This window comes from Saccostrea cucullata, unplaced genomic scaffold (genome assembly GCF_032062105.1).
Source record: "Saccostrea cucullata isolate Sc308-1 unplaced genomic scaffold, CSIRO_AGI_Scuc_v1 ctg1739, whole genome shotgun sequence".
NCBI classification, from domain to species: domain Eukaryota; kingdom Metazoa; phylum Mollusca; class Bivalvia; order Ostreida; family Ostreidae; genus Saccostrea; species Saccostrea cuccullata.
Window position 1 is genome coordinate 21,427 of NW_026929848.1, and position 72,089 is coordinate 93,515.

Consider the following 72,089-nt stretch of genomic DNA (forward strand, 5'->3'; position numbering starts at 1 on the left):
GGTCAGAGCGTCAGCGTCAAGGAATTAAGTTCATCCTTAGGTTGCTGGTTCGAATCCCACTGCGGGACGTGGAGACTGGTTCATCGATTGAGATCGCATTTATCAAATAATTAAAGGCCCTAAGTACCAAGTACAGGTCTAAATTTGCAGCCCTGCACTTGCAATCAGTGTCTCCTCGTTACGAGTGCAAAAGTTTTATAGGGATGTTAAACAAATGAAGTTGTCACATTTGGATATTTTTAATTCCCTTTATATATGAATTGAAAATGTATGATTCTTTATATCTTTTTTTCTAGAAGGATGGGGTCAACATTGATAGGAAACGTATTAATTATTTAGGTATCTACTACAAAATTGCAATGTGACTAGAAATAAAGTACTTGAAAAACTTTTACCTAGACAACAAAGAATAAGAATGTTCTTTGGCGACATTATCCTAGGTCCACGAAAAAGAAGAGAGACAAGTAGATAAGAATATCAACACGGGTTTGACTTTATTTCTTTTATACTTTCTAAGTAGGTCAGAACATTACCTTTGATATGTAGAAATAAGCCATTATCAAATATGCATGATACAACATTTTTAAGGACCTGCACACTTAACAGCGTTTGATAGTTAAAACGGGTTCTCAAAAATGCTTTCTTCATTCAATTCATACAGTCATATTCAAAATGTTTCTCTACAGTATCATAATTTGACAATGTCTTTAATATTAGTAAATCCACATAACATATACACTATGGATATAAAAATTGAATATTTGATTGAATTCAGGAAGAGTACAGAATTTTTTTTTCTCCAGACAAAAAAAGTGAAATATCTTAATGTACCTATTTTTCTTTATCAGTGAATCCCTAAACATGTCGATCGGAATGTTAACGGTAATGTCGTTTTCTGTCCGATCTACAATTGCGATCTTAAAAAGTTGAACGTCCAACTTGGTTTATGTGTACTTTCTTTTGTTCCTAAATATTTACCTTTACTTGCATATTTTTACTGTCTTTCTATACACCGTGTATATTTTTTTAATCTAAAAGTCAGGTTAACACATATTACTCATATTAAATATATTTAGTAAAATAGATACATAACTCAAATTATCACTTTTATTGAAATTGAAAAGAAATCAAGTCGAAACCCACACAAATTGAGAGTTATTTTTGACAAAGAAGAATTGAAGTAACATCGTCTTTATTTCTTTTCAATTTAGAAAGAGTATTAAATTTCACTTTAGTTTTGAATAAATAATTCCTTTATTTTGTGTCTGAACTCTATCGTTAGACCTCAATTTATTTTAGATTCTGAATCTCTATATGTTTTGATTAAATAACAGAAGAAAACTGGAAGATCCAGACTCCATGTACAAATTGTTAGAACAAGAGATATTGGCATGTGCATCGTGTAAATGGGGCACATATGCCACCCGCCCCCGGGTTTCGGTTAAGTAACATATGGGGTTTCAACTCCGAAGTGTTTGAAGCATGATGCAGCTTTCAATTTGCATGTAGTGAAAAAGTCGGTTTCAGAGCGTTATGGATTTTGCCAATCCTTCTCTTGACAGTTCAGCCGACTCGCAAAAGTTACAGTTTCGATGATCTTCTTTGCTTTATTTTAAACAAGAGACCCACGGGCCTAATAGGTCACCTGAGAATCAGACTTTCAAACAATTGAATTTGGTTCGTGTTTTAAACCAGAGGCCATGAAATTCACAATTTTGTAAGAGGCACCATTGCTTATCATAACTATCAACTTAGATTGCTTACTCCATTTACTTAATACCCAGAGGTAGATCATAGTTACAAAGAGAAAATGCACTTCCACTTTATAACCAGTTTTGCACCTCACCCAAAGGAACCACTGAGTCCTTGGGGACACATATTTCAAAATTTTGCAAATTCATGGTTGATTAATACCAAAGAGCGGATTTCAAAGCATTAATTTATTTTCAGACTGTAACATCCCCCCCCCAGACCCAAGGGGGGGGGGGCATAAAAAAATAACCATTTTGCTAGATGCACCTTTCTTCATCATAAATATATATATATTTGGATCATTGGCATAAAACCCAAGAGCAAAGGAAAAGACTTTCCAAGAATTAATATATTTTCACTATATAATCAATTGAGCCCCGTCCTAACACCCATCCCCTGACCCTGGCGCCATAAAATTCAAAATTTTAAAAGAGGCCATCTTGCTCATCATAACTATGTGCTTAGTTAGTTTATTTCATACCCAGAAGCAGTGAAGAAGATTTTCAAAGAATAATGCATTTTCACTATATAATCAATAGAGCCCCTCTCTAGCACTAGAACCTCTGACCCTTGGGTCATAAAATTCACAATTTTGGAAGAGGCACTCTTGCTCATCATAACTATGTACTTAGTTGGTTAATTTAATACCCAGGATCAGAGAAGTAGATTTTCAAAGAAATAAAGCATTTTCACTATTTCACAATATATATAGCCCCTCCCTAGCACTAGAACCCCTGACCCTAGGGCCATAAAATTCACAATTTTGGAAGAGGCACTCCTGCTCATCATGACTATGTGATTAGTTAGTTTATTTCATACCCAGAAGCAGAGAAGAAGATTTTCAAAGAATAAATGCATTTTCACTATATAATCAATAGAGCCCCGCCCTAACACCAGAATCTCTGACCCTTGGGTCATAAAATTGACAATTTTGGAAGAGGCACTCTTGCTCATCATAACTATTTAGTTAGTTTATTTACTACCCAGGAGCAGGGAGAAGATTTTCAAAGAAATAATGCACTTTCACTATATAATCTATATAGCTCCTCCCTAGCACTAGAACCCCTGATCCTGGGGCCATAAAATTGACAATTTTGGAAGAGGCACTCTTGCCCATCATAAATATGTACTTAGTTAGTTGTCCCCCGCTTGAAAAGTGGGGGCTATTAAATGGGTCTGTCCGTCCGTCTAGCTGTCCGTCTTTCTGTCTATTTGTTACGCTTTCGTTTCCACACGATATCTCGAAAACTCTTTGACCTTATTTAAAGTGACCAGATAATGGCATCAAGTAACAAATGAAATATCTAAAAACGTAAATATGTACTTCTGTTGGTGTTAAATCAAATTAGCTTACTTAGCAACCTTTAAAGAAAGGTATATGAGTCGAGGCAAAAAGCAAAAGTCTTTCCCAATCAGTGAATTTACATGCATCATCAGACATTTTCATTATGTTCCACCAATTCATTGAAGTCACAATAAAGTTAATCTCAAGAAAAATGTAACACAGCCAGTGGCACATTATCATCATCACTAACATCATAACTGACAAGATAATTATCACTTTATGTATTGTACACAAAACCCACATTTTCTGACGCACTTGGTGTTGTTGATGTTTTAATCTTTTTTCCAATAACCATTTCATAAATAAACTGCATCCTACAAAGAATTATTTTTAACTTTCTGATCCACCTTTTGTACTGTCTTCCATCTCCTCACGAACCGTTTCTTGCAACTGTCATTTCCTAAATTTTAGTTTTAAAGTCTGTTTATTAGAGTTGATCCATTGATTGGGATTTTGAAGATGTATTTGCTGGAAAGAACTGCTGAGTGACATTAGAAAGTGTGCGCTTACTTGGATGTGTTCTGCTCTAGGAAACCCGAAAAAAAAACATTATATCATAAAGTAAAATAAGAGTTGCACAATAAATTGTTTCAAATTGTGCAGAGATTTTCTAGAGGAGACCTACCTCAATCGCATGCCGTAGGAAGTTACATAAAATTACCTACTGACCCTCAGACCGGGATAAAATTAACTTTCAAGCAAAAGCCATCTTCCTAGGAGTGTTTGGGGCTATCGCCGCGTCCCAAGGTAGGACACTGCGCATTTCAGGTAATGAGGAAGAATTCGTGAATAACAAGCAATGCCATAGTATTTAATGTGTAACCTGTTGTCGACGCATATTTCTCTATGCTTAACATAGTCGCCAAGTGGTCTGGATCAACAGAGGACGCAACATTTTCGAGAAAAGTGGCATAAATGTCACTTACCTAGGCGACGTTGGTTATCTTTTTAAGAACTGGTTTCTGGCTTAATTTATAATCTTGTATGTAATAAAGAAAAGGATTTACAAAAAAATCATCCGTCAATTTGAGTGGTTTAACTTGTAAGATCCAATTCATTGTTAAATCTTGACCAGCCCAATAAATTTATTGTCTGGTACAAATACATATATAAAAGTATACTGGACAAAATAAATTAGGGATCATTGACCATTTCATTAATTAAAATTAAACCTTTGTACGCACTTGGCAGAATCTATGAAAAACAAACGCTTACATTATTTTTATTCAATTTTAATCAGAAATCTCGATTTCATTTCATGAACTTTAGTTAATATGCACAGAACAACTTGTCACTGAATGACGTGAAAAAATCTGACAGGAAAAAAACAAATTGAAATTTACAGAACATGTCCAAAATTTATTCAGAATGCCATCAATACTCTGTGTGACCGTCATTTGCTCTCAGAACAGCCTGGTATCCATGTTGCATACTCAATATGAGATTCACAATGTTCTGTTGTGGGAGATTGTTCCATTCCTCTCTCAGTGCGTTTTCAAGGTCATCCAAAGTCTGTGGTTGGATTGGACGTTGTGAAAGTTGATGCTGAAGTTGATCCCACACATGCTCGATGGGATTCAGGTCCGGTGAGACAGCAGGCCACTCCATACGCTCAAAAGTTTCCCTCTGTAGATACTCCTGAACCAAATGAGCACGATGAGGACGAGCGTTATCGTCCATCAGAATGACATTTGGCCCAGTTGCTCCTGCAAACAACCTGACGACAGGGTGCAGAATGTCATCTCTGTATCGGAGAGCAGTCAGTGTCGTCCCTGATGCCTATCATGTCAGTGCGATCCGCGAGAGAGATCCCACCCCAAATCATCACAGAGCCACCCCCAAACCGATTGTGTTAGCCACCAATGCCTGGCTGTATCTCTGTCTGGCCTCTCTCCACACACGCTTACGACCATCGTGAAAGTCAAGGCAGAATCGGGACTCATCTGTGAACAGTACCGGCTCCCACCCTCGTCTTTCCCAATTCACATGTTTACGTGCAAATTCCAAGCACGCTTGTCGATGACGTGGAAGAAGTCTGGGGCGCACTACTGGCCTGTAATTCTTGAGGTTAGTAGCATGAAGTCTGTTTCTCAAAGTCTGGGGTGTAATGTGCAAGCCTGTGGCAACATTGAACTGACGAGCCAGTCTTGGGGCTGGTAGAAGACGATGTCTCCGAGCCAACGTAACGATGTACCGTCTTGGCGTTGCGTTGAAGCACGGGGTTGTCCACTCCTTGCCTCTCATTGACTGTACCAGTCCCCTGAAATCGTGTCCAGAGTCTAGATATGACACTCTGGGACACATCAAACCGGAAAGCAACATCTCGCTGGGTTTGTCCAGCTTAAAGCATTCCGATTGCTTGATTGCGCTCATTTGCCTGTAAATGACGTCTTTGTGGTGGCATACCTCTAATTAAGTCGCGTTCAGTTGCTGATGACCTTTCCAATAACGTAGTGATGTCTGCTGACCGATTGTCTGCATTACACAACTACCCAGTGAGTACCTCATTTTTATCGTACGGCTCATGGGCACGTGCAAATTGTGAAGACGCATTCAATGAACCGGATTCAAGCAACAAAATGTTTTTCTCAATCAATGTTTTTTTGGTATTTCACTAATTGTTTCTCTCAAAAACTTTATCAAACCAAATGCCCAATATCCCTAACTTTTTTTGTCCAGTATATAAGGGAGGAAGTATAGTTATTTGAAGCAGATTAAGAAAGGATTCACAAAGCTTTATTCAGAAACAAACTTGAGAGTGATATGATAGAGAATGCCCACAAAATTGTTCTATAGGTACTTCATATTTTGAAGTCAAAATTTGAAGAAGAAGAAAAAAACAGCTACAATCGTCTTTTGTTTTAATTTATATTATGAAGTGGTGGTTGTTGGAATCGTGGAACTCGGATCCTCATTTCTACCTCGGCCGAAACATCTCCTCCACTTTTCAAGTACCTTCGGATGAAAGAGAAATTGGATGAAAAGAAACAGGTGGGCATTCATCATGTTGTTGACAATATTCAGACGGATTCCAACAAAGTCTTTTTGTTTCGAAAGATTGATTTCAAGTTGGTTACAGAAAAGACGTACCTGTGACAGAAAAAAAAAATAAAATTAATTTACATAAGAATTAATTGTTATGTTTATGGTATTGCTTCCAATACATAACTTTTATTAACCAAGCAGTAACCCGGTAGTTTTCTTGTGAAGATATGTCACTCGTGAAATTTGTTAAATCAAGGATTTTTTTTAGAAGTATATTTTGGATAAGTACTCACATAGTGGGACTCAAAATCGACGAGAAAATAGGGTCAGTGTGCATCTTACTGACTTACTAAGTTGACCTTTTTGCACTTAAATTTTAACTCTTTGGTTAATTACTTTAACCTTTACCATATTTTATCAGATGATACAATGGCAATAAATATTATTTTATTTTACGTAAAATACTACTTGTTTGAATAATATGAATCATTGAACAAATCTTGAAAAGTAATGCGCGTAAATTATTGTGTGACATTTTTGCACTAAAAACATAATTTTGGGTCAATAAAAAACTAAATAGGCAATAAATATTTTTCTTAAATCAAGCTTTTTACAACTTAAGCGCTGATCAGTCACAAGTATCGAGTACTTTAAAATAATGAAAAAGTTGGAGTCAGTCATGTTTATTTTGAAATATTGGTCAAAATATGTGATTTTCAGGCGAAAAATGGTGTAAATTTTATCTTGACTTATTTGACATATCTTCATTTTTTTGGACAAAGTTTATTGAAGGAAGGTGTTAAACTTGTTCTAAGATTATAAATTAAGACCTACATTAAATATTCCTAGCAATATCATAACGTAAAATATTCTCCGAGTAAAAGTATGTGAGGCTAAGGTCCGTATTATATCTGCCTGAGGCGAGTGATCATGTATTACTACCAAACGATTTTTTAAAGCCCTTGTAAACGAAGTTTTGGGGGGTATATACATGTAGTTTTTTGTCGTGACCGTCAGTCTGCCTGTCTCTGTCTCTTTATCCACAAAAACCTTTATCCTTGCCCATAACTTTTGATTTCGTAAAACCATGAATTTCATATTTCACATGTGTATTCCTTGTGACAAGACCTTTCTATGGGTATCACCGAATTTGCAGCCATGGGATTGTATGGGGTGAGTAGCCCCTTCCTTGACTGTTCAGTAGGATCCATTGTACACATCATACACAGTTTATACTAAATTATGTCCAGAAGATGTGTCAGTTCTTACTTTGAGAATGTTTTTGTCTTCACTCTGTACACCCTGTGTCAGCAGTCTTGATCTTGACCCTGGAGTTTGACTCACTTTTACAAAAAAATTTCAAACTTTTACTTTGACGATATCTTTTGAACAGTAGATGCCAGGACTTTTATTCTTTATATATGCATTCTTTGGGAAAGACCTTTCATTGAACACCATAAACTCACCGGTAGACGTTTGGACCTTCGAGATTTCCGTACTTATGAAAAAACTTGAACCCTGGCCATAAAATTTGTACGTTAAGGCCTAGTGCTTTCATATTTCACGTTTGTAATTCCCTTGACAAGACCCTTCATTGGATACCAAGAACTTTGACCCTTTGAATTTGACCTACTTTAAAAAAAGCAAACCTTGATAACTTTTAAAGGGTTAAGGCTAGTGCTCTTAAACTTAAAATATGTAATCCTTGTGGAAAGACCTTTCATTTGATATCAAGAACTTTGACACTTTGACCTTGGAGTTTGTCCCACTTTTAAATTTTTTAATCTTGGCCATAACTTTTGAACGTTTAGGGCTAGGACTTTCTTCATACATGTATTTCTAATAGTTATTCTTTGTGGTAAGACTTTTCATTGGATACCAATTACCTTGACCTTGAAGATTTGCATACTTATGAAAAATCTTCAACCTTGGTCTACTTTTATATTTCACAATTGTATTTTCAGTGAGAATACCATACTTTGGGCACCAATATATTAAATTTGCAATTAAGAAATTTTTTTTAATTTTTGCTATGTTGCCATACGGGGGCATCAGTGTTTTACAAACACATCTTGTTTTTCATTTCAAACTGCATTTAAATAAGTCTTCCACAGGTATATGGTGACGTTTCTACATAAGCGAAAAGTTCTAAAATGGAAGGTAAAACAACATATAATCAATTAACAATAACTTCCAAATTAAGTTTAAATTGATTGTATTTATAAGTTTATGATGTATTTAATGATAATTGTTACATAAATATCAGTTTTTGGTACTCACTAAAAGGGGTGATGAGAAGACTATGTAAACGACAGAGATTGCCACCATCATCACTATAAATTTTGTTTGATCTTTGTCTATTTTTGATCCCGTGTCGAGTGGTCGTACTTTGTTCATGCGGAGAAGCTCATATATGGCGGAGATGTTGCAGAAAACGATGATTGCCATGCAAGTAAATCCTACAAAAACGTTAGAAAACAATAATTCAAGAAGGCAGAAGGCAGAAACATTTAAATATGAAAAACACAGCAAAGTGGAACATCACCTTGCAAAATATCCCAATATATAAATTCTTGCTTGACGCTACAATTTTACAGAAAATATTTTATAGTAAGTATGACAACACCTTTCATCAAAGAAAAAAACAAACATGTACACATTTTCAAAATTCTTTTTTGCATTGGAAAGGAATTCGGATATTTGGGAATTGTTTTGTTTAAAATGTTTTTACGGCGACAATATAAATATTCTCAAAATATGCCAGCAAGCTGCTTAAAATATTTTGGAGCAGTTCTCTAACCAGCACCTAAAGTTATTGTTATTCTTAAAAAACATACAAGTATATTCCTTTCAAATTACGTTAATCTGACTCATTAATCCTTTCAAAGAATTATCTCAGATGATTCTTTATGTACAAGAGGAACATTGCCCTTTGATGTTTATATTGTTTAACATGTACATGTACCATTACAATATACTAGTATGTAAGTCCATTTAATAACTCAGTCCTGAAATAAGTACGTATTTTTTAGGATGTAGAAAGCATTCTTTCTTATAGCCTTATATGAAGTTTTCGCTTTAATTGAAGGATCAGATTCTGAAGTCATTTGACACTAACAGTAATATACAATTGATTAAATTACAAGAAGGAAATTAACGGATAAGTCTTTGATGATATTTGCATTTTTGTTACACCTTTTTTCTCTCCGGACGGAACTTTCATTTGATCTGTATTTTTAATCGATCGTATGCTTGTATCTGTAAAAAGCAACACATTTTTATTCCTTGTTTCATGTTGAAGCTGATCACGACTCGTACATACGATAGGTATACGCCATAATTTTCCCTACGATTATCAGGATTGGGGTATACCCTTCACAATTCTTACATTTGATCCGTAATGGCATGAATGTACGAATGTGGTCGTATCAGTTATTATAACACAATCGTTGTTTATAAGAAGCCCAAGGGTCACAGCGCTCACCTGATTCAATGGGCCTGTTCTGAATATGTTTTTCTCCCATTTATTATGGAAATTTTGGATCGCCCTCTGACTATATACTGGAGCCTTAATTTGAACAAAAAATCTACACTACAAGAGGATGCTTCTGTATTATCATTTATTATCGCTATTTATTTTTAATTTTTGTCCTCTTAAGTCCCAAAATTGCCCTGTTCTACCTCTGGGGTCAATTATCTTACATCTGGTTTTCAGCTTTTCTGGTCCAGTGGATTTTGAGAAGAATTTATTTGTATATTTTAAAAAATATATTCATTCAGCTGTACGAGGGTTGTTCGAAAAGTTCGTGGACGATGTCAATATTCGTTATACTACTCACTAGAAATTTAAAATAAGCCCAATATAATATGTACAGATATTTGTTTTCTTGATATTTAAAGTTTCATTCCATTCGATAACAGAACAATCTTATGACATATTGTTTTCATTCCTCAAACAATTTAAGAGTTTATACAGTATTATTCCTGAAATTGCATCGTTATTTGCTGCTCCATGACTTTCTAAATTGTCATCGTTTTTGTCGTTTTCATATTTTCATACAGATCTACCTATCTCGAGTATCTCCTCAAGTTGACGTCCTTCAACAAAGCAAAATATAATCCACAACTTGGAATCCGAGTCGATGTAACAATTCTTTAATTCAATTTCTATGTTGTTTTTCGTTTTTACTCCATTTTACAGAGAATATGACTACAGACATTATTTGGTGTATTTTTTTAATACTTACTAAATTTTGACCTACTCCGCGACCCGACTTTTGCATTTTTAAAATCTGGATAAGTTTTGAATAAATCGTGATACCGGTATTAAAAACAAATTGATATAAATCATTTAAATTTATTGTTAAAACATTACTATCAAATTTGGATAACATATGAGGTCAAATAAAAAAAAAGATATGACAGCACCTGTCCTACCGTACCCAAATGAGCCATGGTTTGAACAATTTAGAATCTGATCTACCCAATTTAAAAACCTTAATAAAGAAATGGCTAATATTAGAGTTGTAGAAGTAACAGAATTACAAACAAATGGAGATCAATGCGTTTCACCAACCTTCAAAAACAAAATAAAGGACGAAAAATCTTCCCCCAACCGATCTGTCGTTCCAGTGAAAATCGCACCAAGATTGATAGCCATAGCTGTTAACTCCCATTATAGGCAAGCATGATACGAATATCTGTAAAAGAAAAGATTCCACGGGCAAATTGTATCGTCTACTCAGAAGTAATGCTAAACATTCATCTTAGTTCATTTCAGTACATTACATTCTTTAGTAAATTGTCAAACTACGGATGTATTTGTCAGCGCTCATTTCTGCTATCTAATTAGGAAACATTTTTCATATTCTTAGGTAATTGATGGGTCAAAGAAAGTAAGATGGAATATTACATACTGCGTAAATTCCTAATCCAACAACGGCACCTATGACTCTTTCTTTCGACATCAAACTACTGTACTTGAACGGATATCTCAGTGCAATAAAGCGCTCAACAGACATTAGCACCACCATAAGACGGGAGGCCATCATGAAAACTGTCTGGGAGAAACCTCTGAAAATGCAGCCATGGTATCCTCCAGAATCGCAGTAACCAAGGAAATAATTTGCAACTTGCAAACTTGCGCAGAGGGCTGAAAATATATTATTTACACCCTTATAAATATCTTTCTGTATATTTATTACTAATAAAATAAACAGTCTAACAAATAAAACAATTTCACTGTTGACCGGCCTGCCAGTCCAACATATTGATTGATTGATTGAATATTGTTTAACGCCGAGTCGGCAATTTTTCAGCCATGTTTCGGCGGACCATTAGTTTAAATCGGTTTTTGAAAGTTTTTGGTTTCTCTGGCGGCCCCCAGTGAGCCTACTCTTTTTCGAACTCCAGAGAGAGACGATCTTTTACGTGCCAAGGGGGTTGTAATCCTTGAAACGGGGCACCATTTAACGTCCCATCCGACGGACTTAAATATTTATTTAAAAATATGTAAACTGTTAAACCAGTCCAACATAAGAATTCTTAGACCGCAACGTCACTGGGCACTGGGTCACAAGTAATCGTTCAGCATCGTCGACACGGAAATATCCGAGGTTTAGAGCCGTTGCTACTAGTACATGTATTTGAAAGACAGAGACACGGGAAGAATATGTTTTGTGATAAATAATTTTTGTGATATAATAATTTTTGTTTTTTTTCAGGTATTGTTTTATTCTTATTGACTAAGCCTAATTTTTTTCAAATAAAGTAATTGATAATACAGAGTGTATTGATAAAATGTTAAGTGATTAAGGATATAACAAAAAAATATACCCTTGGATTCGGGCAACATATGATTTGTTGGACCTGAAGGTGAAAATAATTATTTTGGTCTGCGGCCTCGTCCAACATTTTCGCATTCAGGTCCAACAAATCTTATGTTGCCCGAATACCCAGTCAATAATCCATTTAAGTCGTCTTCTTCACATATCGTTTGTTCATATTATAATCCAAAATATATTCAACTTAAGGAGGCCTACTGGGGATTCTATTGCCATATAAAATTATATCAAAATGAAAATACTTCGTGCATCATAGGAAAATGAAGCGTGTTTACTGTTTTAAAGCATTTTTTAAATTTATGAATAAAAACAAAATTATGAAATTAATGTTTGAAAAATTTAATTACCATTTTATAATTTATAATTGATTTTTAAAACGATTTTTAACTGATAGGTACATGTAGATTGACGCCGTTCCAGAAGGGGTCATAAAAATGTTATAAAAGAAAAAGTATTAAATATATGATAATGTCTTGATCATTTTTTGTATCCCTCTTATTTTGTAGTACTCCATAAAAATTCGATATATATATTTTTTTTGGCAATTTGAAATGTCCCTTCTGGAAACAAGATGGTGAAATTTTGTGTTTCTTACAAATAATGTACAATAGAGTATTACTTATCATATATTATAATTTGAACAAAAAATCTGTTGTAGTATTTGTATAATTTGCTCTAAAGTGCGAAAAATTTACTATTTCCTGGAATATAACCCTATAGTAATTGTACCTGTATTTTGAGACAGTCCCTTAAAAATACCTGATTTGTTCAATGTGGACAAAATCACAGGAGTTCGCGTACCTATCAATTTTACCGAAATTTTCAGTAAATTCAAATAAATAAATAAATACAAATAAATACCGAATACCTATAATAATAGTTATTGTTATCATTATATGTATTACGTATTTTTTTAATTTACTGAAAATTTCGGTAAAATTGATAGGTACGCGACCTCCTGTGACAAAATAGACATGTCATAACGCAAAATTAATTTTAAAAATTAAATTATTTATTATTTGAAGAAAATTGCTAATAAACTTGTTTACCGTGATGCAGAGGAAATTTGGGCTTAATTCTAATATTGTTTTCAATAAAGAATTGAATTGAATCAAGATGATTTATTGATTAGTAAAACTGACAATGAGAATGTGTTAATTAATATAATTGCATATGATAAAACTATAGGCCTACAAATATAAAACAATCCTTTATCCTCAATAATTTAATTTTGTTTGTAATGCGTCATTTGATTGGTTGAAAAGTAAACCGAAATTGTATAATCTTATTTGCCAACGTCACAATAACATGTCAAAATCGTATCAATCTGCTTGACGTTACGTTAAAAATATGAACAATTTGAAGGCGATTTAAGGGAAAACTTGTCTTGTTTTATATATGAGCCTCGTCGGATAGAAATCGACCTTATGGCAAAATTTATCGAATTTGAGATTTTTGTGTATTTTAGTGGTCCATGTAAAATCACGACAAAAACTGAAAACGGAATCAAAATATCTTCATTTATAACAAAGTTGTTTCATTTTGAAATTGGTATGTTTTCAAAATTAACATTGAGGATATCGCAGTTTCTTTACGATTCAATTGTGACGTCACATAATGGTTTATTCTCATTTGTTTAGTAGGGGCACCTGTTATCGCTTAGCAATCAAAGTGGTCATCGTGTCTAAGTTAAACAAAATGCTTAATTAATGACATACATAGTTGATCGTAATCTACAATCCCAAAAATTGTGTTAAGTGTATTATTAATCCTTTCAAAACCGAATAACCCCCCCCCCCCCCCGAAAAAATATACTTTTCTGTCTTTTGAACCGACGGACAAATGAACAACTGAACTTCCAATTAACAAATATATAGATTTACATGTATGCTGATTTTATGTTTGATCATCTATCCTCAAAGCATGCGAGTTAGTTATTAACACAATTTGTTTGATTTTACATAATCCCCATGTAAAGGAAAAAGACAACAATGCGATCGAGTCCAAATTTACAGAGGGTCGATCTCAGAAATACATCGTTTCTTACATAAAATACATGAACCATGCAGTCAATAAAATCACAACTAAAATCATGCTACGATAATTATTCTTAAGTTAAATTTAAAAAAAAAATCACATCAATTTGTATATAGTTATAACGTGAATTCAAACATAGTGTGATACTAGCCTTGTGTCTCAAAGTTGACTCATTCTATTAGGATTTTTCCTTAATGCTGTTTCTACTGCAGCCACATTCTACTGTGCCTTACATTATCATCCCCCCCCCCCCTCGATCCCAATAAAAACCCGATCGTCTTATTATCAAAATTCTATTATCTATAATGTACAAAAATAATTAAGTAAAATTAATAGAATATCATTTCAAACAGTATACAGATCATTGATTTTTGCTTACCGCCGAGTCGGCAAGATTTCAGCCGTTATCAGCGGGTAATCTTTATCTGTTGCATGCAAAATACATGAACATGTAGTTGTAAACCTTAACTTAGGGAACTATTTAACATTCCATCTGAAGGATTGTAATTTCAAAATATGTAAAAAGTAATAATTATGCATCGTTCGTACATTATTTACTCCGTATATGAGAAAAACCAGCTAATTTTAAAAGAATATTATTTAGAGTTACATGTAGCGAAATGTAAGTCACGGGAAACATGTATACACATTGGCTGAAATTCTCGATTCAGTAAATATGCATGCATTATTCTTGGACGATTTGTGCGTATTCTTCATAATCACTTCATTCTGACGTTTAAGGCGGAAGTCAGATGATTCTTTATTTTTGTTTTTTTATAGCGTATAGTTTATCATCATCGAATACCCAAGGATGATCTTATCTTTTCTTACAAGTTTGGCTTTCCAGAAAGCCTTAAATGTCATCTCTTTGGCTCCATCTGTGTCAAAGAATAAACAGTGGAATGTAACATTTTTCTATTAAAGACAGAATATTATTATTATTATTTTTAGGGGAATGGTAATTAGATATTGAACAGGAAAAGGGGTAGCTTTCAAACTCCAAAATCGTATGTTGTAGATGGGAAGGAAAGGTTTAAAGTTTTTGATTTTTTCTGAAAAACCATTTATTTGGAGAAGACATGACTATACTAAAAGAAAAAGTATGGATAAGGGAGATGACTTGCAGTGAACATGCATTTACAACAGTGAAAGGTTAAAGGGCCGGACTGGGACTCAGATTTGAAGAAAATATATTTTTCTGAAATTTTCTAAATAATATCACGAATCATGCTTAAGCATTTCACACTGAACTATATATAAATCGTGTTTAGAAAACTCTTTTATATGGAAAATCCTAAAACTACTAATTTTGGGACACGTTTGATTGAAACGTATTCTCATACTTTAGTATGTGAAAGGATTATAATCTTCATATAGGCATGTATCTAACTTTGGAATAATTACATTTTTAAAAGAAAATTTGGATGTCAATTTAAAATACGTTAAACATAAAGGAAAGAATGAATTGGCCATTCATTTCTTACCTTCGTACTATTCAGATAGAATCAATGAGCAATTCATATTTTCTGAGAATTTTTTTTTTAAATCACTTAATATTATTATAACTAAAAGAATTTAAGATGCATTTGTATTTGTTAATTTATTTAAAAACACATTCAAGATAGTTATAACAGCTGACCAATTTCCACTTAGCGCAATACGATAGTAAAATTTAAAAGGTATCAGCTAAAATCAAGCATTCACGAATTATCTGGAAAAAAAATCCCAATTTGCCAACCCTGAATTTACGACTGTTTTAGGAATATATTTTAATTTTGGCTTCATTTCAATAAAATAGAAAAGGTGATTTGATTACTTTTTTGCTATTAATACAATTGAAAATTGTATGAAAAATGATTGCAAGTTCTTTTATTATACCGGGGTATATGATTAAAAAGAAAACTGTAAACATTCAAGAAAATACTCGATCATAATCTTTGTGAGTTTTCTTCCAATGCTCGTAGTTTTTCAAATATATTCTTGTCTCTTCTTATCCCCATACATGTATTTTTTTTTGTGGAAAAATGGCAATAAATTTTAGAATGACAACCATAAAAAGTTTTCGACATCAATTCATAGCATGTTATAGTACTAAATGTAAATGTATTAACTTTGATGTTGTTTTTCTGTTAATTCTTGGATCCACGCCTCAGCAGATCATTTGTGATTCAACGCGCTGACCTAGTTAGAATATTCCATCTGGTGCAGACCATAGATTATTTACGCAGTAGCCTACATGTAAACATGTAGATGATTAAATAATTACATATATTTTGAACACCATGCAAACAACCAGCAGGCGATATTGTGTGTCTGGCCCTCTGTGATTCCTGTGCAGCCCTTTATTGTTTACCGCTCTATATTTAGAAAATCGCATCATCACCGTGACCTCTCGGTGCTCCTCGGATAGTTCTTGCCCCGCAAGAGCGTATTCATCCGAGGCTTACCGATTTTTAATGGCTGCTTACACTGGGACCTCACATCCGGAAATCAAACTTAATGTGTCATCTCTCGTGAGAGATGACAATCACCGGGTGATGAATAAAAACGAGATCACTCGTGGGTTTTCGACTATGATAGTTATTTTGTGACGCAACATTCCAATGCATTTGAAAAAGAGAATTTACATAAAGTTTACAAAATATCTTAGATCAACAGAAAAAAATGAAGGTATTAATTTGAATTTCAGAAATGCAAAAATTATAATTTCTTTGTTAACTGGAGCTTTAGAAATATATTGAGGGAAAGAAAAACAAAAACACAGGCTATGTTGAATTACGATATAAAACCACGTGGCACATTTTCTTTTTTTCATAATTCAATTACTGCAAACGAACTGAATGTTTAAAAAAGAATTGATTACGTAGACTGTATTGAGAATTTCTTTATAATTATTTTATTAGGAAATACAGTTAAACCAGTTAAATAGGATACTAGTAGTTAATGCCATGAATCAGAGAATCGGATTCAGCTGGGATGCGTAGGATTCTAAAATAAATTATATCACATTTAGCCAGCGAGGTAGCCTTATATATGTGCTGACTTTAGAACCCCCCCCTCCACCCCCAAAAAAGAGAAAAACATTTTCTCTCTTCTCTGGAGAAAAATAATATTTATGAAGGCACGCAGCATATGCATAGACAACATTCTGCTATCCCGTCTCTAACCCAGTCCGCAAAATGTACGTAAAGTAGACATTTCATTAAATATTTGTTTTCTGATTTTTTTAAATAAAAAAAATGAAATAAATAACATTTGAGATTTAGAAGTTACATGTATCAGTTTTGGGTACCCCCCTCTCTTAAAAAAGAGAACTGTATAAGAATTTTACAATGTAGAGAACTTTTTGATGTTATAATTGAAAATCTTTGTAGGCCTACAAAGCGAAACCATATTGCTGTTTATTCACGAATCACGAACGTGTGAAATCCTGCTCATGTCAAGTTGTTTTTTTGCAGAAAAGTTTGGTATTAACGGGGCTTAAAATACTTAACTTTATGGTGAATTTCACAAAGTAAATGTTTTTTTTTTTTTTTTTACATGCAATTTTAATTTTTTTGATTTACAATTCTTTTAAATATTAAGGGCGTAGAAGGCTATGTTTCACAAACCGGGCCCATTTTTAAAAATATTGATACAGAATTTTATTCACACAAAGTGAATAGGATCTGGCAGCAGGCAAATCATAATTGTAGCTCTCTCCCTACAACGTCAAGATGAAAAATTTCTCCAGCCAAGTTAAAGAAATTTAAAATCATATAGATAATCCATCGTCGGTATATTTTATAAACTTACAAAATAATGAGTGAAATATTTAAGAAAATAAATTGATAAATTTTTAGTAATGGAAGAGAGACAAAAGATAGAGAACAAAAACAAAGACTTTTTAAAGAAATGATTCCCCTGTGTTGAGCCTCTTTTTGCGTCAAAGGGAAGCAACTTGCACAATTTATCGAATCCAGTCGCTTCAGACAATGCACACTTCTCAGTCAGTCTACGTGTTTCCGTTTGAGACTTACTGATATCCGAAGAAATTGCCTTACACAGGACTGGTATTACTTGATTCCTGATATCTTTGAATATTGATGTTAGAAAATCGCGTTTTGAGAATTGATGAATCGTGGCCTATACGTCTTGTACTGGGAATGGCCTAATGTTGTTTTTGTTTTGGTTGGTTAATTCCTATATAAATTTGACATAATTTTTACACGTAAATTCATTCAAAGACATGAAACATTATAGTGTATCTAATATAATATTGTGAAATATTAATCTTGAATGAATGAATACACACAATGATAGTAAATGAAGTTCACAAACTAGTACTGCATCTGTATATACATGTGCGATTTTCTTTGCCAGATACGCCTCCTTTGGCTAAAATTTATACTCTGAACTACAATAAAAGATATATTCTGTACTTCCTCAGTTATACGCCAAGCAAAGTTTGCTTTGTTATTATTCTACCGACTTTATCTTTATCTGGTGTTGGATAAAACCTCACGTCTACTGCTGTTTGAAAAAAAAAATGTAGATCGGACTCGGCATTCCTCTGGCCTGTGTTTACATTGATCCATGGTAACGATAAAGACGAAGGGAAATACATTTAAAATTTGCTTATTTTATGAGAACATATTTAAAAATGATCCGATTTTTAAAAACAAAATCTGTGAACTGCAGTTAACGATGTCTAAAACATTCCTTAACGTGAAAACCATGTGTAGTAAAAATACCGGGAAATCTTTCTTAACTTTATTTGTTTATTTCTCATTATGACGTTGCATACGATAAGGTCGATTTCTATCCGACGAGGCTCATATATAATGATATACTTAATGATTGACTTATATTATAAGGAATGAATTAAATAGCAAACCAAATTATACTGCCATATATAACCTGGGTTGGAGTAGTTTACGTTTTTTTATAAACTGCGAAGTATACTGCCCCAACCAAGGTTATACAGTATAATTTGGGTTGCTTTTGATTTATTCCTTAAATATCATGCAACATTTACAAAAGTGTTTACAATTAAAAAATCAAACATATTCATGTATGTATATCACAGTGCATTACACTGTAATGTTACCCTCATTTATCATCAAAATATATTTACAAGCTTTGCTTTGGTTGAATAGAGGAATTTTTAGAGGAGAGGGTGGGTGGTTTTGGTCAGTGTTGAATAGATATGGAAAAATTATTAAACACTCCTTACAACTATTATAAAAAAATCCCATTATTTCTCAGCAAACTGTGAAACGTGACAGCAAGATTTGCCAAGTTTCTTCAGGTGCTTATTGCACATTTATTACACACTGACTGCTGTTGTAATATACACTAAAGCATTTTCTTTGTTTAGTAAAAAACTGAGGGTTAACTCCAGTCCTTTAATTATCACATAATTATAAACAATCAGAATAGTCATATTGTCACCAACATTATATTTCTATAACTATTTTGTTATTGGACATGCAATATTAATAGGAAAATTTGATAACATATTCTTATTAAGAATAGAAAATTCATGACCAGTAATATTTATTCAGAAGCATCCTTGGGTAAGGTATATTCAAATTAAATTTGTTCAAATCATGTCCTCTGAGGAAAGGAAAGTCCATAAAAGAAGATCAAACTTTTTATGATTAGTCAAAGAAAGATATGAAAGTATCCCGAGTTGTGTAGATTCAAATGTTTTTCATACCAATTGTTAGTCCATTATTTATACACTGAATTGACGACGGATTTTTCCGTTATTTCACGACCATGACAATGAGCATACGGCGGGTGTGACCAGTCAGCAGGGGATGCTCACTTCTCCATGGCACCTGATCCCACCTCTGATGTTTCAGAGGTCCTTGTTTGCTCTGCTCCTATTTTGTATTATTTTATGGAATTTGATATTGAATACTGTTCATTATCTCCATATCCTTCTATGTGAATAAAATTTACACCCCCCCCCCCTTCTCTTCCAGGGATGGGCTTAATGGTGATCACCTATATATTTAGCCTTTTCAATACAAATCTTATTATCCCCTCGCGCAACTAGTTGCGTAGGGGATATAGCATCGCGAATGTGCATATGTGTGTGTGTTTGTGTGTTAGTGTGTCCATTACACCTTGTGGGCAAGATTGACAGAGAATCTTTGCATTAACAATTCTCAGCGTTTACATACTTGTGTGGCAGTATAAAAGGACGAAGCCTATTCATTTTCAAGTTCATTAATGAAATATTTCTTCAGATATCCGTGTTTTTACTGCCTCGAAACCCTGACATTTTATGCACAAGTTGACAATAATCATTTGTGGGCAAGATTGACAGAGAACCGTTGCATTAACCACTCTCAGCGTTTACTTTCTTGTGTGGCATTATAAAAAGATGAAGCCTATTTATTTTCAAGTTTATTAATGAAATACTTCAGATATCGCGTTTTCACTGTCTCGAAAGCCTGACATTTTATGTACGAGTTGACAATAATCATTTTCGCTAGGGTGGCAGAGGATAGTTTCGAATAAAGTACCGGTCAAAAAATAGAGAAACCTGAGGTTTGAATGCATATTATAGGTAATTTTATAGCTAGAATATTTCATGGCCATGGGTGCATTTGGAGGGAATTGGTGGCCTTGTATATTTTACTGAAATATGACACTTTCGTATCACTACTACTGTATATGGAATATGGACAGAAATACGAAACTAAGCTCAAAACTCGCTCTACCGGTATTTCACCAGACAAGCGGGGTGTGTTCATAGGATGAATTGTAGCTTGAAAACGAGGTGGTTGAGCCATTATCTCTTGCTTTTCATTGGTATGTACACATGTTATTCTGCAATTTGTGTGGTAGCTTAGGTCATGAGCACGGGCCTGGAAGCAGTTGCGGCTGCGGCGAAATAGTGAAAATAGGCTTGATTTACATGAAATTTTGAGATTGTCCTTGCGCCATCTTTAGGGCTCATTGTGTAAGTTGTACGTTTTATTCCTAAAAGCTTCAAATTCCTCAAGGGACTACATCATACTATTACTACATGTAGAGGGAATTTAAAATTTTTCAATGCACATTTTAAAAGCAGCTCAATATTAAGTAAACCGTCAGTCAAACGTTTTGATTGCAAAAAAAAAAACAACAAAAAACTATCCTCTGCCACCTAGGGAAGCAGTTGAAAAGCCAGTTTTTAAAGTTTAAAGGGCGTGTCGAGTCTGTGGAGACCAGATTAAAAGAATTTGATGAACGTCGCGGTTTAAATAGCAAATTCCAACAGGTGTCTGGGAATTTGGGGTGCATGTTATTCCTGTAAGCTGTAAAATTACAATCCACAAGTTCAATTAACCTCTCGATGTACATTGTTGTTTTTCATTACGAAAAAAATGCATATTCTGTGATATATATACTTAGGTAGGTAAATAATTAAAATTCCTAAAACATATACATATAGCTGCTAGCATACGTGATATGTTTCTGCTAGGTATAAGGGAAACTGCCCAGTTACGTATGCATATTATGCCCCCCCCCTCCCCACTAAAATACTATGCAATTTGATTTTTGTAGAAAATAGACACCCCCACCCCGATAATTCTGTTTAAAAAATAAATAGTGCTGAAGAACAATTTAATATCTAATATTAAACTTTACTATCCCTAATTAGGTATCTATGTTACGCCCCCCCCCCCCCCCAACCAAGACACTTTGTATTTTGTAAAAAATGGATCGACAAAAACACCCCACAAATAATTTTGTCAAAAGTAAGGGAGTTGATCCTAATGTTGCGGGTTTGAATCCCTTTGTGGGACATGGAGACTGGTCCTTCGAATGAGACCGTGTAAACCAAGGGCCCATGTCCCAGTAGATGCTTCCACAAAAAGATCACTCACTGCTCAGTGGTCGTCAGTTCGGACAGTTCCTTTTATAGGAAATAATGTGCAGCTCCTCGCCGGCAAGCCTTCATACATGTATGAGCAAAAAATTCCTCAGAGGGACATTAAACAAAATACATCGTACTATCAATCTTTAACATATTTAACGTCCCTCGAGAGAATTTATCTCTTATGAGATATTGCCTATACCAGTGAAGTTGCTATCGCGAGGGGATGCTCCGCTTAGCGGTGCCCTTGTTTCTTTTTTTCTAAACGGTGTGCCAAGGTTAGCAATATGCCCATGGGGCTCTTGCTCCTTTTATCATCACATAAAAAGAAAGACTCTTCAAGCTTTTTCCCACTCTATTTAGTTCTGTAATTCTTCTGTGAGACGGTGTGTCCTAGCGCGTCCTATACCTAAGCTCAACGTTTCCATAATAGTTTGAAATTCCACATGATATAACAAAGGCCCTACATCGATACATATTACAAGTTGACTTTGATCTTGACTTGTGTCATGACTATTAATTAATGAATTACAGGTAATGCAAGGATGATTAATTCTGCGTCTTGACAAAGATTAAACGAGGTCCCTAAATTAAGGTTGTTTTTGTTTTCGATTTCATAGATCAAAATGACTAGACATTGATAGGTGTTCACATTTTTCTAGCTTTTAGAAGTTTTGAACATTTTCTTTTTTTTTATTTGTTTATCATAATTGCCACTTCTGGTGATAATCAAATTGTTAAAAGAATTTTTTAATTCTCCAAAAAATATACTCACCTGCAAACAGAAAGTCACAAGAACATACAGCTATGGCAATGAATCGGGGTTGCGAAAACTGCGTTCTAAACATTGAACGAGAAATCCAAAGAATTGCAACAAGACTTGAAGAAGAAATCCAGACTAAAAAGAAAACACCAGTATAGGCATTTGTATAATTAACAACGTGTAAAACTAGTGTACCATTTTCTTTTTCAGGGCAAGTTATATTAGTCGGCATGTCGATGCTTTCCAGTTTTTTGGACAAAGAATGAAATATAACCTGAACGGTCGACCCTTTAAGTAGTAGTACCAAGAAAAGAATCAATAAATATACAATACTGTCCATATATATCAATGTATACCCAAGTTTACCTATTCAGTACCTTTTGTAACCAATTTTGAGTCAGTGGAGTAAAAAAGCAATAAGGTCTGTTTATGTGAGACAGCAAAAAATAAGGAAATTTGTAAAGAAATTGTCCGGAATTTCTATGAATGTATCCATCAAAATATAATACATACACATAATACCTGGTAATGTCAAACAAAACGAATATGGAGTTTGCCATAAAATATCTACTTCCATTTAATATTTGTCCTTCATTTCCTACGGTAACCATTTTCTTTTACATGGAAAGCAATCAATTAATCCAAAACTAATTAAAAGGTTTTTTAAAGCCATCTGTATGAAACATTACTTCGTCCCTAATTTTGGCAAAATGTGACATTGAAAACAAATGTCTTTAGCCAATACTCACTCATCCTCACAATGTCAATGTTTTATGATTTCGGATCTCCACACAAACCCTTGACACAGGTTAGAATTCATTTGTTCTTGGTCTAGGACTTGAACCAATTATAAAACAGTTGTATTGAAGGTAAGTGTTGTAAACAAATATTAACTCGTGTTTAAAATGCAATGTGTCAATTTTGTAGGATCTTTGACTAGTGAATTTAAATTAAACATCATGATGTCATTTTTAGAAGATCGTCCTCTTACAATCACAAAAGATGTGTTCTGGGGGTGGGTCATTTGAAAACAACATCTTTGAAAAATATTTTTTCATTGGTTAGTTTATATTAACCAATTACATCATGTGTAACCGCAAACCGATAATTAACCGTATATTTATGCCCCTGGATTGAAAGATCCCGGGGGTATATTGTTCTTGTCCTGTCTGTCTGGCTGTTTGTCTCTCTGTCTGTTGTCAATTTTAACCTAGCCCATAACTATTGAGTGAGTGGGGCTATGGAATTCATATTTCACAAGTGTATTTATTGTGGCAAGACCTTTCAATGAGTACCTTTAAATTTGACCTCTTGACCTTGGACGGGCCTACTTTTACGAAAAAAATACCACACTTTAACCTAGGTCATAACTTTTGACCAGTTGGAGCAAGGGCTTTCATCCTTCACGTGTGTATTCACTGTAAAAAGACCTTTCAGATGGTATAGATATTTTTGACCTTGACCTAAGAGTTTGACCCACTTTTGAAAAACTTTAACCTTGGTCATAACTTTTGAACAGTTAGAAATAGGGCTTTCAAATTTCACAGGTGTAGTCCTTGTAACAAGACCTTTCTTTTATTAGATACCAACTTTTGACCTTCGCCTTTGGAGTTTTACATGCATTTGAGAGAATTCAACCCTCGCCATAAGCTGTCATAAGAGGGTATCAGTGTTTCACAAACACATCTTGTTTTATCTTATTTTTGACAAGCGTTGTATGTTCTTTGGAAAATATTTTACGCACGATCTCCAACATGGACGTCGGAATGGAAATTTTGTGAACCGCCATCGACAAAAAGGGCTGTTTGTGAACGCTGAAATGTAAAAAAAAAAGTATCCAGAATAGTTGTAAAATAAATTTAATTATCGAATATCATTCTTGAAGCGGTGAAAAGCTGAAAATACAAGATATTATACCCGAAGCGAGCGACCAAATATAAATCGAAATCGAAGTAGAGAGCTACAGTTCTGCAGCTATGTAGATCTTAGAAGGAAGGAACATGTAGTGGGTCAGAAGTAAATTCTGGTATGTTCAGTGAAAACTTCTCGAGAGGAACGTTAAACAACAAACAAATACAATAATTACTTCATCCCAGCTATCTTAAATTGAAATTAAAGTACTTTAAAGTCCGACACGTCTTTTGTATCGTTGGATTTCTAAAGAGAAGACGTTTATTGTAACCTAACAAAAGTTTTATGAAAAACTTGAAGACTGTAACTTTTCAATTGTCAGCTTCCCTAAATTATGTAGCAATACAACCCTTATCACATGTATACGGGGATAATAATTGTCAGTTGATTTGATACACAAGAGAGTAACTCTACGTACGAGCATTTTTGTAATTTTTTTTTTGTTGTAAATTTTGACAAACAACTTAACGCAACACGAAAACCAACAGTCTCATTTTAAGTCCTAATTTGCATGATCGATACAATGAACTTGTCAGAAAATTCAATCTACTCCTACAACTAAAATGCTGATTGACGTTTTTCATACTAATTGCTAGGCCATCAGTTACACACTTAATTATTATTGCCTTCGGATTTTTCCATTTATTTCCGATCATGATAAGGAGCACACAGCGGATGTGACCGGTCGACAGGGGATGCTCACTCCTAGGCCTATGATCCAACCTATGATGTTTAAGATGTCCGTGTTTGCTCTGCTCCCGATGTATTCTTTGAACGGACATTAGAGCTTAAATACTATTTTGTTATCTCCATATTTTATAATGAGCCCCTATATAATTTAGGAAATAGATGTGCAGGCTGGTTCTAAACCAAATTTTCTGCACCATTTAAATTCGAATTTATGTCTCAGATTCATGTAATATAAAAAACACTTTTTTAACCAAATGAAGTTTGAAGAAAGGATCACTCGGGGAACGTAGATTTTGTTCTACTTTAAGATGTTTTTTGAAACGAGATCACTCAATATATTCTTGCCAATTTAAACTTTGTACATTCTTGCCAATATAAACTTTGTACATAAAGTACTCTTCTTTTTTTTTGCTGATAGAATCGGACCTTAAACAACAAACATTCAATCAATACTAGTATATTTGTAAATTTACAAACAATGTACGCTAATTTCCAGGTTCAACTCATGATACGGCAGTTCATGTCATATATATCTGACTGATTGAGCATGTATATTGGGGGACTCAAATTTCTCCTTCAAGGACTAGTAGATGACCTAAATCAACAACCCATGTGTATATTACAGAGCAAGAGATGTCAGTGAAAGAACGTGTGCTGATGCGATATTTCTTCGAGGAATACCTCTAATTGATTTAATCTGTTCATCTTAAGTTTAACTTTAATTTATAAATCATTCATAAGTGTCTGCACAAAACTGGAGTTTGTTTACCTTTAAAGCCATCAAAAGGTACCAGGATCATTGAAATTGTACCGCGGCTTCACAATTTTGCAACTGAAAGAAATAAAAATGTACCTGTTATAAACTTACTGAGACCGGGGCTTTTGAACCAGAGTCTAGTTAATGACATTAATGCATTCACACTTGGAAGAGTAGAAGAGAATAGTGCAATGATGTTAATGGTACTTTGTATACCTACATAAACTACAGGTACTGTGAGCAACGAGCTCACTAAATGTTACCCACCGGCTCCCAAATGATTGTAATGAAAATCAAAGTATTGAAAGAAATGAAAGCCGGGCTTTAATTGCTCGAGTATATTGTCGGATCCGAAATTAGTACATATTTAATTTTTTTTCCTTTTGTCCATTGATTTTTAACAATTGAGTTTGTATGATTGATTTAAAACAATATCCCATATACCAGTAATTAAAACTAACAGTCCAGACCCAAAGATATGTCATGATTTTAAAATTTAATATACTACATGTAGGAACACAGATACATGTACATTGTCAAGCGACTTCACGAATGTTAATTCTTAAAATTCCAATTCACTACACTGTTAATTTGCTAAAAATCAAAACAGAATATAACAACTATCATAACATCGACAAAAACGATACGAAACATGAAACTCATTTCAACATTTCGAAAAGCCCGCGCTATTGAAAATAGTTAGCTTACAATATGCATTCAGCAGCGTGTGTGCATTTGTTATATCAGGATTATCCCAACAAAGAAAATATCTGATTTCTCTTTCAGTTTAATTCTCAAGCAAAAATATTGATCATTAACTTTTCCAACGATTGGGAAGTTAAAAATATTTGTTTGAATATCGTCTCGAAATGGGACTATTTTGTTTATCGGAAGCGTCTGCTTTGACGCTGTTAGGTTTTTTGTTTACTATGCTATTTATAGTAAGACAGTGGATCATGATGCCTAGAGCCAGGGCTTTGCTTAGCCCGGCTACAAATCCCTGTTTTACTCTTGGAGACCCGAAATAAGTGTCGGATCAAAAAGTAAAATAGGAGGTGCACAAATACATTATGGAATAAAGTTAGAATCTCTGAAAATTATTATTATTAAATTTTATTTAGTGGTATAGGAGGAGGTGCGGATAAGAGATGGGCACCTTTCAATATTATAGAAGAAATGGCAGTGTCAATGTTTTGCTCTGGAAAACCCCAAATATGTGTCCGATGAAAAAAGTAAAGTAGGAAATGCACAAAAGCGATATATCACAAAGATTCTGTGAAAGTCTCATTCAATTTCATTCAGTGGTAAACGAGGAGTTGTGGATAAGAGATGAGTACCCCAAAGCGTAGCAGACAGACGGACGTACATACCGATTACTATATACTTTCCCGCTTTTTCAAGCGGGGGGGGGGGGGTATAACAAGCATTCTGAGAGTATTAGCAATTAATGTCCCCTACCGGTATCCCCTATTCTCTTAAAATCAATAACAAAAAAGGTGAGCAAGCTCACATATATCACGCTCCTCTAAAACTCCAAGTGCTGAAAGTCCCGAAAAAATAAAGGAATTGGAATTTCCTGATGCACATATACAGGGTGTTTCACAATATATGTCACACATCTAAAGACAGATAGATAAATGACAACAAAAGCTATATATACATGTTATATATCATTTTAATCAACATATCTTCAAAATTATTATTTTGAGTCAGAAGTTTCCAACATTCTTTATTTTGGTTACTATGGCAACAAATCCTAAAATGTTATTCTCCAAGTGTTTTCCAAAACTTGTCCTAAATAACGTAAGAGGCTAATGCTTAGAAATTTCTGACCACTTTTTTGTAAGCTTCACAGAATACTTGAGACTTGTTTTGTGTGATACATGGCTTTTTAGAACCCAAAAAGTGCACATCTATTTTTATTTAAATCTGCATTTCAATAAATGTGTCGTTTCAGAACTACCGGTATGTGTTAATTACTAGTAGTGTCCACTTCTTTCGCTCTTCCTTTCAGTCAATCTTGCAAACTTTAACCGGCTATGAACGTTGATTTAATTAAAATACTGAAATCTTGCACAGTTGTATGTAGATGCACTTAACTCAAATTTAAGATTTCTAAATACACTTGATACACTTACTGGCATTGTACAATCCATTTCACTAAACTCAGATTTAACTTTCATGAGATTTTGCAATGATTGACTTCACTTTGATATTGTTCTCATCATCTCTTCTTGATTTTTTTGTGTTGGGGGGGGGGGGGTGGGGAGGAGGGGGAGGATTTAACTGTCTTTCATTTTCACATTATAATTTAGTTCAAACTCTCTAATTATTCTATAAAATATATGAAAACTAGACAGCAATTTTTGGTATGGATATTTTACATCATCACACCCTATACAATATTTAGGATACCGTTCTTATGTTATTACCGACCTTGTTTCTGCATTTTGAATTCATGAAGAAATTAAATTAACACTTGGATACTTTTTTTCTCGAAATGTTTACAACAAATTTTTGCTGCAAGTTGTACTCCATTTTGGGAACAGATGAAATTTTGACATCACTGATTTTATCATCAGTCACTTCATGGTTATTATAATTTTCCATGTATTTTGCAATATCATAATTTTAGATCAATATGCTTACTTATAGTGTTTTGGTATTTTTGGTATCATGCTCGATATTCAGATTATGCCCGTGTAGATGTGTGACATATATTGTGAAACACCCTGTACACATTGTATCCTATATATCTGCAAAGTTTGACAAAATTCTGTGCAGCGGTTTATGAGGAGTTGCGCTGACGAACTGTTCATCTTTATTATATACAAGATATGATAAAAACCGAAGTTGAGAAGTGCTGAAATTCCAAGAAACAATCAAGGAATCGGAATTTCCTGATAATGTGCACATCTACACATTGCAGGCTATATATCTGCAAAGTTTGACAAAATTCTGTGCAGCGGTTTATCAAGAGTTGCGCTGAGAGACTGTTCATCTCAGTATTCAAGGTATGTCCAAAAATCTAAGTTAAAAATTTCTGAAATTCCAAGAAACAATACAGGAATCGGGATTTCCTTGTAATATGCATATCTACACAGTGTGTCCTAAATATTTGCAGTAGTTTGACCGAATTCTGTGCAGCGGTTTATGAGGAGTTGCGCTGACAAACTGTTCATCTCTATATTCAAGGTACGGCCAAAACTCTAAGCTGACAAGTGCCGAAATTCCCGGAAAAAATAAAGAAATAAGAATTTCCTGATATAAACATATCTACATATTGTGTCATAAATATCTGCAAAGTTTGAGTGCAGCAGTTTATGACAGTGACGTAGCATCGCTTTTGAAACAAGAGGCCCACGGGCCTTATAGGTCACCTGAGTATCGTAAAACAACTTTCCAGCAATTGAATTTGGTTCGTGTTTTAGTCCAAAAGCCGTGAAATTCACACTTCTGAAAGAGGAACCATTGCTTATCAAAGAGCAGATTTCAAAGCATTAATTTATTTTTAGACAAAGTACACCCCCCCTTCCGATACCCCTGACCCCGGGGCCTGAAATTATCCATTTTGAAAGAGACAACTTTTTTCAACATAAGGCCAGCATTTTTTTTACTTTTATGTTTAGTTGCATCAGAATGAATAAGTCCCGTAGGAGGAGGAAATAAAAAAAAATAAAATTTTTTATTTGGATAAATTAATTATCAAGATTTGTACATTCATTTTTGCTTCTTTTTTTTTTGCCATCCAACAGGCTCCTTGCCACAGAACACATAATGGTTACAAATAGGAAAGTAGAACATATCATTGTTTATTTTATCATCTGCCAGTTTGGGCCAGTGATGTAAATTTTGTGATGTTGATCAAAAGATATTTTTAAAAATCAATTCTTTAAAACAACACATCTTCATTTCTTTTAATATATGTTAGGTGAATGTGTATACATTGTTCTAAAATGTACTTAATACTTAAAATTAGAATTCCCATCATAAAACAGACAGGGAGTATTGGGGAGTAGGGTGAACATTCTTTCAATTAAGTGTAAAATAATTTTTCTGGATGCCACAAACAATACTACATGCCTGTATATATTTGTATATACTTGCTTTTAAATAGTTGATTTTCTTTTATTTCTTCAGGCTTTTGTTTATTTCTTCCTCAAATGGACTTAACTTATGCCATAGTTTTATTCATTACATCTGATGCATAAGCGACCCTTTTCTGAAGAATGATGCTTAGACTGAAAGCTATAACAGAGACCTAAACAATGTCGCTGGCAATAGCTACCACGGGCAGTTTTAAACCTGTGGGAGGAAAATAATTTACACACAGATACTTTTGAATATGAATACATTATTATCTCACCAGCATGTCATTGTGCAACAAAGTCGTCAGCATTTTATTATCCCCTCGCGCAACTAGTTGCGGAGGGGATATAGCATCGCGAATGTGCGTATGTGTGCGTGTTAGTGTGTTTGTTACACCGTGTGGGCAAGTTTTACAGAAAACCTTTGCATTAACCATTCTAAGCGTTTACATACTTGTGTGGCAGTATAAAAGGACGAAGCCTATACATTCTCAAGTTCATTGATGAAATATTTCTTCAGATATTGCGCTTTTACTGCCTCGAAACCCTGACATTTTATGTAAGAGTTGACAATAATCATTTGTGGGCAAGATTGACAGAAAACCTTTGCATTAACCATTCTCAGCTTTTACAAACTTGTGTGACAGTATAAAAAGATGAAGCCTATTCATTTTCAAGTTCATTGTTGAAATATTTCTTTAGATATCGCGTTTTCACTGTCTCGAAACCCTGACATTTTATGTACGAGTTGACAATAATCATTTCCGCTAGGGAACCAGTTTAAGAGCCAGTACTAGTTTTAAAGCCGTTCGAGTCTCAATCTCTCATCAGAGGGCGTTTTACGCGTCCGCTCCAACACAAGCGGAGCGCGCCCTCGGGTGAGAGATTGGTTCGAGTCTGTGGGAAATGGATTAAAAGAATTTGGTGAACGTCGCGGTTTCATTACCACAATCCAACAGGTGTCTGGGACTTTGGGGATCACGTTATTCCTAAAAGCTGTAAATACAATCTTCAAGTTCAAATTAACCTCTCGATGTACATTTTCATTTTTCATTACGAAAAAAATGCATACTGCCTGGAACTGTGAGATATACTTAGGTAGGTAAATAATTAAAATAGCTGAAACTTATAGCATTTTTCTGCTAGGTATAAGGGGAACTGCCCAATTACGTATGCATATTATCCCCCCCCCCAAAAAAAAAATGCTATGCAATTTGATTTTGGTTCAAAATAGAAATACCCCACCCCCGATAATTCTGTTTAAAAAATAAATAGTGCTGAAAAACAATGTAATATCTTTATTGTATACATTTTACTATCCCAAGTTAGGTATCCATATTATGCCCCCCCCCCCCCCCCCCTTAACCAAGACGCTATGCACTTTGCATTTTATAAATAATTGATCAACAACACCACCTCGCTAATAATTTTGTCAAAAGATTGGTCCTTCGAATGAGACCGTTTAAACCAAGGGCCCATGTCCAGTAGGTGCTGGCACAAAAAGATCCGTCACTTTTAAATGGTTGTTACTTGTTAGTTCCTATTATAGGAAAGAATGTACAGCTCTCCACCGGCAAGCCCACATATGAGCAAAAAATTCCTGAGAGGTAGATTAAACAAAATACCCGGTACATTGTACTATCAATATTTAACATGTTTAATGTCCCTCGAGAGAATTTACCTCTTATGAGATATTGCCATTACCAGTTCCTGACGCGAGGGGATGCTCCGCATAGCGGTGCCCTTGTTTGTCCTTTGAACGGGTGAAACGTTTTGAATGCCACTCCTAATCCTATCGATAAATTTTTACACTAAACCAAGCTATGGTGCTGCAATGAACTTGACAGATCTACCTTTATTTACCCCCCATATTCCATCTTAAAACCGGAAGTACGAGTTCGTAAAATTGAAATCTCGATCCCGACTCAAATTTGACATCGGAAGAAAAAATTCTTTTTTTTCTAAAAATTCAAACTCTGAGCGGCGGATTTGTAAACCTGAAAATAAAGAAAAATGCTGGCCTTAAATATGTAATTGGATCATTGGAATATTAACCAGGCGCAAAGGAAAGATGTTCAAAGAATTTATGCTTTTCCACTATATAATCATTAAAGCCCCACCCTAACACCAGAACCCCTGACCCAGGGCCCTGAAATTCACAAATTGGGAAGAGGCAGCCTTAACATAATTATGCACTTGGTTAGTCTATTTAATAATGCCCGGCAGCAGAGTAAAAAATATTTAAAGAATTAATGTATTTCACTATGTAATCAATAGAGCCCCACCCTAACACCAGAACACCTGACCCAGAGGCCATGACATTCACAATTTTGAAATTTAAGAGGCAGCCTTATTCAACATAACTATGTACTTGGTTAGTTTATCTAATGCCCAGGAGCAGAGGAGAAGATTTTCAAAGAATCCATGCAATTTCACTATATGATCAATAGAGCCCCACCCCAGCACTAAAACCCCTGACTCAGGGGCAATGAATTTCACAATTTTGGTAGACCAGCCTTATTCAACATAACTATGTACTTGGTTAGTTTATTTAACACCCAGGAACAAAGAAGATTTTCAAAGAATTTATGCATTTTCACTATATAATCTATTTAGCCCCGCCCTAACACTAGAACCTATGACCCGGGGTCATGAATTTCACAATTTTGTTAGAGGACTCAATGCTGATTACAATCATGCCAACAGTTTGACTGCTTGATGTCCAGGAGTAAAGAAGATATTTAAAGTTTTGATTAATTTTAGTGGTTTTGGCCCCACCTCTTAGGCCCCAGGGGTGTAGGGACCATGAAATTCACAATTTTTGTTCCCCTTTACCCATATATGCTTTATGCCAAATTTGGTTGAAATTGGTTCAGTGGTTTCAGAGAAGAAGCTGGGAATGTTCAAATGTTAACACACGATGGAGGACGACGGACGAAAACGGTTTATGAGGAATTGCGCTGACAAAAAAATAGGACTGACGGACAGACACAATGACTGACTGACGGACGGGTCAAAATCACTATATCTCCTGCAACTTTTGCGTGGGGGTATAATAATTTTTAACATGACAATCTTGTTTGGATCATTAATATAGCGCAGCACGAACCCCATCTTCACCCATTGTGAAAAATTAAAAATGCCATAATTCTTTTAGAAATCAATGAAGCGAAACAACACTCGAATTGGATATGCAACTCATTCAAGATACACATAAATACAAAAATTAGCTCAATATCTGCAAGCGTTTAGAAAAAAGTGCGGAAAACCAAGTAGGAAAGACTGACAGACAGACAGACATGATGACATCTAGACGAACGGACAAACTCAAAGGACACGTCACCTATAGTCCCCTCCGGTTTCACCGGTAGGGGTCTAAAAAATTGAACCTGATCTCTTATTCTCTATAATATAGTAAAAACAGTCTTCGCGAAAAAGAAAAAAAACAGTCTTCGCGAAAAAGAAAAAAAACATCACAGGACTTTCGAACAAACAATTCTATATGATCAAATAAATAATACACAATTTTTAACCCGACAAAAAACAAACCTCGGACACACGGTAAGTGCGTCGGACTTAGAATTTCACCTGTTTTGTCCAACGGTACGGTGGTTTTGGGATAAACTATAGGAACTTCATACAAGAAATACACAGATTGTATGAAATGGTCTTAGTTCAAAGTCTTCAGAATTTTAACAATCATGTCATGAATATTGTGTGTAGCTTTTTTAAGATACATACCTAGAGAAATACTACTACACGATACATGTACCCTAAGAAAATTGGATAATACTGTATTATATCAAACGTGTACCATAAAAAGGAATGTAATTAATTCCAATACATGTTAAAATTAATTGATGGAAATTGGCTTGATGTTTGTATTCTTTGAAGTAATTTGATTTTGTTAGTAATTTCTAACACATTCATCTTACAAAGCTGAGTGACATTTCCCGCGGGAATTTATATACTTGTATAACATGACTTTGAAGGTAAACTTTTGACTGAAGGATGATAATCTTTGATGCAGACCAAGGCCTGCTTACATACAAAAACGCTTGCTTAAATTCAAACTTCTAGCTCTCAAAAGAGAATATATTTAGAAATTACTATTATTTAGTCTAGTTTTATTTATTGAAGTATTATATGCAGCACAAAATTAAGTCAGACACTAAAATGCATGAATGCTTCGCGATAAGACCTACACAACTGCCAAGGGTATGCATTGCTCTTAAATTGCTGATTTAATTTTCAAAAATCACGCAACAATACATGTATACTCAAAGTTCAAGGGTCTTAATAACAATGACCACCTGTCCACCAGTGTAATACAGCTGTGCCAAGAATCCATAGGTGTAATAAGCAAAAAATAACCAGAAGTCTCTGTCGAGACTGAAGATCGACTGGTTTGTACTTATAGCAAAGGAAGAGAAAAGTACTTAAGCAGTTGGAAATTGAAACTTTTCAACAGCAATAAATAGAATAATGATCCTTGATTAAGTCTCTTTATGTTCTTAGTGCAGTCTACTTGCATGCCACATTTATATTATAATCAGACTAAAATTGTATCTGGAGTAGCATTTTTGAAAGAATTTCAAAGAAATTTCTATTTTTAGTAACCACAGCAACACCGTTCATCGAAATCAAAAACCGATACAAAGAATTATGTATCTTATTGTAGTCTACTTGTGTGCCAAGTTATATTGAAATCAGACTAAAACTGTACACCCCTGCTAATGTTATTGTGATTTAAATTCAAGGCACGTAGTTTATGTTTACCTATTCAAAGGTTATAGGGTAGATCCGGTTTTATAAATAAAATTGGCAGTAAACAGGAAATTGCTATAGTCTGTTTCTTCTGAAACATGTCCTGTGAAAAATGTGTGTTTCCACACCTTTCTGAAAGACTTTCATGATTTTCAACAGAAATGGGTGGCTTAAGGTGGGGGGGGGGGGGGGGTTAAATAACAATTAATACATCTTATTTTTAACTTCAAAAATTACAGCTCACTAGGTACCGATACGCTGGTAAAAAAAAAATGTGTAATATCATCTACACTGACAAACCTTTGTTTGCCTTATATGGCTATTGCTATTAATGCGCACAGAGATTCTTACCAAGAGCAACTGACCAATTGTTGATTGTATACGTTTACGCCAAATACATGATTACATGTTACTTCGAACACGTGGTTCAGGTCAATCTATGATCATGTCAGTGGAATGCAAAATAAAAAAAAATCTTATGAACAAAATGCAAACATTAGAAACTATTAAAAATATCAGGGGCGTTTTTAACTTGTTGTTTACTAGAGAAAAATATGTTTAATAAAACGTATACATAGTTCGTGTCAAGTTCAGAACACCAGCATTTCAAAGGAAAACGAGCAGCATCTCGTACTCATTTAAATGGACAAAACATTTTTTTTACATAACGATACTCGTGATCACGTGTGTTGGCCAGGGAATCCACCTGGCAATTGTATTCACCGATAGTACAATAAAGGAATTTATCAAGCGTAAAATTCCTGTAGTATTCGTATAGTAACCCATAATGCAATTCTCATTCATCTGATTTGTCAGTTAAAGTCACATTGGTGCCCTATTTGCTAATCTGACGCCAAAAAATATAGTCCCGGTTCCCATGCAAAATATCTGTCCAAAAAGAAATTTTAATTCATGACAGCAGAAAATTGTATCAAAGAGAATACTTAAAAATAATTTAAACTTGAATGAATTAAAGAAAGATTAATTGAAGTACATTTCTACAGAATGGTATTATAGGGTGGTGTGAACTAAAACACAACATAACTTTTCTGTTTACCATGTCTCCACGTGCTAGTCACTTCCTAGCCACATTTCCTTGAATAATTTACCCTATCTCGCTGAAGTCTCGCTAGCTCTCGCCAGAGCCACTGTCAGAGCTACTCTGAACTCATCGGGTTTTATAATGAGCAGAACACCGAAAAATAAAAGGTTCCGAACACATTAGTAGGGGTGTGTAGAAGGAGTACCATTTTGAAAGAATTTCACAGAAATTTCTATTTTTAGTAACCACGGCAACACCGTTCATCGAAATCAAAAATGTATCTTATTGTAGTCTACTTATATGCCAAGTTATATTGAAATCAGACTAAAACTGTAGAAGGAGTACCATTTGAAAGAATTTCACAGAAATTTCTATTTTTAGTAACCACGGCAACACCGTTCATCGAAATCAAAAACTGATACACAGAATTGTGTATCTTAGTGTAGTCTACTTGTGTGCCAAGTTATATTGAAATCAGACTAAAACTGTAGGAGGAGTAGCATTTTGAAAGAATTTCACAGAAATTTCTATTTTTAGTAACCACAGAACACCCTTCATCGAAATCAAAAACTGATACACAGAATTATGTATCTTATTGTAGTCTACTTGTGTGCCAAGTTATATTGAAATCAGACTAAAACTGTAGAAGGAGTAGCATTTTGAAAGAACTTCACAGAAATTTCTATTTTTAGTAACCACGGCAACACCGTTCATCGAAATCAAAAACCGATATATAGAATTGTGTATCTTAGTGTAGTCTACTTGTGTGCCAAGTTATATTGAAATCAGACTAAAACTGTAGGAGGAGTAGCATTTTGAAAGAATTTCACAGAAATTTCTATTTTTAGTAACCACGGCAACACCGTTCATTGAGATCAAAAACCGATACAAAGAATTATGTATCTTGGTGTAGTCTACTTGTGTGCCAAGTTATATTGAAATCAGACTAAAACTGTAGGAGGAGTAGCATTTTGAAAGAATTTTACAGAAATTTCTATTTTTAGTAACCACGGCAATACCGTTCATCGAAATCAAAAACCGATACACAGAATTATGTATCTTAGTGTAGTGTACTTGTGTGCCAAGTTATATTGAAATCAGACGAAAACTGTAGGAGGAGTAGCATTTTGAAAAATTGTTTACAGACAGACGGACGGACGACGGACGCATTACTATCGCATAAGCTCTTCTGGTCTCTGACCAGTAGAGCTAAAAAATTATGTTGAATAACAAGAGAATAGAACGATCATAGTTCAACAAAATAGTAATTCAGATAAATGATCGATGATTTATCAAGTAACAACCCAGATAGCAAGCTGACGTTGGCCCAATGTTGGGCCACCGTTGTAAGCTACGTTGGTCCAATGTCGGAAAATGATGTTGGGCCAATGTAATTTTGCTCATCGGCGCAACGTTGCGCCAACATGTTGGCGTGACGTTGGCCCAATGTCATACAAAGATGATTCCGATGTTGGCCCAATTTTGGCCCAACATATTCCTACATGTTGGCGTAACGTTGGCCCAACGTCATACAAAGATGATTCCGATGTTGGCCCAATGTATTCGTGCACATACATGTTGGCGTTACGTTGGCCCAATGTCATACAAAGATGATTCCGATGATGGCCCAATGTCTTTGTGCACCTACGTGTTGGCCTTACGTTGGCCCAATGTCATACAAAGATGGTTCCGATGTTGGCCCAATGTATTGGTGCACCTAGATGGTGGCCATACATTGGCTTAATATCATACAAAAATAATTCTAATGTTGGCACAATAAAGACCCAATGTATTTATGCTCCTACATGTTGGCGTTACGTTTACCCAATGTCACCACCAAAGATGATTACAATGTTGGTCCAATGTAGGCCCCATGTCAACCTTCTCATGCAATGACAACAAATTTTATTCAATGTAGATACAATGTAGCGTCTACAAAAACTTTATTAAAGCTTTCCATTATTAATTTCATTATTTTTTTGTGTAACATAATTTGGATCATTTGAAAGAAAAATAAGAATGTTTTAATGAAGAAAGAAATAAAGGAATTCAGAATTAAAAATATAAAGAAATAAATTTGCATAAGAATAAATGTATGAAAATAAAAAAAAAACATTGGAGAGTCAATTTCCTATGATTATACAGTTATTTAGGAATCATCACGCTGGTCCCCTTCAGCCTGCTCCACCTCTCTTGCTGCCGCCTTCTTCCTGTCCTCCCTCCTCTTCCTGCCCCCCTCCCTATCTGTCGCATATCGAAACCATTCTTTTGCAGTGTGGCATACTTCGGCCTCTGTGGCCGAAGAGCATAGTCTGTCCCTACGTACACCTTCTGAAAAAATAAAGGTAAAATGTATCTAGTGTTAAACTTAAATCTGTCTTTCATCGTACATATACATAAGCACTGTTTTATAAGAGTATTGTCTCTTCATAATAATCAAACTCCCTGTATTTGTACTTACTTATCAGAATTTCTTTAAAGGATCACTTCATTATAAATAGGGATTTGATCTATAGGACCGGGCTTGGTTTTTTCTCTACAAAAACCTTGTCGGTTTCCGTTCTGATTAATGGCATTAGGCTAAATACATATAACAATTTGTTTTTCCTAAATCTTTTTTTTTCAGCGAGTAGAGGTATGAGGAACCCTTTCATTGATTTCCTGAGTTTGTTATCTCAAAATGTAATAATTGATATTTGTCATAACTTCTCAATAAGCATAATGGTAATGTTTACTGCCTCTGAAATTCTATTCTTTATGTTTAGGCAATTTTATCCGTGAATGTAGTAAAACATTCCATTAATGTATGCAAATTATATAGGCCTAAATCAAATCCGAGGACTACAGTTACTGAAATGTATGTAGCCAAAATCAATGTTATTAAATCCTAAGGAATATATACAATTGACATTCATTGCAGCTCAATGCTGCCAAATGTACCTGTATTAAGTAACACAGAGTGAGTTATTCTTGTCCTCGGAGAAAGTGTGCTTATACTGAGGTTTGTTCCGCCTGACTGACAACTGTACATTGGATTTTCACGATTTGATATCTCTTTCGTGTTTCTTATATCAAGAATGGGCATGCATAAAGGATATATAATTGAAGGAAAATACACAAGGCTATAAAAAATATATAATTGGCTTTGAAAAGGCAAAAATTTAAAAATTCAAAAGTGTGGTACCAGGTGGATTCGAACCCCGACTTTAAAATGTTAGTGTGCACACTACAATAGTCAGCGTATATATCAACTGAGCTGGTCTGACTATATCATTAACCGGTATAAATTTGAAGCAGATTATCAAAATCAGGTTTCCTTATTTTTTGTAGGTTTTTTGTGAATTTCGACCCTAGGGCAGGGGTGCCCCTAAAAAAATCCTATCAAACCTATGAAAATATCACAATTTTATTTAGGGGCAGGCCTGCCCTGAAGGACTTCTAGGCCAAAATTCATGCAAAAATCAACACTTTTTCGGACAAAATGGTGTTAAGGCCAACTTTGGAGGTGTATTATAAAGAAATAAATAATAAATTTAAGGTATAAAATACAAATTTGAAAAATTTAGACATATATACGGTAGAAAACAACAAATAATGATTAATTATTCAATGTCACTTTTTCCGGGAAATTGTTCTCTCCTATAGGTCAATTCTTTTGTCAAAGCGAATACATCCTTTTAAGGAAGAGAAGGCGAGCTTCCCCCCTTTTCCCAGCCAATTAATCTGCTTTGCAAGATCGTTTTCAATCATATATTTTAAAAGCCTTCTCACAGTTGATTTCAAACTGTCCCCACCAATACCACCCAGGACTTTGACCTGTTAATAAAAGTTAATATACATAATGAAATTAGGGGAAATAGACATAATAAATTAATGTTTTATCTCAAAGATATATCCATTACAAGAAAATCTACATCCTTAATAACATTCACAATCAAAAATATTTTAAAGAAGGAAAGCGTACCAAGTTAGCCGAGAGTCCATCACGCTCTTCAAGTTTATTTTCTAAGGCCTCAATCCCATCCCTGGTGGACAATGGAAAATATGAGTCCTGTGATTCATCCCCCTCCTCTCCTACTGTACAAACATTGTCCACTTTTCTCAACAGTGCATGTAACAATTTCGTATTTAAGTTCACTCTGACTTTAATTTCCTCCAAATGGGTAAAAATCTGTCTTTCAATTGCTGAATAATGAAAAGAAATATCAGAAAATTACTTTTGAAAAACAGTTTGAGATTTTTATTCATAAAGAGTAACATGAGGACTCTTTCCCCTATTATGTGTGACTTATAGGAGAGGTATGGGGCTTAAGGTGGCTCTATACTACTTTAGGAGGAATGCCACACCAACTTTTTATTTTATAGATCTCTGAGTCAACCTTCTTAAACAATGGTTTATGCATTGAAAGGCCGATATTAGCTCTTCATTATTTTATTATTATTTTTTTTTTTTGGTATTTTTTCAAAGAAAATTAGAAAACATATATATTAACATCAACATAAGATGCTGTTTTGTATTTTAAAAAAAATGCTGTAAATGAATGCATCACATGAAAACCTAAAAAAAATACATAAAGATAAGTCGAATAGATATGAAATTAAAACACAACATTTGTTAATATTTTGTGGTTAAAATCTTCTAAAAAAAAACAGCCACACCTGGGAAGAACATATTTGTTAATCATATAATTTGTAAAAGAAATTGAGACGAAATAGCCAAATTTTAGAGAAATTTATTAAACCTATCCCACCATGATTGTACAATTATTGGAAATAAAATAACACTTTCCTAAGAACTCTAGTCTGTTCACGTGTAATAATGGTTATAACATTATTGAACTTGACAATCAAATAGATATCATCATTGTACATACACGAAAAAAGCAATAAATAAGTATTTTATTCATTTTGTGTTAATTATCGGTCTTTCAATGCTGAAACCATTGTTTAAAAAGGTTGACTCAACGATCTATAAAATAAAAAGTTGGGTGGCATTCCACCTTGATTGAAATACAGTGTCTTAAATCGACCAGGCATATATATGAATAAAAGCCTCAGCTGGATTCGAACTCGGGATTTGCGATTCACAAGCCAGAATGTTAAACTTTATCACTCCGCTACACTCTTATTCGACCAAATGAATTGATACAAACAATTTATAAGACATTTTAAACGCCATCTTGTGATGTATGGTTTTAAAAAGTATAATTGTAAGCCACCTTAAGGTATTGTCTCAGTGCATCATTTACTGTGAGCCTGTTTATTAATAATCTATCAATACACATGGTTAAAGTATAAAAAAAAAGTATATAAAAAAGAACAGCTGGGATCAGACTAACATTTCAACATAAATGATATTTTATTTCAATTAGTGTGTGCTGCACTGCCTTTGTTGATTACCTAATCAAACAATGATTACATATAAATTACACACTAGTATTTAACTGATGGGTCGGAGTCGGGGCAACGGGAGCTGTTTACTAGTATTCTACGTCTATGATGTTCTAAACAAGGGAAAGAATGTTTACCAGATGCTCTGATAGTTCTTGGTGTTCTGTCGAAGAGGGTAGGGAGGTCTGAAGATGAGGGAGTTGTTGCAAGGCTAGTGGCAATTGGTGGTGATTTGTTGGTCAGTTCGGTAACTGTGTTGATGAGGTTGAGGGGAAGGCTATTACTGGGGGTAGAGGTGGCGTCGGGGGAGATTTCCTCGGAACTTTAAGAGGAACGTCTTCCTCACTCTCAGTATCGGAGGCATATCTAGGATTTGGGCTACAAGATAAGTGTTTTATTAGTTCACCATCTTCCCAAGTCAAGAGTTTCTGATCCTCTCCATTATGGGGAGTGGAGCGGATCAGAAACTCTTGATTTGGGAAGATGTTAGTTCACCTGAGACGAAGGCTCAAGTGAGCTTTTCTGATCAAATTTTGTCCGGCTTCAGTCCAGCTGTCCATCTGTCTGTGTTTAAACTTTTCACATATTCGATTTCTTCTCAAGAACCAATAGGCCCAGTTCAACAACATTTGTCGCAAAGTATCCATAGATAAAGGTGTTAAAGTGTGTTCAAATGAATGGCCACATCGTTTTTCAAGGGGAGATAATTAGTAATTATACGTGAAATTCATATGGAAGTATCCATAGGTCAAAGCATGACCTCCAGAGGTACGGCGGGGCCAAAATGGGTGATTAATTTGAGTTTTACATAGGTATATAGAGGGAAGAATTTTTTTCTGAAGTATACAGAAAGCCATATAATTAGTTTTGCACATATTGAGGCATCCTCAGGTAGTTTTAAATTAAATCATGTCAAATGAGGGCCCTTGGCAAATAAATAAATAGGAAGAAGTATTCTGCTCAAGAACAGCAAATTCATTTTTTATTTTGACGTGGAAGCACCATCAGGTAGTTTAAGTTCCAAGCCCTATCCCTACATCTAAACTTTTCGATACTGAAATGATTTTTGCTTTTTTCACTAGCCATTGTGCTCAAGTGAGTGATGTGGCCCATGAGCCTCTCGTTTCTTTAAATACATTAATATATAAGACATAATAATAAGGGAATAAAAAAAATCAAGACATTCTCTGTGTTAAAACTTTCAATTAACATTAAATACCGTGTAGTTCTTTTGCCTTTAGAATTATCATCATCATCAGCATCTGTTTGCAGATCGGAAGTTAATTCCGCAAGAGCTAATTTTCTTCTGGCCTGATCATAAGACCCTTTGAAAAGACAGATAAATTTTTATCAGTAAAAAAGCGACAGAAATGATTCATTCATTTAAATAGGGGAATTTTTCCGCTAAGCCATTTGATATTACTTAACATACTGGGTATATATATAAATACCCATTGATTTAAATTGATATAAGGAATTTTAAATAAGCATAGTTTAAATTACTCAACTCACATAAAAACCTTTTGGAAAATGATACAAGTAATTCAAGACCCCCCCCCCTCCATCCATATGTTGAAAACTTGTTTTGTCATAAGCATATTTTTTTGCAAATATTTTTCAAAAAATTACTGATGTTTGTTTGACCTTATACGTTGTAGTATCACCCATCTCCCGTTCTCCCAAGGAAAAATTGATGGGGAATCAAGGTTTTACATAGAAATATATAGGAAAAATATTTAAAAATCTTCTTCCCAAGAACCACTGGGCCAGAAAAGCTGAAACTTATGTGATCTTTTGTCATTTTGAAAGGGGAATAACTCTACCAAGCAACATTTTTAACTAAAATCTTCGAGTTAATTCCCATTTCAGAAACAAAAAAGGCTGCCCATCGATCATTATCTAATTTTATCATTCGAAGAAAAACTCATTGAAAATTTGACGGTACATTGTAAGATCAGGCACTTCAAAAAAGCTTTCCTAAACTTGAAGATCGCCACCCACCCATTTCTCCTGAAATAAGTAGCTCATGATCATGTACTGAAATTGAGCATTGTATCAGTGAAATATACACAGTACAAAAATACATTTATTATATATTATATTAAGTACCCTTGTAGAGCACTCTGATGGCTAGTTGTTTAAACTCGTTGGATGGTGCAACTGCATTTTTTACAGCCAATGACAGTTTTGCTGCTTTGAATCTGTTAGGCCAGTGGCACAGCTTGTCATCCCCAGTCAGCCAATTTGTTGGAACCACCTCCACTTCGTTTACTGCGGTAAACTCGACCACTGCATACCGAATTGTGGGCCTTAAGTTAATAATTTAGAGAAATAAATAAAAAGTGGTATTTAATTGATTCCAATCAGTACTACATGTAACTAAGGCTAGTAATCTAAATATCTGTTTACAGTTTTGGTGAAATATATCCATGAATCTTTAATTTTATAGCTCAAGCATGTCACATACTCTAAAATGTAAATAAAAGAATATACCCAAGTAGTAAATATTGAAAGATTGAACGATTTCTCTCATTATTTAGAATTTAATAGTAAATTAGTTCTGTCACGCAATATTCAAAATATCTCAATGTTCGCATTACTTCTTTTTACGAGCATAATAAAAACTGAAATCAGACTATGATATATACACTGTACATATGAATCGTTTCTAGCAAGTTTGAAAAATTAAGAAAAAAAATCTGTCTATTAACACATTTTATTACCACACAGAATCAGTAAATGGCATTGCCACATGTTTGTTTTTAAATGGAAGCAAGATACATTTTGTCTCAATTGAAGACAGTTTTGCTGATCTTATTTCATGCTCTAGCTCTGAAACCAACATTATGCCCAATAAACTTGAGTCAAGCGGAGATGTAAAAAAGTTTTCCAACTTTTTAAATGACTGGTAAACAATGCAAACTTCTTTGTCATTGTCATCTTGTACAATGTTTTTTTACAATGGAAACACTTCCATTTATTCTGACACAACTATCCTTGACATTCAGTTTGAGCTGAAAGTTTAGCATTTTTACAATAGCATATTGTAAACCTATCAGAAGATTGTCTGTCAAAGGGCCACGTCTATGTTCCTTTTTCAGGACGGGAAATGTTGGTCGTGCCTCCTTTATGTTAGTTTGTTCCGAAAGTCGGCAAATAATTTGAGAGAGTGGAAAAGTAGGTTTTCGAACCATACGTTTTACCTTACCCAAAAAGTTTTCGTAAGGAAACGAAGAAATGTTGTCTACACTGCCATATATTCTGGCATCTTCTGAGAGGTGCACTAGACAATGCACATTGTACACAATCATGTCTTTCCCAAATATGTCACTAAAATGTTTTACAAGGCCCTCTAATATGTCATGGGCATACTGATTATAGGCTCTACACAACGTGTCATTGAGAAGAATATGAATTCCCACGTGCAGGAGTAAATTTCTATAGATGTTAGGGTGAACTTCGCCATGGAGAACAACCAGACCTGTATAAAGCAAAAACTGGCTTTCCACCTATCTATCTCAAAAACAGACCTAGGTTTACGGGCAAACTCTGATGGTACATTGTTTTCCAGTGCTACCAAATTTTCAGAAATGCATCTTATGCTATCAGCACTTAAGCGACACTTTAGGGGACCTTTCTTTAAAAGCAGAAGAAAACGCTTTGTGACACCCAGGCATACAAGATGCATGTAATCCAGGGGAAAATTCGTAACCATTCCTATACCTAAAATAGTAAATGGTGATATTCCTCTATGATGCTCGTCATACGTTCTATTGACAAAACAAGTATCTGTACGGAGTTGTGAATCAGTTTTAGGGAAAGTCATTTTACCCCTCCATTTACCCTCTTGGATGCACTTATCACACCCATGATACCCCGAGAATGATTTAATGCATTTGACAAATGCTCGAGCGGGGGCATCGCAGATTACTGAGTGGATCTCAAGAAATATACTTTTCCCCTCGTGAGACATAGGGTTTGTGCGAAGTTCTTCATATTCCTGAATAAAGTCTCTCAGATAATCATGCAAATTATCGGGTTTGCTAGTTCCTGAGAATATCCCAATAATAAACGGTTCATTGTTATTGCCATTTTTAAACATACCAAGAATTGGCCACAATTGATGTTGGGAACTTCTGAACAAAGGGAGGCCATCAATGTTAATCTGGAGCTTTAAGTAAATATAACTTTCTACAGAGGCCAAATACTTTGTTACATAGGATGTCATACCATTACCTATCCCAAAATGAAAATATTCCCCACCGCATTTTTTCTGTATGTTATAGTTAGTCTCTGTACATAAAAGTGTCCTCGTATCTTTCGGCAGATCTGAATTCCACACTCTTAAAATTTTAAGCAAATCTCCGAATGCAGAATTTGAAACATTATGCTCAACAGCCCACTCTCTCAAATTCTCCCTTAAACTTCCCTTACTTTCGTCTGAACTTGAACTATCATTATCAGTATCTGAGATATAACTTGTGAAGTGGTTATCGACTTCTGCTGAATTCAGTTCTGGTGCATCATCAGAATCATACACATAACTCATTTCTGATTCACCATCATTACCATTTGCACCAGCCCCGGAAGGAGAAGTATGGTTAATTTCTAATGACGAGTTTTGATGGTCATTATTTAATGAATCAGTTCTGGTGGGGTCTAAAGCTAAATGACAATTCTGAGCTAAATGTTCAGAAAAATTCTGATTTTCGTTAGAAAAATAATCAACATTTTCTTGTCTCATTTTCTTCTCCAAAGATTCAATTTGCTTATCAACGTTCGTGTGAATTTGTCGTCGTAATGTCCAGTATGAGACATGCTCAGCCATCTTGTATATTTTTAGAAAAATCTCATTCCATTTCTTTTTTTTAAACACACTTATTCAAATGAACTTTCAATATTCGTATACAGTGGTAGTTCAATAGCTTTTGTTTTACCTATTAATTAAATAAATAAAATAAATAAATAAATAGAAATAAAATAAATGAATATGTAAATAAAAATGAAAGATTAAATAAATAAAAGTATAAATATTAAAATAAATATTAAAAAGGAATGCATGAGGCCTAATACTTAATAGACTGCATGCCCATGTATACATGTATACTCATCTACCAGTTTTTCATTGCAAATTAAAATAATTCAATAAAAATGCATAATTATACAAGTAGCAGCAAATCTCCGGAATGACAACATTCCAATGCCAGATTTACCCACTATTTTCTTTATAATCAAAATAATCGTTATATTTGATAAAAATGGTATTTTTTATCTGATCAGCATCGATATTTAAAAAAATATTGTAATTTACATGTTAGTGTGACATAAACATTTTAATTATACGCACAATTAAATGAATCAAAATGAATCAAATAGTCAAAAATAATATTGAATTTTAGAATGTAAATTGTGAACTACGGTACAGGGGCATAAGTGAGTCATAAGTTTCTTTCTGCTATTTCATTGAAAAAAACAACAATTTTATAAACAAGTAAAATAAAATCTGATTGGCTGAGACAGTCACGTGACCGTCGTGCGTTTGTCCTGCAACTAGCCAACTATCCTGGGGCCCGTTTCACAAAGCCTACTTAGGACTAAGTTCTATCTTAGGAAAGAACTTTTTCCTAAGTTCATTACTTATCCGTTTCACTAACCTCGTCTTATCTTAGGATATTCCTAAGTTATGTCGTAACTTTAGGACAGGTAAATCGATGACTTAGGAAGAAACTAAATATGGCGGCTGCATATTTAATAATAAACGAACGGAGACTGTTACGGAGAGAGAGGTTGTTTAGGGATAGAAACAATCCTTTGGACTATATGGATGACCGTGAGATAATTTCAAAGTTTAGACTGCCTCGTCATTTGATATTGGACATCTGTCAAATGATACAAAATGACATCACAAGGCCTACACGAAGGTCTCATGCACTTCCACCATCCCTGCAGCTTATGGCTGCATTACGTTTCTTTGCTACTGGTAACTTTCAAACAGTAACTGCCGACTTACATGGAATAAGTAAGTCGAGCATTTCAAGAATTGTCAGAGATGTGTCTCAATCATTGGTCAAAATAAGTCCAAGATATATAAAAATGTCCATTGATGAGAATGAAATTACAAATAGAATGTATGATTTTTCAAGAATTTGTGGCTTCCCTAATGTTATAGGCGCAATAGACGGTACACATGTGGGAATAAAGTCCCCATCATTTGAAGAGCACGTCTTTGTGAACAGAAAAAATTACCACTCTATAAACACTATGGCTGTGTGTGATGCAAAACTGAAATTCATTAATATAGTAGCAAAGTGGCCTGGATCATCACATGATTCGTTTGTATGGAACAATTCCACCCTTTGTCAACTTTTTGAAAACAAGAATATCCCAAGAGGTTGGCTTTTAGGTGACAGTGGATATCCACTTAGATCATTTCTACTTACACCTGTTATGAACCCAACTACACCCAAGGAGAATGCCTATAACACAGCACACATAAAAACGAGAAATGTAATTGAAAGGTGTTTCGGAGTGTGGAAAATGCGCTTTCGCTGCATGGACACTTCTGGTGGTACTTTACAGTTTTCACCCAAAAGAACCTGCAACATCATAGTGGCGACTGCAGTTTTGCACAACATTTGTGTTGAAAACAGAGTCCCAGAACCACAAGGCAGGCCTGTTATTAATGACGGTAATGACTGTGTATATCGTGGAACCCTAAATGATGGAAATGACAATAGGAGACAGTTGATTGAAGCTAGATTTTAGAAAATGTATGCACATGTACTAATGAATGACATGTACTGAAGAATAAAATACTTTTGTGTATAAATGAGTGTAATATGAAATATAAAACATTTATAACATCTACAAAATTTATTTACTGGATAGGTGTTACTGTGGCATTAGAAATAATGCCCAACTGACAAAGTTTAATATTATGTTTTTCTTGCTCAATTTGCAGTCTCCCCTGCTCTATACTAAGCCGTTTCTGCTCAACTGCCAGTCTTTCTGCTTCAAGCTCCATTCTCTTTTTCTCTATTTCCAGTCTTTCTTTTTCAATTTTAACTAATTCAAGTGATGGTGATTGCAGGTCCTGTTTTCGCTTCCTAGTTGGTGCTACAAGTAAAAAAGAATGAACGCATAAAAATATGTTACACATTTGAAGATTAGTACATGTATAAGTAAAGACAGGCGCAGGATTATTTTCCAGGTTGGGATGTACATGAACTCTAAGATATGTCAGATGTAGAAAGAAAATAATTTTTACAAAAAAGTCAGGAAAATTCTTTTTCTCTTCAGATACATGTCTTTCATTGCAATCTTTAAAGGGGTCTGTATTTCTCAGGGAGCTATTTTTATCTTTTGAATGTCATTTTTTTTTTTTTTTTAGAACTAAACAAAGCATTATTTTCAGTGCAGTGATTGATCAGTTTTAAAGACGATGATGACTCAAGTATACAGATTGAAATGATGAGTTTACCATTAATGCATGTTGATGTAGGTTTGCTAGTTTCACTACATGTAGCAGTAACTGTTGTTGTAGCCGTAGATACTTCCAATGATTGGTCCGTTGATAGACTTTCTGTAAGGATACCCCCTTTTCTTTCCACTTCATTCGACTCATCTTTAAAATAAAATAAAAGTTATAAATATTATAATAAATAAATCATATACGTTATATATATATTAATGTTAGGGTGTGTGTGTGTGAGGATGTGTTTGTAGGTGAGCAGTGGCTGATCCAGAGGGGGGGGGGGTTACGTTACGGGGGTTGCAACCCCACCCCCTTTGGATTTGCAAAAAAGAAAGAGAAATAAGAAAGTTCCAATTTTGTTGTTGTGTTTTTACTATAGAAAATGTAAGGTGAAAGGCTAATGTTGTAATATATAAAGAAATTCGGTTGTAAAAACAAAATAAAACCCCATCCCTTTACAAAATAGGATTTTCAGGTTCGGAGATTTATTTTCCTTTCTTTTTCAAAAACTTTCTGGTAATGTATACAAGTACTTTTTCCCAGATTGATCAACGTCCCACTTTCAAAAACCATACTCGACCATGTAACGATATTCTATTGAGTTATTTAACTTTATGTATGTGTACAACGTACGCTTTAACTGTTTTCGCCTTCAACCCCCCTTTTGAAAATACTTCAACACCCCCCCCCCTTTGAAAAATTTCTGGATCCGCGCCTGGTGAGGGAAGGTGTGTGAATGTATGTGTTTAATCTGAAGTAAATAACAATCATTTTTAGAATTAATAATTTATTTCTCCATCCATGAGTCTACTCTGCTATGTTTTTTGCAAGTATAAAAACAAACTTTTTGTTGTAAATGGGCATTTTTTAGAATGCTAAACAAATTAACCATATAAGTAAAAAGTTAAACATGCCCATATTTGAATATATCCCTTACAAGGATATTAATAAACATGAGGAAAAATACAAATATGACTAGAAGAATTGGCAAAAAAGATGCTAGAACAAACACGCCACAACTTGTTAATAACTAACAAATTATGGACAAGTGCCCCAATCATTTTTAGAATTTAAAAAAGATTTGATATTCGTATGTAATACTAGTATTAGTGGACACCAACCTCGTTCACTTTGTACAAGAGTGTCGATGCCCCCCTCAACTCCGGATGTAGATGTCTCACCCCAAATTGATTGTATTTTTTCCTCTAGTGGGGTTGTAGTACAGTCTGCCGGCAAAAGACCACCTCCAGTTTTTCTCTGTTCCCTTTTAATTTTTGCGAATTTCTTTTTACCTTCGCTGCAAGTGGCACTCCACTTTTTCTTTAGTTCCTCTGCTGACCTAATGTAACTTGTATTGACCGAATTCACTTTAGAACAAATATGGTCCCATTCCCCCTTTTTGGCTTGATTAGTCACGGTGGAATTGTGCTTGGAGAAAAGAACATCTTTTCTTCTTTCTACTTCTTTTATAAGAATAGTTATTTCAGCATTCGTAAAATTGGGGTTCCTCTTCTGTCGAGACATTGTTATTTTGTGAGCGAGAAAGCTTTAAACGAAGCACGGACTACTAACGAAGATCAGACAAAGAAAAAGCACCCATTCATGAAGAAAAAAAAATATATCTAACGACTGCCGTGTTCGATAAGGTTTACTAGGAACGTTACCTTGTATTAAGCAAACGCCTACTTTTAGAATAATTAAAAAAAATACATGCATATATATCGTATGTGGTATGGAGGTGAGGGTGTACTAAGTTCCATCGGACAATTTGTCAAGGAAAATAATTGAGTAGGTCAGTTTAATCACACTTTTGTCCATTTTATATGAAAGTAAAAGAAATCCTTACCACAATAACCCCCCCCCCCCCAATCCACACCTCTCCCCCTTTCAGACTATTTTTTTCAAACTAATTGAAATAAGCTACCTTAAACTAAAGACTACTCAAACTACTCTTACAATACATGTTAAGGATTTGTAGTTATGTGGGTTATTATTTACACACAGCTATTCACGGCTTAAGAAATGTCCTAGGATAAAGTTAAGTTAAGATTGTTTCGTGAAACAGCTGTGACAAATCTTAGGAACTTCCTAAGTTATAACTTAGGCATATCTTAAGTTATGTCTTACGACATATCTTAGGAAATGTTTGTGAAACAGGCCCCTGGTCCCCTGGCTCATCTTTGCCAAGGCCGTACACGAAGCAAAACAGGTACAAGGAACCATCATCGCATGCTACCCTGCACCAAAACGGCGTGTTTCACGATTGCAGCAAATGAAATGCTTCACTGCTGAGTTACTTGCGCGGATCGGGGAGTGGTGGTGGGGTGTCCTGGACACCCCCCCACCTGGAAATTGCAAAATATATATATTTCATTCATCTTTGAGTGCGAGCTAAACAAAATAATCACTTTGAGTCTGATAAAAAATACCTTCATTATAGGATATTTTAATGGGATGAAAAAGTTTTTATTTATGTGTGATAAAAGTAGTATGTTATTGTTGAATCGTGTTTGCATTACAAAATTACTAATTATTGAGAGAGAGAGAGAGAGAGAGAGAGTTTAAGACCGCGAAGCATTAACTGGCAAGATTGGAAATATGCACCTTACGTCATTTCTTTCTGTTACAATCAAAACATTTACTGATAGGCCTAAACAATGAAATGGGCAGTACAATTTGAGACATAGGATTGACATTCTAGTTTGAAATTCATTTTCAATCCACCAGCTAGAGTTGTTTTCAAAAGCAAAGTTTGAATGTATGATCCAAAAGACATATAATTTCAAATCCCAAATACGTGTAATTGTTTTTAGTTTATAACCTATATATAATCTTAAGGAAAATGGTTTAAGTCATAGAAGACATAAATTATTTTTTCGGGTGAAGGCCATTTGATTGTTTAAGGGGGGGGGGGGGGGGGCTGTCAAAATTCGATGCGGACGGCCGAGAAAACATTGGATTGAAATTCTAGTTTGAAATTAATTTTCAATCCACCTGAGCTGTTTTCAAAAGCAAAGTTTGAATGTATTCATGATCCAAAAGACAAATAATTTCAAATCCCGAATACAAGTTGGTTTGAGTTTATAACCTATAATATAATCTTAAGGACAACGGTAAAAGTCATAGTCTAATTAAGAAGACCCATATTATTTTTCTAAAAGGGGGGTTTGTCAAAAATTGCGAGTCAGATCATGCTTTGTTATATTTTTTTAGGAGGACAAGACCTTTTTTTAACAAATAAAAAAAAATGAATTTTAATGCCACATATAAATGAAATATTGAGTTGTTTATAAAATTAGAGAATGTATTCGTCCAGAAAAAAATCCTAACCTCATATTACTATGATTTTTAATTTTTTTTTTTACAAATAGGAGTTGTTACCTTTTTTTTTAAATTCGCATTTTACATCAATGCATGTAATTTCTCGCCACGATGCCTATATATTTTTGAGATATAATTATTTGGAAATAAGATGAAGAAACTAACAGAATTTTACATGTTAATTATGGTGTTTTAGTCATTAAAATGAGCAACAAATAACACTGCAATAATGTTTAAGAAAAAAGCATTTTAATGAATATATAAATAAATAAAATTATGACTCACTTATGGCCAGGTACTGTATGAAATTATTTTTAAAAAATACACCATATTGGCTGTAGAAAAATGTATAATGTTTATTAATGTCAAGAAATCGTAGCAAATTACTAGTATATATATTTCTAACAAACTGTTCAGTCAAATTAAATAATAATTCAAGAAAGAACAGTACGTAGGCCTATATGATACAAAAGCCCGTGTACATGTACTTAGCTAGATGGCTATATAAGTATACCCTAGTGTATTTATTCATTCATTTGGAAATGCTAAAATTCAAGTCTTGGGCCAGGCTACAGGGCCACAAAACAAAGATAAGCTTAATTTTTGATCTCACATTCACTTTTCTATTGCGGGGATAAAGAATATAAATTAGTAACGTTACATAATGAACTAAAAGAAAAAAAACTGAATGATCATAATGCTCGGCTATATAGATCTCTACCGATAGTTATTAGTTTAATTTACAAGTTTCTATGAAAGATGGACAGTTAGATATATGCACTAATCGAACTCAACATTTCATTTTTTTTACCTCAAATAAAATCTTGCATGCCTGATAATGTAAATCTAATATAAAATTATATATTTCCAACAAGGAATTAAAAAAAAATCCAAAGATAAAAATGTGCATTAAATATTAAAATACAATATAAAGTTAATACTTACATATTTTTGCTGGCAGCCATGCTGAACTCAAATCGAGAAGGGTTTGACATGTCACATGTGACATCACAGTTTTTGGCGGGAATAGTTTCAGTCACAAGTGTAGAAAAGTTAAATGTGACATGTTCATACTGCATGTACGGTCTATGCATATTGTATTGAGCATTGATTGTGTTTTGTTTAACATTGAAGTTGTTTGAATAATTATATTAATTATTCATGAGCATTGAATAATGATCGACGTGGCTTAATTAATGTTGAGATGTAAACAAAATAGTAGAAGTAATTAAGGTTTTATTTTCAAACTTCATGCAAAGATCGTCGAATAAAAACACTTTTTAATTTTATTTTATTGATAACACAACTCTATATACACATCTAGAAAAAATATTTAAGTATATGTGGGCTATATATAATTATTTATTCTTTTTACAAAATAACTTAATTCATTATAATATGTCAAATCAAAGTAGATTTTGTTTTAACATAAATGTTCGACGAAGTCGGTCAAACATTATAACGATGTCTACACACCAACATTTGAAATAACGATGTCGGGGCGATATATTGGAACAATGTCAGTACACCAACTGTTGTTGACAATGTCGGACCGATGTTGGAACAATGTCAGTACACCAACTGTTGTAATTACAACGTCGGACCGATGTTGGAACAATGTCAATACACCAACTGTTGTAATAACAATGTCGGACCAATGTTGGGCCAATATAGTTCTGCCAACCGCGATATGTAGCCGATTTACCAACCATATGCCAACATCGGTCCAACGTCAGCTTGCTATCTGGGAAACGGTTATTAAAAATAACTAAAATTGATATTTGATAAGCTTGAATGTAAAGAAAAGAGCATTCTACTTCATAAAATAATGAGGAGATAATGAATAATACTAGTATTCAAGCTCAGAAGTAAATCAAGCAACACAAAACGGGAGCAGAACAAGGGACCTCTAAAACATAGGAAGTGCGACCAGGTGCCAGATGGAAAAGTGAGCATTCCCTGCCGACCGGACACACCAGTTTTGTGCTCTTTGTCATGGTGGGGAAATAATAGGAAAATCCTTCGACAATATAGTGTGTGAATAACGGCTTAATGATTATTATTAAAAAAAAAACGCCAGTCAGCGTTTGACTTACTGGTAATGAAACATTATATTTGCTGAAAATGTCTTTGTATCGACCATAAAATTTTTGACATAAAACGAGACTGCACCGTCATGTTTCGTCAACTTGATTGTCAATAACATACCTCGTTTTAAAAATTGCTCATATATAATTTTACTTCTGTTGCGTATCAAATCAACTGAGGGATGTAAACCAATCTTTGAGTAGGAAAAAGGGATATGTCCATACGTTGTGTGAATGGGGAGGAAAAATTTGTTAACAATTTATGTCTTATTTCCGAAGAAATTAATACTTAATTTAATCTAGTCCGATGATCAATTAATTTCTAAATCAGTGATTTTCCTTGAACTGCTCATACTGAATCTACTCCAGCATTTGAAACAACAGCAAAGAAAGATCAAGGTATATGAAAATAATTCATTTTAAGCGTTCACGTTCACAGTACCATAGTCAGAACGCTTGCCTTTGATCAGGGGTCGTAAATTCGAATTTCAGTTGCGGCTGACTTAAGGTAGCTAAGGACACCTGACCCCCAAAAAACCTGTCAATAGATTTTGTTGAAATTTTCACACGGCGTAAAGGGAGGTGTAATGAACGCTTAGTCAAAATATGAACATGGCATTGTGGGTAAATTACGGAACCAGGGGGTAACGAGTTACCTCCCCTTTCCAACCACTCCAAAAATTATAATACAAGATAATTATTACCCATAAAAAATTTATTGTGCAATATGCATTCAATATTAAAAAATATTTTTAAACAATATTGATACTATTAACTTATTTTAACAATGGATTGTCTGAACATATATAAATTAAGAGAATAATCAATGTAGAACATTTGAAATTCGACAAATTTGGCCATTTTCATGCACAAAAATTTGACACTTTTTAAATTCTAAAAAAAAATCTGTCCAATAGAATTTTTATTTTTTATTATTATATGAAAGATCTGTCTAATACTATTCTTCACTCAAAAAATCTTGGTCACATTGAGGGCTAATAAAGGTACCAGATGACCCATAACTACCCCCCCCCCCTCTTTTGGTTTTCCATCGTAAAGATAAGAATAATGATTAAAGTGGCTATTAAAAAAATGCATAGCAAATTAGGGAAAAACTGAAGAAATAAATCAGAAGTAAAAATCAAATGCTAATAAATGACTAAAGAAAATATTCTTATGAAATTAGAAATAGCATTTATCATAATACATTGAAGATGTAGGGTAATAACTTGAAGAGTTACCTCCCCTCTCCCCTCACAATAAAACATGTAATTAAACCAGTATTGAAATAATCCATAAAAAAATTGCTCAACAAAATTAAAATATGAATTTATATTTCAACAATAAATACTTGAACAAAAATGTAATAAAAAAAAACATTTAAAAATTCTTCAATATGATCCCTTTTAATTAATTTCATGCAAACAAATTCTATGATTTCTTATAGATTTCTAAAAAATATGACAAAAATGTCCAATACTATTTCTCACTCAGAAATCCCAGCTGCATTAAGAGGTAATTAACTATTAAGTTACAGAATGGTCTAATACACCACCCTCCTTTTATGCATCTGATATTGTTTTCATTGCAATGTCAAAAATCCCCCTATTAAATCATTAACATGTCAAATGCATTCTACTTTGTCCGAAAATAAATTTTGGTCATACAAAATAAAGAAATCCATCTGACATAGCACTGCAAAATTCACAAATTTCTATTTCATAGAATAATAAGAATTATCATTGAAGAAATATGATCAGTACTCTTTCAAATTGATCAAAAGTCATTTTATTCCATGAACAGGTAGGATAATAACATTTAATAGGCCATTCCAAGTCTTTTTTCTGTTTGGCATCCAATTGCACCTTGGTTTTTGACACCTACATGTATCAGACAATCAAACAAAATCAGAACCCCTACACTTGATTATTTTTGTTGAAATCTTTTGAGTTCTGTCAATTTCTCAAATATGTAAAATAAATATGTCATAGGTGGTGTACTTTAGGCATTTATTATTTTGATTTTGCTGAAGAATAGATATTTCTACCAGAAAAGCAGATTGATGATATAAAATCCTCAGATTTACACTATTATTATAACTATAAACATGATACACTTACATTCTGTGTTTTATTTTTTGGTTCATATTTTTTTTTTACAAAAAGGTACATGTAGTTAGGTTTTTGATTGAAGGTTGGACGCTAAACAGAGAAAAAAAACTTAAAATGGGCTTAGTCTAAAACCGTCCTTGAGCTGAGACATAAAATTACATAAACTCTACCTAAAAATTAAAAACAAAATGACAATGCTGCACCGGGACATAACACTTGATGCAGGACATTTTATATAAAAAGTTCAAAAAAAAAATCTACATGAATATCTATAGCAGCTTATCAACAAGCCTGAAAAAACACTGACAGTGTAGATTATGCATAATAGAGAATATCTGTTAATTGGCCTATTACTGAACCCGACATCACAAGTCGACATTGAATTATGCATACATTTTTTTAAAAAGAATAATCTACACTCTACAGCAGTGTAATACTGCACCTGACATATACAAAACATAACATAGTGCATTAAACATGAAAGGGTGCATGTGGAGTGATCTATTACCACACCAGACATAAAACAGGGTAGATTAAATATGAAAAATGGAAAAAGAAAATCTATATGTGGAGTGATTAGTTTTCACTTTAAATGTAACACTCAATCAAGAGATACATGTACCCGGTAATATAAAGCTGACAAAGAAAAGTAGTCTATCGACTATGTTGGTTTATTTTCAACAAGCAATTCTTGTCCTGCTCTTTTTTGGAAGGGATGGAAAGTCATTCTGCCAAGACCCTCAAGCTGCAGTAGTTGCCTCATCAGCATGAATGGTCTGGACTTCACATTCATAAGTCTTGTACTCTGTACTGATGAATCTATCTGTAATTTATAAAATTTAACTAATACAATATTAAATGCAGTCGACGTCAAAATATATTTCCCACGATGTCTATATCCTATATATAGAATTTCGGTGAAAAACATGTATATGTAACAGGAAAAGAGAAAATGTATGGATGGACGGGGAGTCAAACCTGAGACCCCTGCATCACTAGTCATGTGCTATATCGACTGAGCTACCCTGAACAATATATAATGGCCCAAAACCATTACATATTACATACATGTATATATAACTTGCAAAAGTTTACACCTCATACAGGTAAATTTCTACGAAAGGTAAATTTCCAATTTTCTACACTTATAAAATTTGGCATAGCAAAATTTAAATTATGACTTCACCATTATCACTATCATGCTGACAGCAAGATCCCCTGGTCTGCTATCCAGCATCAAAAATGCAGTTCAACTGGTCCTGTTAAGCATTCTTCATCTCGAGCTATCCAACAACACTCTTCGGCCTGGTTCCACAATTAACAGAGGTCAACTTCTTTATTTCGTCAAATTAGCGAAACCAAATAGGTGAAGTGTTACGTTACATGTACAGGTGCTGAGACCATATACTAGTGTATGGGTTGGTGGTCCTATACCAGAAAATACCATCTTGATGGCTGAAAAAAAAATAGATCAAATAAATATACATATATACCAGCAAATCCAAAATTTAATTATATTAGTTGATTGACAAACCACTTTTTAACCAGAAAATCCAACATTAAATTAAAATGCCCCACTGCCTGGCCAATATTCTAACTATACAGCAGCAGTAATATAAAGATTTGTCAATTTCATCAGACCAGCAAACAACATGTAAACAGTTTCAATGTTTACCACACTTACACAGTTTTTACCAGTGAAGAAAAACAAAAATAATCTGTCAATGGTTCGACACTAAAGGTAGCCCGCTGGCCCGCGACAACTGAATATTGAGTTCGGACTACTAAACATACCTTTAAACTTGCCCTACAGGGTCCGGCGCTACTGTAAATTTTACCAAACACTCACTCGGAGCAACAAAAATAATTATAATTTACACAAAATGTACCTGATTATTGATAAATTAATTTAATTTTCAAACATATTTTATCCTTAATTTTTTTTTTGTATTAAGTCAAAATGTAAACTTTAAAGGTGATTTGAAATACCCTAAATGATTAAATAAATGTGGAATTTTTTGAATAGAAAAAATGTCTTAGGTACAATCTGACAAAAATTAGGTCCCCAGTGATCTTGGAAATAAAAATAAATTATCTGTCCTTCACTGCAAATACATAATCTGTTATCGATAAAATTTGCCCCCCCCCCTCCCACCCTCATCAAATGAATGACAGTTCCTTTATTACATTCTCTGAATTTACAAATACTAGGGTGAAGTTTAATGCTGAATTAAAATATGCCTTTTATTATGAAAGTATATCATGTAAATATCTATATGACTTACCAAGAGCTACTTTTGAGTTGATATCAACAGTGATCATAAGCCTCTCTATCGTATTCCTTTCGGGGCCGGGATTTCCCGTGGAAAGTGTCGGTAAATCCACAAATAGTACAGTACTATCAGTCCCATTTACATGTAGGCCTAATGTATTGATATAATAAAGTACCGAGTCACCATCGCTTTCAAAGTTTTTGCCTTTATCACTGTGACTGAGAGCATATAAACTGATTTGTCAAGTTCCTCATCTCAACAAATCTTCGTACCTCTTTCGATTTCATCCATTGTCATATCATGATTGAGATTCAAACCAGCTGCGTCGTCTGCTTTGGAATAGGGGGTGTTAGTCGGTCGTTTGCGATACAGAGATATTTTAGTACATAAAAAGGTTTTATTGTTTTCTGTTTCTTAAGATGTTATATTCTCTCATTCGCTCTAATTTACTTGATCTACCTTTACAGCTGAGCTTTTCTATAACGTTTTCCGTGTACTTTTCTCGGAGCACGTTGTTTATAACTGCAGTCCGCCATATTGAACTATGCGCATTTCCGGAATAAGCCAACCGAAAAATTCTTAAAATAGAATTCACATGCGATGTCACGTGATCGCTATCCGTAGCTACGTTAAGTTGATAAAAGATTGGTAGCAGCATGTATGGAGCAAAGCCATACTGTCAGACTACTGTCCTCACTGTATGTATTAGAGTCGGATACTTATATGTACACACGCTTATCTTTTAAGAAAGATCGGTGAGCTAGGACTATAACATAATAAAAAAGAAGATATCTGAACACTAGGTTTAATTTGCTGAATTGATAATTTATTAAAAGGATGGCGCATTTGGGGATTAGGGTTGGGGTTGAGTTTGGGGCAAAATAGGTGTGTCACAATTAAGTTTTAATGAAAATTGTTTAACGTCCCTTCCATGAATTTTTCACTCAAATGGAGACGCCACTACTTCCAGTAGAGAGCTACAACGTTTGTCATACACTTGTCACTCAGGGCCATTGAGCAGTGAGGGAAATTTTCTGGCCAGCACCTACTGTTTCATCCGAAGGACCAGTCTCCACGTCCTGAAGTGGGATTAGAACCCGCGACGTAAGGATCAACTCCTTACTTCGCGACTCTAGAGCACACGCTCTAACCACTGTCACATTTCAGAAATGTGAATTTACTGTTCTTTTAGCATTCTGTATTTTAATCAAATTTCAATTTCGAGGTGCAAAAAAAGATCAATAGCACCAATTAGCACCTTGTTTCAAAAATTCCCGGGTTGAACTATTTTAGCGATGGCATCTTCTCCAGCTAACAGCGGAAAGAATGCTGTTGTTTTCTGGGCTTGCCAGAAATATCAATGAAGATAGATAAGAACAAGAGGCCCATGGGCCACAACGATCACCTGAGTAGCTTTGGTCATGCTGTATCTTATTGTAATATGTAATTTGGTCCCGCCCAACCCCCTTGGGTAACCAAGAAGGCTTTGTACCAAGTTTGATTAAAATTGGCCCAGTGGTTCTTGAGAAGAAATTGAAAATGTGACAAGTTTAAAGACAGACGGACGCACGACGGCCACAAGGTGATCAGAAAAGCTCACTTGAGCTAAAACGGTCCTATTCATTACAATTTAAAAAATAATAGTCTTGGTTAATATTTGACCCGAGTTTCAGGGTTCGACATTCACCCTCTTCATTTCCATCCCGGAATAGTTTCGAAATGATGACCTAGTAACGAGTTTGTATTATTCAATAATTATGTGAAAAAAAAAGTTTTTAAAATATGTTATTAATAATTGTTTTTCGTCTTCGTTGTATGAAATACGGCTTTTGAAATTCCAAAAATATCCGGTTTACATTTTAAAATACATGAGCACTTTATACAAACAAAAACGTTGGCATTTTTGTCCGAAGTGAAAAACCTGTTCCATAAAAACAAACAAGGAAATCGCAAAGTGTCTTGGAGTCAAGGGGTCGTGGCTGAAGAACGAAGGTTGACAGAATGTTCTTAAAAACATTCTGCAAGGAAGTTGGTGTATTTTGCTACTTTTGCCGGGGGTCCACCAGCTTCCGAAATGACTCTGGACAATAACACGAAAACTCATACAGTCACAAACACTCGACAGTCATTGCAACCAACAAAACAGAAGACGTGTTCTTTTTTATTTATTGTCAGATAGATTAAAATTAATAATTGTTGTGAAAGATAGAAAAAAAAGAACCTTTGATATATGGGGATCTTTATTTCTTTGGCAGATCAAAATGCCAGTTAAAATATAATTCTTGATTATTAGCCTGGTACACCGCATGCAGAGAAAGCACTTCAAAATTAATGTGAATGAAGAGAATATAGAATAACTTACTACTATTGTATTCTGAACGGTCCATGGACTGGCAAAAAATAACAGACCTTATAGTGACTTCCAGTGGATTTGTAGTTTAGACATTTTAAAATGGACTTGTTTTTGGAATAACATATCACCGATTGATTGTTTATTGTTTAATGCCAAGTTGGCAGTACTTCAGTCATGTTTCGGCGGATAAAATTTCAAGTAATCGGCCCGGTCGATAGATCGAAGGCGTACTGAGTATTGCAGAGTTTATTTGATAAAATAAATTATGTCAGAAAGGACAATATTGTGTTTGCCTTCAAAGTTTTTTGTCTGTTATCAACTTTACCTTACGCCATAACTTTTGAACCGTGAGAGATAGAATTTTCATATTTCACTCTACATGTTTATAATCTATATAGCCCCGCCCTACCTCTAGAACCCTTGACCCTGGGCCATGAAATTCACAATTTTGGAAGAGGCAGCCTTATTCAATAGAACTACTGATTAGTTTATTTAATGACCATGAGCAGAGAAGAAGAAATTCAAAGAATTTATGCATTTTCACTATATAATCTATATAGCCCCACCCTAGCACTAACACCCCTGACTTTGGGGCCATGAAATTCACAATTTCGGAAATGCAGCCTTATTCAATATAACTATGCACTTGGTTAGTTTATCTAATGCCCATGAGCAGAGGAGAAGAATTTCAACGTATTTATGCAATTTCACTATAATATAAGCTATATAGTCCCACCCTAGCGCTGGAACCCCTGACCCTGGGGTCATGAGATTCACAATTTTGGAAGAGGCAGCCATATTTAGCCGAACTATTTACTTGGTTAGTTTATTTAATGCCCAGGAGCAGAAAAGAAGAAATTCAAAGAAAAAATGCATTTTCACTATATACAGTACGGTCAACGCGGATTAGGCATTAAACCGCGCTCCCCCCGCGGTGTTTTGATCCTTTCCGCGATACACCCCCGCGGTTATTTCATCGCGGTCCTACCTGTAGCCAGGTATGGACCGCGGCGGTGTGACTTACCGTTGACTGGCTTATCGGATTTATTTTACCTGTACGGCCGTATATATAATATCTATAACTGAATATTGTTCGGTCGATCGGTAAAATTGCAGGTTTTGAGTTAAAAAAAATGGTGCTATTAGAAATATTATACAATGTAACTACTACCCGAAGAATTAAAAAAAACAAAAAAACAAACAAACAAAAAACAACCCCCCCCCCCCAAAAAAAACAAAACAAAACAAAAAACAAAAACAAATAGCGTATGATTGTTTTTTCAAGTTATTCTGATGTTTGATAAATGTTAGTTTTTAAAACATGTTTTTAAAAAATAAATAATATCTTCAGCATAAGCATAAACTTTATTTCTCTTAATTAATCAGTTAATGACTATATACCGTGTATCACTTTTACAATGAAACGCATACATGTTTCGATAAATATTCGATGGATGGAAAAGCTAGATATTCTGAAACATGTTTATAGGCAGTGTGCAGTAAATCTCTCTCTCTCTCTCTCTCTCTCTCTCTCTCTCGTATTATTATTTGTTTTTTTTAAATCGGCAAAATTCATTTTAAAAACGGCAACGCATTTCGACTTGAAAGCATACAAGTAATTTCTTGTAAGTACGAACAATGTTCATGAGAAAAGCGTGTTAACTGAAAACACTGAGTAGTAGAAATATTTTATGCAGTTTCGAGTGTTACTTAATTAATTAACTCTCAATGTGCAAATAAAATAAGAGAAAGCTTAAAATTTTCTTTCCGCATATTAATAGTATAAAGATGAAACGGGGTGCTTTGTTGTGCATACGGCCTTGCATAATAAATTGATATATCGTCCTTTTGCTATACATGTATATGTAAAAGAATTAATATTATTTCTATCATTTACATGTACACCTCTATAGCCTACCCTGTCAACGTATGGGATTAACTACGCAATGAAATATATTAGCTTGTCGTAATTTTGTAGTAACATGTACACAGTACAAATAGAACAGCCCTCGGTGTGAACATTCCAATTTTTTGTATTTGTAGAAGACCATGCATATACAGGGAAAGTCATTTAAATTTATTAAGATCAGTCTTTTTTTGTGAATTTAAATGTAAAATTAATGTTTTTGAAACATACAACGTTATGTTTAAAAAAAAAAGTGAAGTTCATGCAGACGGCAGTAGGAGAATCTTTGGGGCGGGGGGGGGGGGGGGGTCAAAAATTATAATCCACCCGGTTTATGATTTTATATTTTAAAACTGTCAAAATGTTGCGTAAATCCAAATCCTTTGTCTTTCACAAAGGTGTGAAATTATACCCAGTACAGTGTCACTGTGAGACAGGAAATCCCTCTCTGCTTGAACGCGCACAATACACAGGAATCCACCAGTTACTAAGGAGACTACGATTAGTCCGTGCAGCTTCATGTACACTGTGTATACATGTACTAGATCTAACAAGGACAAAAAATTACTTACCAATGCAAAATGCACATAAAATGTGGTTCCGATATTGTTTGTGGTGTTTATGAATTCACTGCTGGTAAAGTGCGAATCGAGAAAATCTTGGTTTCGGACACCAGCTACTATTGGTTTACATCAATGAGGCAGTCTATGTCAACTTCATTATCAGAAATTATAGAACATTTGATAATGACGTAATTATTAATGTCCAGTATGGTTTCATGCAGTAGAATTCCTTGTTGGTTGAATACAAATAAGGAGCAATTCCGTAAATGCTTTAGATTACACTCGTTTAATGTATTTTACTAGATTATTCATATTTGCTTTTAAAGTGGTAAACTCGATTAACACTACATTATTTGTGTTAAAAGTGATATGAGTAAATACTATATGAATCATTTATGATTTCCTGTTTCTTTTATGCTTCACAAGATTAAAACTTTTGATGCAATATAGAGTTTTCTGATAATATTGCGAGTATGGTTGCTGTATGTGCGACTCTTGACACGTGTAATTGCTACGTTTGGCTTCTGTTCTGTTTCATGAAGTGCGACGTTTTACTGCTGTATCATAAATTTATTGTTACCCGAGAAATACGTTTAAATTTAATATTGACACATCAGATAGTGCAAATTTCTTGAATAATCTCCCAAAATATATACCTCCAATTCGAGGATTGGTTGCTTCTATCAAAAAATTAAAAATATATTGCATATATATACCCCCTCCCCAACATAAATTGTTCTATTATGTGAAAAAATAAAGGATTCAAAAATGCAAAATTCACTCTGGTTAGTTTTATATTGGATAACATTCTTAAAAATCATGAAATTGTTTTACTAAAAGTATGTTACTGGAGTATTTATGTTCATTAAGGTTCTATCCAAAAGTTAAATTTTAAATAATTCTAGATTCATGTTGTATTCAAGTCATCTTCGATTTACTATCTAGAACTTTAAAGCTACAACTTTCTATGCATGCAGAAGAAACAAAAATGACCTTGGAACCCCATCACCCCACCCAAGGAAAAAAGATTGACCTCTCATTAATAAGAATGGGAGTCATGACCCTTCATGTATTTGAAGGGAATAGACGTTGATGCATGTCATGACCCTTCATGTATTTGAAGGGAATAGACGTTGATGCATGTAAGAGTGTTTTACTTTTACATCCCCTCCATGAATAGTTTTAACCTTTGACTTGGAAAGATGGCATTAAATATTTCCGATGATCAACTTCTATGGAATATTTTAATATCTCAAACAAAATATTCTTATATTTGAATGACATAAAGACACCGGTCTATTTATTAAACATACAGACCCGTGACATTATTTTTCAATGTATATGTAGGAAAGATGAGGATCGCAGATGATTGACAACCCCAAAAAATGTTCAATCTCGGAAGAACACAGCTCCAAAACTGTAGAGTGTAGTGTTAACTTATGGTTTTCATGTTTTCATCTTTGACTATAAAGACTTAATTATAAAACCATAACTCTGCCGTTCTGAAGCTAGGAAGAGCAGTCCTTCTTTATCGTGTGTTGGGGACCTTTCTCTAATTATTCCATTTTTCCACAACGGCCATCTTTGCTATCGGAGGGTTTCTCATATGCTACTCTCTGCATAAACTGAAGAAAGTAGCGTATTAGAAACCCTTGGCTAGCGAAGATGACAACGGCTGGGTTTGCAAACCTCACGGTTAGCTGCAGAACTATATCTGTACAAAGACGGGAGAGATGGAAAAAATGTATACCGGTATTTATTGTGCATAAAAGTGTGCTGCTTCTCGGATTCAAACTGCCACTTTCAAAAAAAAAATTCTTACTGGGTATTCCAAATAAATTCCTTTACAATTTTCACTTACTATTTCCACAACAAATATCTGTTGTAAATAACCCTCCATGAAATTGAGACCAGCCAATTTCGCATTTTTTCTGCAGATGACAAGAGGCAAATCGTTTCAACTGTAACATGCTTCGTGAAGAATTCTAGAGGTCATGATTTTTTTTGGCTTTTGTGCAGTTGAGATAAGAATTTGGAGGAATTAATCCAGTACCAATCGCAGCTTTTGGGCGCAATTTTTAAACAGATTTTTGTTTGGGTGGCACTGTAGCACTTCGGTAGTCTATATCATTTTTTTCTCAGACCAGCAAGTTTCAGAAATGCAGCTACCTTACGGTTACAAAAAAGTGGGGGGGGGGGGGGCATATCTACATAAAAAATTAAAACCATGAATCAAAACTAAAGCTAAAGACTATTTTCAGGAAATAAAGTACACCCCAACTGGCATACTACGTGCCTGAGATATAACTGGATAAATGTAGACTACACGCAACACAATTCCTAGGATGCAAACATCAAGCTTTGAACAAATATAAATTGCAAGGAAAAAAATCACCAGTATACATTCGTTTACTGCTTTAAAAAGTTTGATCGCTTGATCACGACATTCGTATATGTATACCTGGTGCAGTTTTAAATTATTTGGTGTCATTATCTTGCTCATTTATACTATATCACTCCATTTAAAAGTAAAAAGAATATAGCAAATAACACAATATCCGCGTAACAAGAATTGATGGAACATTTCGTATTGCTGTAAGAAATGGCTAGAAATGACAATAAACTACAAAAACTATTATCCTTTTCATGCAATTTTGAATAATTTCATAATATTCACTTTAAGTAACATAAACCAACAGTCTCAGAGACGTAAACCAGTTGTCGCATTTACACAAATAAAAAGTCGCCTGTGTCAAAATTTTACAGAAATCAATTGTAGCGCCTACAAATTGAATTTGCTAGTTATTGACTAATTCCATGAAAATAATTAATGTGAAGCACATTGTTTGTGTCCACGGCATAAAATAACGTTGAATTAAAGTTAACTTTGCCCTCTTAACTGTCCACTCAGTCCTGTAGACTTAATGCATCATTCGAATGCGAGTACATGAAAAACACGCTGTAAACAGCCTCTTACATGTAATGTTTCGATATTGAGAATTTTGGGGGTATTAAAGCAATTCAATCGCTTAACATTTTAATAAATTTGCCTTCTAAAAAGTGATTTTTATTGTTTTATATCAAAAAATATGTATTTAACCAGATATTTCACAGGTGCCAATAGTAGCTGGTGTCCGAAACCAAGATTTTCTCGATTCGCACTTTACCAGCAGTGTGAATTTCTTTTTCAGTAAATTTTTGTTAACGCGCTGTAAATATTCCGAATAGAATTTTGCAGTAATAAGCTTTTTTTTTTTTTTTCTTTTTTCACTGTTTTGGTTAAATTTTCATACATGAATACAATTTATCTAAATCAACTTAGCTGCAGTTCTGTAGCTCTCCGAAAAAAATTATTGATAGACTGGAGAGCTACAGTGCCACCCATTGAAAAAACTGTATATTTATTGCGAACAAAAAAGTGCGCTCGATTCTTGATTAATTCTTCCAAATTCCTACCTCAATTGCAAAAAATGGAAGATTTCAAAAAATTCCTCTCTCCTCTATCAAATTCTCTCGTAGTTGACATCTGAACGAAGCATATTTGACCGAATTATCTTTGAAAACAAAATGGCAGTATAAATAAGCGAAATGTCCGATGATTGCAATATCAGGGCCAGGAGGAGTATTAACAACATATATGAGGAATGTTTTGTTGTGGAAAGAGTCAAAGAATATGTTAGGAACACACGGTTAGTAATATTTTGAGAGTACAGCTTTAAAAACATGGAGAAATAAATCGAGAACCGAGCGCATTTTTTTGTGCGCAATAAATATACAGTTTTTTCAATGGGTGGCTCTGTAGCTCTCCGGTCTATCAATATTTTTTTTTTTCGGAGAGCTACAGAACTGCAGTTAAATCAACTTAGCTTCTATCTACTTATATTGGGAAAATAACCCCCATCCAAAGTTATGATTGTGCTGAGTTTTGTGTAAGACACATTAATAGAGTCCAAGTAAATAAGGGGGAAGGGGGGATGAATGTTACATCGAAATTGACTTTTTACACGAAAGTAATCATGGTAATCTGCATATCGGAAATTTAAATAATTAATTCAAATTTGTATTAAATTATATGATCAATGTAAATGTCATTGTGAAGTATGTTAAACATGTACGACAGTTGAAATTTACTGACCCGCTTTCGGGCACGCACGTGTACACCAGGGGTAGGGCTGGTGCAGGGGATCGCACCTTGTCCAGTGTACAGCTGTGAGGACCAGGATGCGTACCAGGTCTAGCTCTAGACATTATGTAATTTTATTTTATCTTCTACGGATTGGTAGGCCATCGAATCACACACACATACACACCCTACTGATTTCAAGAACAATGCCCCAGAATAAAGGAATGACACTTTACAGACGACTCGGAGAATGCTGATTACATAAAAATCTTCTGCGTATTATAATCCTATATTTGAAGATTAATAATTTTAAAATACTTTCATTTATAGTCCCACTGAAAGTGACACTGCGATAGATCGTTTCTTTAATCAATCCACTATTAAAATAAAAAAAAAAACACACGCAACGAAAATATTAATTAATATTGAATATCATGAATAGCACACTGGGTGTTTTATCTTGCATTGTCGTATAAATATATCACATACAGTAATTTATATCGAAAGTCCTGGATCTAAATAGAATGAACGCATTTAAAAAAATGTAATTCAAGAATTAGTAAACGCTATTTGAAAATTGCTTTGACGATTGTTATAATAATTTAGATACATGAGAGTATATTTTTTTTAGAAAAATTAATTTTCATTTTGTACTTCAAATATTTCAACGACTATGAATTTTAAAATATCATTAATTTCGTTTTATTTTGTTTTGCTTGATATTTTCAAAGGGAGGTAACTCGCGTTTTAAATCAAGACTGTTTTTTCACCTGTAATCGGTAAGATGCACCGCGACGGTGTGATCTACCTGGATTACTGAACCGCGGGGGCACGCGGTTTTTACCTGAGACACCTGTACTAACCGCGATGAAATTCGCACCGCGGGGGTGCGCGGTAAATGCATAAACCGCGTTGACTGTACTGTAATCTATTTAGCCCCGCCCTAGCACTAGAACCCCCGACCCTGGGGCCATAAATTTCACAATTTTGGTAGAGGACTTATTGCTAATTACAATCATACTAACAGTTTGAATGCTTGATGTCCAGGAGAAAAAGACGGCTGTGGACACTATTTTTTACTAAAAGAAAATACCCCTGACATTGACTAATTTGAGGCTTTTTCTGTTAAGAATAAGTGCACATAAGTTGTATGTAGAAACAGGTAGATATTGTAATCCTGTCATTCCTAGAGAAAATAGATTTTGTTTCCAATGTAAAACTATTGTTGAAGATGAAAAACACTTTTTACTTGATTGTCCTGTGTATAAAAATGTCAGAAAAAAGTATTCAAGGTTACTAAATTTTAATAACTTATCTTGTTTGCTTAATCCACATAACTTTGTATCTACGAAACAAATCTGTCTATATATCAGAGACTGTTTTGATATTAGAAACAAGCTTACAATAGTATAATATTTTGTAATACATGTATATGGCTAACAACACATTCCTGTATATAAATATGTGCTTTAGTGCCAATAAAGAATTGAATTGAATTGAATTGTTAAAAATACTGAAATGCATCACATAAATGACGTCATATTTGCAGATTGGTAATCCTTGTGCCATATTCTTTTCTGTTTATCACAGTCATATACTTAACTAATGTTTTAGCCAGTTTCAAGACTTTTTAAGGACTTGCATTTTTAGGGCACAATTAGCTAAAACCATACCTTCTTCTTTACCACAGAAAAATTTTCCAGCTTTATCTTTCCAGAAATTTAATCAATACGAAGCGACTCTTATATTTAGTAGATGATTTTTGCAGTAATTTTTAATCCGAGCTTGCCGGAAAGGTTTGCTCTAGTCGTAATGTAGATATTTTAAAAATTTTTATCTCTTGCATTTACTTCTTCCTTCCTATTTTACGCATACTTAGAAAAGTTGAATAAGTTACCATAGTTGCCATGGTCTCAAGTTCCCAGGATTGAATGTGAGGAAACCCAAAATTTTGATGCAATCTTTTTCAAAAGTTGTTAGCGCATATTTCTCACCTTTGCATTTACCTGTTGAAAGTTGTTTACAAGTTTGAGCTAAAAATAAAAGTGGTGTGACCTTGACATACAGGAAAACAACAAAACTGTATACGTAGATACAACCTTTGTTTTCCGGAACTTATATTGTGCAGGTCTTTTCTTGCTTTACAGTGCAGTTTAATTGTCATATCTTTGCTATATATACTCATAATTTCCATAACTCTTTACCTGTATGCGAAAGATATCTTACAAGAAAAACATGATTTTGACTCCTTGTGTTACTTTAAATATTCACAGTTGATGGATATATGACGTCCTTAACTTAAAGGTAGACAACCTTGAAATGGAGAAACTTGTTGGAACGAGTGACCAAGTTAAGGCCAGCGCAATTCCATCTGAGAATTGCATGAGTGACCAAGTAAGGGCCACCAATTCCATTTGAGAATTCTAAATCAAGAGTAATTACCACATGTATTTCAGAGAATTTGATCCTACTGGCCTGGGCTCATTACTCAAAGTTTCATAAACTCGTGGTCCCAGTAAACTATTGCATTGCTGAAAATTGTTCTGCTACCTAATTTAAGATGAGCATGTCAAAGCAGCACATACGGAAAAAAACAAGAGGTCGGCATTTATGCTTTCTGAAGAAGATAATAGCAAAATTCTGGGAGCATTGACACAACACCCCCACCTGTACACCATAAAGCACGGGACGAAGCTGCAATGAAACGCCACGCCTTGTCTCTGAAACCACCCATTTCACCTTTCAGAATCTATAATGCTTGAGATGAGAAGAACTTAGTTCTACTGATCTTTTTTTTTTGAATAAAAAGGAAAATACAATTGATAATTTTAAATTTATATATTTTTATTATTTCCTTCAATTAGATATATACTGAAATAAAACAAATCTTGTAAAACTTGTTTTAAGAGAAAGACGTTGATTAGATTTCTATTTATAACCCTCATTTCGTAAATTATTTTTACAAGAATTTGCCGTATTTCAGTATAAATATTTAATTTTCCATGTTTCAGTTGTTACTTACGTAAAAGGACAAATGCACAAATCTCCATTTATAATACTTTTTCAATAGGTCATGCAGCACTAATTTGTTCCAAAACTGGGAAATGTGTGCAGTACGCTACTAAAATTAAGTATTGCAGAATTTACAACATGGCTAATCAAGCAGGAAAACCTGCCAGGGAACATGTTTGCAGGAAACATTGTGCATGTCAAAATCCATCTTGAAAAAATTTCTAAATCTTGGTTAGAAAACATGGAACTTGTTGAAAGACAATGATGAACAGTGAGAAAACGTTAAAAATCCTCAATGGATAAATGAAGTCGCTTTTCTTTAAGATGTTATGTGTTTTATTCATAATGTGAAAAGGCAGTTCAAAGGGAATGGAACCAGACATGTGTATCACAATGTTAAAATGAACTAATGAATCTGGACTACATGTTGATGCACTGACGATGATGATGCTACAACACTTGCAAGAGTTCGTAGTGAAGTAGATGGCTCCATAAAGAAAATAAGTGACAAAATCATACAGTGAAACATTTTACAAACAAATTATATAAGCTTACAACAGATTCATGTAAGGGCTACAACATACGAGGGCTGTCCGTTAAGTTCGTGGACACTGATATTTAATTAAAGTTGTGTCATACACATTTATTATTAGCATATTTATTATCCTTTACTATACGTTAATATGTAAAAATTTTATTTACTTTTAAATGTATAATAACAATCATGACCTCATTATTATATTTGGGATGGTGACCCGGATCACCGCAAATTTTTAATAATTTTTTTCAATCACTTTAAACATTTCATTTATATTTAATAAAATTCCGTGAAAATTTGGATGAATTTAGCATTATGACGTTGACAAAAGTTTTTGCGTCAAATCTGCAAAATTTGAACGTTCAAAGTTACGAAATGGCGGAAAAATTGAGATTGGAAACTAGTAAGACAGGATCGTCTTTGTTCGAAAAAGGGACGTTTCCGGAAAAGGTGGAGCAAAGAGCAGTGATTTTGTGTCGATATCGGGAAAACGCCAACAAAGACCCATAAATTCCTTAAACAGTCTGGAAAACATTGTAAAGTGAGCCGTTCTTTAGTGTGTAAGTGGCATAAAAGATTTCGGACGGAAGGAACAGTTTACAGGATGGTAAAGGAAGACCATCTTTCCGAGATAGCAATACTGTAAAAATGGAAATTCGTGACGTGATTGACAGTGATCGGCGACATACAGTTTGAGTAATTGCAGGAAAGTGAGGAATTTCAAAGACTACGGTACATGATATTTTATCTCATGATCTCAATATGAGTCGTGTTTGTGCTCGATGGGTGCCGAGAATTCTGACAATTGAAAATTTGACGAAGAGAGTAGAATTGTCAAGACTATTTATTAAACAAAAATGAACCTAGGCGGCACAAGTATTTTGACAGAATTATTACAGTCGACGAGAGCTGATTCCACTATTATGTCCTGAAACAAAGCAACAGTCCAGTCAATAGAAAAAAATACGAACCCATGATTTGTATGACTCTCTAATTGCTGCGGTTACCTAAAGAACCCCTTCTCCTAAAAACCAAAACAATTACCGTACAGAAAAAAAACTTTTGCCAGTTTCTGGGCACTTGCTTTTTAATAGTTAAA

General features: G+C 34.3%; 4 protein-coding genes across 4 annotated transcripts; 1 reads left to right on the plus strand and 3 right to left on the minus strand.

Moving 5' to 3' along the window:
* Positions 1-5,968: 5,968 nt before the first annotated feature.
* Positions 5,969-11,350, minus strand: LOC134282320 (prostaglandin E2 receptor EP4 subtype-like). The gene is made up of 5 exons (XM_062764724.1): positions 11,332-11,350; positions 10,999-11,234; positions 10,659-10,782; positions 8,363-8,541; positions 5,969-6,187 (listed from the first exon to the last, which is right to left on the minus strand). The coding sequence occupies exons 1-5, from the start codon at positions 11,348-11,350 to the stop codon at positions 5,969-5,971; spliced, it is 777 nt and encodes a 258-aa protein (XP_062620708.1).
* Positions 11,351-37,852: 26,502 nt separating this feature from the next.
* On the minus strand, positions 37,853-41,789 carry LOC134282321 (uncharacterized). The gene is made up of 6 exons (XM_062764725.1): positions 41,725-41,789; positions 41,367-41,551; positions 39,803-40,023; positions 39,513-39,654; positions 38,300-38,317; positions 37,853-38,169 (listed from the first exon to the last, which is right to left on the minus strand). Exons 1-6 carry the CDS (start codon positions 41,787-41,789, stop codon positions 37,988-37,990), a joined length of 813 nt encoding a protein of 270 aa, XP_062620709.1. The 3' UTR covers positions 37,853-37,987.
* A 5,173-nt stretch (positions 41,790-46,962) lies between these two features.
* LOC134282323 (putative nuclease HARBI1) lies at positions 46,963-47,994 on the plus strand. The gene is made up of 2 exons (XM_062764726.1): positions 46,963-47,248; positions 47,399-47,994. The coding sequence occupies exons 1-2, from the start codon at positions 46,963-46,965 to the stop codon at positions 47,992-47,994; spliced, it is 882 nt and encodes a 293-aa protein (XP_062620710.1).
* Positions 47,995-48,106: 112 nt separating this feature from the next.
* Positions 48,107-50,227, minus strand: LOC134282324 (myb/SANT-like DNA-binding domain-containing protein 4). The gene is made up of 3 exons (XM_062764727.1): positions 49,825-50,227; positions 48,710-48,853; positions 48,107-48,345 (listed from the first exon to the last, which is right to left on the minus strand). Exons 1-3 carry the CDS (start codon positions 50,225-50,227, stop codon positions 48,107-48,109), a joined length of 786 nt encoding a protein of 261 aa, XP_062620711.1.
* Positions 50,228-72,089: the final 21,862 nt, after the last annotated feature.

What these genes read in the sequence shown, in the direction of transcription:
- LOC134282320 (XM_062764724.1), bottom strand. An exon ending in TTGGATTAGGAATTTACGCA is followed by an intron (nt 10,783 to 10,998) that starts GTATGTAATATT and finishes TTTCTTTTACAG; the next exon opens with ATATTCGTATCATGCTTGCC. An exon ending in TCTTCTCATCACCCCTTTTA is followed by an intron (nt 6,188 to 8,362) that starts GTGAGTACCAAA and finishes TTTCTGTCACAG; the next exon opens with GTACGTCTTTTCTGTAACCA.
- LOC134282321 (XM_062764725.1), bottom strand. Translation starts at nt 41,789, where the DNA reads ATGGACAGCTGGACTGAAGCCGGACAAAATTTGATCAGAAAAGCTCAC. An exon ending in CACTTGAGCCTTCGTCTCAG is followed by an intron (nt 41,552 to 41,724) that starts GTGAACTAACAT and finishes TTCCTCTTAAAG; the next exon opens with TTCCGAGGAAATCTCCCCCG. An exon ending in AAGAACTATCAGAGCATCTG is followed by an intron (nt 40,024 to 41,366) that starts GTAAACATTCTT and finishes TTCATTATTCAG; the next exon opens with CAATTGAAAGACAGATTTTT.
- LOC134282323 (XM_062764726.1), top strand. Translation starts at nt 46,963, where the DNA reads ATGGCGGCTGCATATTTAATAATAAACGAACGGAGACTGTTACGGAGA. An exon ending in TGCCGACTTACATGGAATAA is followed by an intron (nt 47,249 to 47,398) that starts GTAAGTCGAGCA and finishes CTAATGTTATAG; the next exon opens with GCGCAATAGACGGTACACAT.
- LOC134282324 (XM_062764727.1), bottom strand. Translation starts at nt 50,227, where the DNA reads ATGTCTCGACAGAAGAGGAACCCCAATTTTACGAATGCTGAAATAACT. An exon ending in TCTTGTACAAAGTGAACGAG is followed by an intron (nt 48,854 to 49,824) that starts GTTGGTGTCCAC and finishes TTTATTTTAAAG; the next exon opens with ATGAGTCGAATGAAGTGGAA. An exon ending in TACATCAACATGCATTAATG is followed by an intron (nt 48,346 to 48,709) that starts GTAAACTCATCA and finishes TTTTACTTGTAG; the next exon opens with CACCAACTAGGAAGCGAAAA.